At 40.0% G+C, this 60,948-nt stretch overlaps 1 non-coding gene and 3 pseudogenes across 1 annotated transcript; 1 reads left to right on the forward strand and 3 right to left on the reverse strand.

The window, feature by feature from the left end:
* Window positions 1-7,547: 7,547 nt before the first annotated feature.
* Window positions 7,548-7,654, reverse strand: LOC147948244 (small nucleolar RNA R71). The gene has a single exon (XR_015586227.1). It is a non-coding gene; the product is annotated as a small nucleolar RNA R71 (small nucleolar RNA).
* Window positions 7,655-29,685: 22,031 nt separating this feature from the next.
* LOC109127190 (putative lipid-binding protein AIR1 pseudogene) lies at window positions 29,686-30,339 on the reverse strand (annotated as a pseudogene).
* Window positions 30,340-34,861: 4,522 nt separating this feature from the next.
* Window positions 34,862-44,691, forward strand: LOC147948245 (uncharacterized; annotated as a pseudogene).
* Window positions 44,692-60,064: 15,373 nt separating this feature from the next.
* LOC147948246 (putative lipid-binding protein AIR1 pseudogene) lies at window positions 60,065-60,717 on the reverse strand (annotated as a pseudogene).
* Window positions 60,718-60,948: the final 231 nt, after the last annotated feature.

The following is a 60,948-nucleotide window of genomic DNA, read 5'->3' on the forward strand; positions in this document are numbered from 1 at the left end:
TTCGCGGATCTCCCCCGCGTTAAGTAGCTGATCTACTTCCTTGTTGACAATTTCTGCTTGTTTGGTGATGAGCTTCCTCCTCTTCTGCTTGAGTGCGAAATGATGTCTAGGCTGATACCCATCATCTCGCCAACTGACCAAGCGAAGGTCGACATGTTATCCTTTAGGAAGGAAATTAATCCATCTCGGAGTTTGTTTCCCTAGCCAGCTCTGGTTTTGAATTTCTGATCCGGGTACTTATCATTGATAAATATGGCCTCTGTGAGGTCACCTCTGGGTTGCTTACGGACATGATTTCTAGCGACCTCGAGTTGTGGTTGCTATTGGATTAAAAACTTTTGACTTGCGAGATAACACCTTCGGGCCACTCTTTGGCTTTCCAGGATTTCCAGGAATCCTTCCGGAGTTGCGAACTTAACGTACTGGTTGTACGTCAACAGGACTGCCTTCATCCAGTATAGCCAAGGAGTTCCCATTATTGCATTGTAGGCTGCTGGTCGGTCAAAGACCGTGATACGGACAGTGTAATTGTCCCTAAGGACATAGATTTTTTGCTCGTTAACGAAACTAGGGGAGAAGGGGGACCCAAGATGTGCGTTTTATATCCAAAGAAATGACTAACGCGTCATCATGCGGGACGTCCAAGCTTTCAATTTCCTGCTCTAAGAAAATGATCTCGGGCAAGACGTTGCTAGTGACTCTCATTCGCTTCTGGCCCAAACTCACAAACTTTCACTGGTGATGTTTGATTGCCCGTATCGAGTTGTGAAGTAGACATGACCCTCCCATGATAACTTCCATCCTCTTCTTAGGCCCACCAACCCCACCAAACTGCTTTGGTTTTTGGGAGGTGGAACGTCTTCTTTGGCTTTGGGCGCTGCTTGGGCCGGAGCTGACGTCTGATCGAACTCATCAATGAACACACTCGGTGTCCCACGAGAGACAAACTTCTCAGCTAGAAGATGCATTAACTTTGTAAAGGTTCTTCAGGTTCTTTTTGAATCAATACAAAATAACAATGCTCCTTATCTTTGGGTTCAATATTTCCAGATAATACAGCTGTAGGTCGCGTAGAGGCAGAAGAAATTTGAGCTACTTGGTTCTCAAGAGTTTTAACATGTGTAGATTGCATCATAAACTTCCCATGAAGATCATTAAAAATACCATCTACTTTAATATTGATGTCAGCAACACTTTTGTTCTGACCTTGAAGAATCTGTCTCATCATCAATTTCATCTCAGTGTCACCTTCAAGAAGTGTTGCTCATAGGAGCTTGGACAGGAGCTTGGTATCCTCCTTGGTAATTGTCGAACTGAGATTTTTGCTGAAAACCCACCTTGACCATACCCATTTCATTGTCCTTTAGGCACAAATGACTGCTTGTAGTTTTCTTGACCCAGAGCAAACTGCTTGTGGTGGATAAACCCGATCATGCGGGTTCTCAACGTTTGTACTTTGATACGACAGATTAGAGTGATTATTGTAACCCTGGTTGAAACCATTGTTCTAGTAGCCTTGCTTCACGCAATTTAGCTCAGCTTGTAGTTCCTCAAAACCATCTCCAGCACCTTCCTGATAAACTTGACCATCACCAGAATCATCACAGAAATCCAAACTCCTCTCATCTCTTCTCAAAAGCTGCTCCACTTTTGCAGTCAACTCAGCAATATGTTATATGTTTTATTGTACATGTTAGTGGTTACTGATTTACTGTATGCTGGTTTATTATTGGTATTATAGTTGGTTAATATTGTTTTAAGCTGTTGATTTAATTAAGTATTATAGGATGTTTAGTTAATTATGTTTATGAAAAAAAATGGGTTGGTTTGTTTCAATAATAATATGACCAATTTTTGTAGCTTTTCAACTATTGTCACATTATTATTGTTACAAATAATAATTGCAAGAGTTAGATCCAATATATGACAAAATCATCTTTGTTATTTCTCTTTTGAATAATATGTTTCTATATTGTAGGAGGTGTACGTGCGAGATCATACTACTTTTATCCTTTTGCTGAATAAATAAGATATAATTTCGTGTACTAGTGGTATCTATTTTAGCATATTTCGGATTATAAATATGGTCGAACATGCCAAAACGTGGTTCGCGGCACGGGTATTGCCTATAGGAGAGATCGATAATTACTAATAAATTATATTCTTTTATTTCTTTTGTTCTTTATTTCTAATGAATTTACCTTTAGCTAACAACATAGTATTTCGATAAGTAATGGAAAATGAAAGAAGTTGGTATGGTCGAAATAGTTGTGGTTAATTCCAAAAAAATCCTGTCAAAAGGCAACGTCATTTCTTAATGAACATAATAATTTTTATGTCACCACATGCTTATATGGTTTCGTCTGAATTATCTTAGGCTACACTACATAGATTTCTTTTTGAATGAAATATTCAAGTGAATGATTGAAAACGAAGTTGAACTTTTGCTGTACATATATTTCTTTATGAAGTTGACCCGAAATGATTGGGATGGGTGCAGATTAATTCACATAACCAATTACATTCTGATGCTTCGACTTTCATAGGATAGTAATTGTTACCAAAAACACATGGTCCACGCTTCATAATATTCGTTAACAATTCATATACAAATGTCCCGGTGTCTTATTAATTCATATTGGGCCTGATTTTTTTTTTCAATCATTGGGCCACAACAGGCCGGCCCATTAGCCTAATCCCTAGGTTCGTAAGAAGCGGGACTCGATCCCGGGTGTGATGGTGCCTTGTGCATTAAGGATTTACTTTTGGTCACTGCACTAAGATCACTTCACTATTGGGCCTGAATTTTAAAAAGGAAGAAAAACAATTTCATTATCACTTTACATGGAAACTCTTTTTCAGGTCTATTTCCAGTTTCCGAAACGAATTGGAAACAGAAACTCGTGGAAGCATGAAAACAAAACACAGAAACACGATTCCTGAAAATTTTATGTTTGGAAACTTCATTTCTCTTTTGAAAACACGACATAAACTTTTTTTGTTTGGAAACTTGATAAATAAATAATTTGAAAATATAAAAATTCATTATACATATATATATAATATTAGTAGTGTTTTAATATTTATGTTTTGAATTTTTTGTTGTTTCAAATATTTTTTTTTAATATGGGTTTTATATTTGGTGTTTTATTATATATATTTTTATATATATATATATGTATACATGCGTTTCCAAAACGTTTCTATTTCCTAATTCTAGAAAAAAAAATTATTTCCTGTTTCCAAAACTTTTCACTTCCTCATATATGTTTCGTTCCATGCAACCTAGATTATCACTTGGTTAGAATTTTAAAATGATTTGAAAATAAAAGAAAAAAAATTAACGGGGTTATCAAGTCAGAAATTAAAACTTAAGAATTAGGAAAAAATCAAAATTCATATAAGAAATGTTGAAATTGAAAAATAAATTAAGAATCCAAATGGTAACAACGTTCAAAAGTAATTGAATGTGCGGAGAAAACAGTTTAAAGTGCGGCACGGTTCAACTACGGTATGTGTGAGAAAAATATATTTGCGGGATAAGTATGGTTAATAGATAATAATCAGTATTAAATAATATTTGATTGGTTCAAAATTTGTTTACAGTGCGGAATATATATTTTAATATATTAATAGCAATTATAAATTAAATTTTTTAGTTTAGTGTTAAGAAACATATATTTATAATATATCATTCGTAAACTTTTTAAATACCAAAATTTATATAAAATTAAATTTTAGTCATACATATAAAAATCATTATAATGATATGTCAATCAATATATACACATACATATTTATTACTAAATCGATTAACGAGTTGAATCATAAAAAATATAAAATACCATTATTAAAAAAATTGAATCTAAATCTATATTGATTGACATATCATTATAATGATTTTTATACCGTGTTAACATATACACTGAATTTATAATGATTTACATATCGTTATAATTTAGTATCCATTAAATCATTAAAATATATAATTTTTTTGTACTAAATCATTTACAGTTACATTATAAAACATACATAATATACTATATGACTTTTTTTTTGTCAAATATCTAAATATATGACTTATTAACTTATTTCATCAAGCGGCACTCAATACTATATTATTCAAGGTATGCATATTTCTACCTCTCTTCGAAAATAAATTATTGTTACTGACCTCTCTTCGAGTTTATGAGGACAGATAATAACTTTCACCTCTAAAAATTAAATGTCAATTTTTAAAGTTCAAAAAATTAGTAGCGGGATAAAATAAATACTTATTTCTGTATGGCTAATAAAATCAATGATCAAAAACAATCATCAGCTGAAAACGAATTTGAGCTTTTTCTGTGTATTTTTCTTTTCGAAAGTTGACCCAACATATTTGGGATGTGCAAAGATTTGATTCACATAAACCATAGCGCAAAATAAATTATGATCCTGAGGATATTATTTGTTATCAGAAAAGACATGCTTCACACTTCATAATATTCGTTAAAAAGTCATAACCTAAACTCGCTATTTACTTAAGTTCAAATATACAAATGTATCGTTGTCTTTTCGATTCTCATTGGACCAGAAGTTTAAAAATGAAAGAAAATGAAATTATACCAGGCGTAGCCCTGATTATAAACTAGTATATATATAAAAATGATCAGTTTACTAATTCGTATAAATAAAACAGTCATCATCCAAACTCGCTACAGCTATACATAGTTCACATATATATATATATATATATACACGACATTGATACTCTAAAATTATTATCTGAGGTTTAAACGGCTCTTTGAGTTAAGAATACGTGGCTTATGCCCTTCTAAATACAGATTCCTATAATCTATAGCCTTTTTCACCATTCTATAATCTATAACCACGCATGGCTTTTTGTTGCAGAGTTAGTTAATCCAATTGCAAATGTCACCAGACCGTCAATGAGCTTTAAGCGCGGTTAAAAGACAAACCACAGCTTATAGGTCAACCAAACTGTCAATGAGGTTGCAACACAGCTTAACCGAAGGAGCACCTAATGCCACATTCAACAAGTTAGGCGCGTTAACAACAATACCAAGCTTCAAAGCATCTTTGAGGGCATGTCTGATGCAGTGTCGTGCTTACTTGACATAAAAAGGGGCAATAGCCCGCATTTGATAAAGGAGCAACTAAGGGCCATATCCTTAGTTTTTTTAGGCCGCATTTGATAAATATTTTTTAAAATTTATTTAGTTAATTTTAATATTTAAGTGTTTAAGTAAAATTTTGATCTTTATCATCATTATCATTTTTTATCATCTTTTATACTTCTTAATATTTGATTCAAAATATTTTTCGGTTAATGAAAAGAAGGCAAGGAAACTATCGAGAGAGTTTCTATGAGGTTGAAATAATATTGTAGTTTTGTTTGTGATATATCATGGTTTTTAGGTATTTTTAGCCATGATATAAGTCTTATTTATAGAGTCTTTTTGGTATTTTTAGAATATTTTGAGTTTTTATAGGATTTAGCATGGATGGGAGCTTAATGGAGCTAAATAGGAGGATTTGGAGCATAATCAAGCATTGAGGCTGAGCTACGAAGTTGGGAGACATGTTCATAAGGGTGCATCGATCGACACAACATATGCATCGATCGATGCTAAGCCAAATACGAAATTGGAAATTCACTCACAAGTTTTGAAGATTTACAAAGCTGCCCCAAAGTTTTCTATATTTGCATCATTAGTCCCTGGACGTGTTTAGGAATATAAATAGGATTTTTATGGTCATTGTTTAGACCTAAGCGTTATTTTTTCCTGCAACTTTTGAGAGCAAAACCCTGAGAGATTTTTAGAGAGCTTTTGGAGAGAAGAATCACGACTCCTTCAGAAAAGATTCAGAACTCTTTTTCTTCTCCCTTTAATCTCTTAATGCTATTTATTTTATTCATGATTTGTGTTCATATAATTATGTCTGAGTAGATCTGCTTGTTAGGTTTAGGGTTTCTCATTAGGGATTTCATGGATTGTTAGATCTGTTAATTTAGGATTCATTAGCTTTCTTGTTCTTCACCATAGGTTGTTCTTAATGCTAGATCTTTGATTAGTCATCTGGATTTAGGTCTTAGGATTATTGATTGATATGAGAATATAATTGATTTTCCTGACAAAAACCTTTGGTGAGCAAAATTACTTTTTGCAAAGAGATTTGAATTAGTGATTTTGTGAACTTATCTAAACTTGATTTTATTGCTGGTTTTTAACTTAAATTTTGCAAAGAGATTTAGATTTTTGGGTTTTAAAACTTAGATAAGGTAATAATATTTGCAAACAGAACTGATTAATTTTATAATTGTGTTTAGAGTTCAAGAATGGTGCTTAATTGTTGAATCCTGCTTGTTTAATTAATTAATCTGATTTTCCATGATTTCCTGAGAATTTCCCTAGGCCTAGCATTAATTCTTATTGATTTATAACTCTTTTATTTTCTGTTTTTGCATTGCTATTTAAATTACAATCTTGGTTTAGCATAATTAAAAGAATAATAAGTCTATTGTGTGAATCTAGAGTTCTTGTGGATTTGATCCCTAAGTACTATAATTGATCTCTTAATTTGAGAAAGTAGCTCTAGGGTAAACTTGAGCATATCAAATTATGGCACCGTTGCCGGGATCTCTTTTGATTCACCACTAGATTAAAATCTTTGATTTTGTCTAAATTTTTATTTTTCTGTTTTACTCACACGCTTCTGTTTCTTTTCTCTTGTGTGTTTCAGGATACATGCCTAAGCCTAGCACCAGGAAAAATCCTACTGGTCCAGTTGTTAAGCTTACAAACCAAGAGTTAGGAGAATTAGAGCGTGAAAACACAAAGGCAGCCAAATCAGCAAAGATGGTCAACCCAATCATATTGAGACCAGATGCGGCTGGAGTTTTGAGGGATCAAGAGGGTCATGTGCGCAACGAATTAGGCCAAAAACTTGATGCTGATGGACGAGTCATTCAGGAAGAACTCGTCGTCGTTGATGAGAATGCAGATGGCATCGATCGACGCAATGTCAGCATCGATTGACGCAACCAGGAAGGCATCGATCGACGCAATGCTGGCGTCGATCGACGCAATGTCGGAGCTGGTGCGAATGGAGCCAATTTGGATGGTAACAACCAGCAGAACCTTCAGCCTAGACGTGACACCAATGGAGAGCTTGTCAAGACTCTTGCGGATTTCAACAGGCCAGACTTATTCTATGAGAACTGTTCCGCAATTGTCGCTCCTCCATTCCCAAGGTATGATTTTGAGCTGAAGCCTGCATACTTTGCTCTTGTTGGCCAAAGACCATTCCAGAACTTGCCACATGAGAAGCCTCTAGATCACATTGAGCACTTTGAGGACATAGTTACAAGCATTAAGGCTAATGGAGTCACTGAGGACTATCTCTACTGTAAGCTTTTCCCCTACTCTCTTGTTGGGGAAGCTTCTCATTGGCTAAGGCAACTCAAGCCAGGATCCCTGACAACCTGGCATGACATCAAGGTGGCATTCTTGAACTACTTCTATGATGATGCGATGTCTGATGAGCTGAGGATCAAGCTCTCTACCTTTAGACAAGGACCTGCTGAATATTACAAAGCTGCTTGGGTAAGATTCAAAGCATACCAGAGAGATTGTCCGCATCATGGGTTCTCAGAGGTGTAGTTGATTTGTATCTTCTTCAGTGGTATTAATTGGAGGTATCAGATGGTTTTGGATGCTGCTAGTGATGGGAACTTCAAGACAACGTACCCAGATGACGCTGAAACGTTGATAGAAAGGCTAGCATCAAGCAATAGCACTAAGAATGCAGACTTAGAGCGGAAGAGAGCACATGAAGGCCATGATTCAAATCAGTTTGCTGCAGTGAATGCTAAGTTGGATACAGTGCACAACCTTCTTGTTGGAAAGAAGTCAGTCCATTTTACTGAAGATGTTGAGATTTTTGAGCCAAAGCCAGAGACTACAGAAGCAGATGTCAACTATGTGTATGGAGATGGGTATCAAAATCAGAGATTTGGTCAGAAGAATTCATTCTCAGGAAATCCAAACAACAATTTCACAAGGAACTATGGACCTTCTTCTTACCAACCCCTCCCTCCACCCAATTCAGAGAGCAAGATGGAATCAATGATTGGACAGATTTTGGAAGGTCAACAGAAGTTAACAGTAGACTTCAATGAGAAGATTGATTCTGTATACACTGAGCTGACTGGGAAGTTTGATGCATTAAATACTCATGTCAAGAAGCTGGAGAATCAAGTGATTCAGACTGATGGGTCTGTTAAAAAACAAGAGGAACTTCTTTCTAAAAGAACTGAGAACATCAACCATGCTTGTAATGCGATTTTAGTGAAGGAAGCAGATGAAGATACGTTAGTGGAACCAGCATCGATTGACGCCATCACAATGCATCGATCGATGCAGTCACCATCCATCGAGGCAACCTCACTCCAGAACAAAAGCATCGATCGATGCTCCATCAGTATCGATCGACACCCCCCACAGACAGCTACGGTTTCTGTTCCAGTTCAACCATCCGATTCAGAAAAGCCATATAAGCCTAAGGTTCGTTTTCCTAAGCCTAGGAGGTCTAAGCAGGAGCTTGAGGAAGCTAGATGCAAGGCTATGACGGACAAGGTGATGATAGAGATGCCTTTGATTGATGCTGTCAAGTTTTCTCCTGGGATTAAGCGGTATGTGAAGAGAATGGTCATCAATGGTTTGAGTCTTGAGGAAGGAGCACTGCTTACAAAGGATGTCAGCTCAATTTTGTTGAAGCAGCCTCCACAAAGGAAGAAGGATAAGAAGCAGGAGGTGGTTGTCTCTAAGGAAGTAAATGCAGTGATTCAGAGTAGGATTGCAGAGAAGTTATTAGATCCTGGAAGTTTTGTGTTAGATTGCTCTATCTCCATAGGAAGGTTTCGTCACTCTCTTTTCGATCTTGGTTCTAGTATTAACTTGATGCCCCATTCTGTTGCTGTGAGACTTGGGATGACAGATTTCAAGCCGACTAAGATCTCTCTTATCTTAGTTGATCGATCTCGCAGAATTCCTGAAGGTGTCTTAGAGGATGTTCCAATCAAGATTGGAGATTGCATGATTCCCACTGACTTTGTGGTGTTGAAGTATGACAGAGAGCCTAGTGATCCTCTCATCTTAGGATGCTCTTTCTTGTCTACAGCTGGTGCAATCATAGATGTGAAGAAGGGACACATAGCTCTGAATGTAGATGATTTGGTTATGAGCTTTGAGATGGACAAGCTGAGAAAGGCTCCCACTATTGATGGTCAGACATTTTTTGTGGAGATAGCTTCTGATGATGATCCGCTAATAGAGCTTCCTGGAGACAATACTGCTGGGTATGTCAAAGAGTTGGATACTGCTGAGAAAGTGAGCAAACAAACTGTTAAGCTTGAAGATTGGAGTGGAGATCATCTAATCAGTACTAGAGACCATGATGAGGTTCTGATGCATGACAAGTCGCTGGTAGATGACGTTTTTGTAATGGAAACATGGATTGCTGAGGAAAGCTGCAGAAACGTTGAAGAAACACGAGTTGCAGGCCAAGCATTGATCGATGCAGCTGTTGCATCAATCAACACACCTTCCAGAATCGGATCCTTAGCTGCAAGTCCTAGACCTGTTGTAAAGCTGAAATCTCACCATTCCACAGTCCAGAACCCACAGGTAAGGCCAAGGTATGCATCTCCTTCTCCTAAACCTTCTCCATTCATCAATAAGAATTTGAAAGGTACAAAAACTATTGTGCAGTTAACCAAGCCACGAGATTATCGTATAGCGCTTGTTTCTTCTGTTGATGATTTTGCAGGACATAAAAGAAAGCCACCCATACCTCAGACCCGCCCTGGTCCTGTTCTTCACAACCTTGACAGATCTCATGCACCTAAAGCCTACACACCACCTTGGATGAAGAGGACATACTCTCGGAAGCATTTACTGCCATGTTCCAATCCACCGGATGTTTGAGATCCGACACAGTCAAGCTAATGACTGAAAACAAGTGCTTAGTGGGAGGCAACCCACTGGTATATGTTTTTTTTTCCTTGTTCTTTTGAATTATTTTTATTTTATTTTATTCGCCAATCTCTTACTTGATAGCACTGGGGACATTGTTGTTTAAGTCTGGGGGAGGCAGTTACTAAGTACGTTTTTGTTTCAGAAAAAAAAAATTGTTTTATTGAGTCAAAATTTTGTTGGGAACTATGATTTTTCTTTTTAGTGTACTGCCTTGGTTGATTAATGCTGCAGATTGAATCCACAAATCCGACTAATGAAAAATCCAATGGCTGACTAGTGAACCAGAGACATCCGAATTTCCAACAGAATCCACAAAAGCTTGAGGTAATTTCTGTACTTTTCTTTTTACCTCATCAAGGAGATTGATATTCATAGAGCTTGAATTCTTGTTCATACCTGACAAGTAAGATTACAAAAGAAAATGGTATTCCTTCCCTTATTCAAGTTAAAACAATCCTGAGAGCTTTGTTAAAAAAAGAAAGAGAGAATAAAAGATGAGATGATTTTGATCAGTTTAGAGAGGTAGGTAAATTACCGATGACCCCATTATTCGCCTACAACTTTGTTAAAAAAAAAGAGATAATAAGAAAAGCAAAGCTCAAAGGAAATTAAATAGAATAAGTCTAGGGGATAGAAAGAGTATCACATGTGGTAAAAGATATGTCTTGCTTGTTATGGTATTGTACGAGAATGAATCTAGAAGGTTCTTGATATTGATCAAATTGATGAGACCCACCGATGAAGGCTTAATGGAGGAAGTAGTGGAATTTGGTTTGAATTTGGGATGCTATGAAAGTCAACGGAGAAGTACATGGTGGTTCGATTTGGATTTATCAGCTAAGCATGTGAATTAAGGTTTGGATGATCATGGCATTACTTTAAAAAGATAATGAGTTCCTGCGTTTTAAAACCTCTTTCACAGGGCTAAGTTTATGTTTTGCTTGAGGGCAAGCAAATGCTAAGTCTGGGGGAGTTGTTATATCATGGTTTTTAGGTGTTTTTAGCCATGATATAAGCCTTATTTATAGAGTCTTTTTGATATTTTTAGAGTCTTTTAAGTCTTTATAGGATTTAACATTGATGGGAGATTAATGGAGCTAAATAGGAGGATTTGGAGCCTAATCAAGCATTGAGGCTGAGCTACGAAGTTGGGAGACATGTTCATAAGGGTGCATTGATCGACACAACATATGCATCGATCGATGCTAAGCCAAATACAAAATTAGAAGTTATCTCACAAGTTTTAAAGATTTACAAAGCTGCCCCAAAGTTTTTCATATTTGCATCAATAGTTCCTGGGCGTGTTTAGGAATATAAATAGGATTTTTATGGTCATTGTTTAGACCTAAGCTTTATTTTTCTCTCCCTTGAGAGATTTTTAGAGAGCTTTTGGAGAGAATAATCAAGACTCCTTCAGAAGATTCAGAAGTCTTTTTCTGCTCCTTTTAATCTCTTAATGCTATCTATTTTATTCATGATTTGTGTTCATACAATTATGTCTGAGTAGATCTGCTTGTTAGGTTTAGATTTTCTCATTAGGGATTTCATGGATTGTTAGATCTGTTAATTTAGGATTCATTATCTTTCTTGTTCTTCACCATAGGTTGTTTTTAATGCTAGATCTTTGATTAGTCATCTGGATTTAGATCTTAGGATTATTGATTGATATGAAAATATAATTGATTTTCCTGACAAAAACCTTTGGTGAGCAAATTTACTTTTTGCAAAGAGATTTGAATTAGTGATTTTGTGAACTTATCTAAACTTGATTTTATTGCTGGTTTTTAACTTAAATTTTGCAAAGAGATTTGGATTTTTGGGTTTTAAAACTTAGATAATATTTGCAGTGAGAACTGATTTATTTTTTAATTGTGTTTAGAGTTCAGGAACGGTGCTTAATTGTTAAATCCTGCTTGTTTAATTAATTGATCTGATTTTCCATGATTTCCTGAGAATTTCCCTTGGCCTAGCGTTTATTCTTATTGATTTACAACTCTTTTATTTTCTGTTTTATTTTGTAATTTAATTAAAATATTTCTGTTTAGCATAATTAAAAGATTATTAAATCTATTGTGTGAATCTAGAGTTCTTGTGGATTCGATCCCTAAGTACTGCAATTGATCTCTTAATTTGAGAGAGTAGCTCTAGGGTAAATTTGAGCATATCAGTTTGCATGAGGTTGGTGAAGATATTGAGAGTGTATTGGTCATTATTAATAGGATAAGTGTGTACTGACCATATGTTAGCCCTAGCCCATAGGGTAGTTTAGCTGGCGAGCTGAAGTAAAGCATTTGGAACGCAATGTCATGGTCGGTAATGGAGTTTTCAGAGTTGCAATGTTTCGGTCGTGACGTTTCAGTTTGTGTTGTTTCATCCGAGTCAAAAGTATGAAGAGACACAGCTCACTGTCTTGTAGTGACTGTTTGTTTTCTATTTAAATCAATTTTGTCTTTATGTAAATAACAGGTTTCAGGTAAATAAAAGATTTTGTTTTCCTGAAATGGAGGAACGATAACAGTTAACAGGCAACAGAAGATGCTAGAAAGATAGTGAGTATTTCAGGAGAAGTATGTTCAAGATCAGGAGATTCTATCATGCATTGAATATATGTTGCTTCTGTTGTTTATGGTTCTATGTTGCCTTATGATCAGGAGATTTATCTATGTAGTAGTACTTTTATTATTTTTGCATTTTGAAATTGGAAATGATGAGATTATCATGTTACGTTTGTTTAGTGAACTTATCTTATTCTAAAATATTTTGATTATTTCTAATCTCTATTTTACTTTTATTCATATATCATTAATGTTAAATATGAGATTATCATGTTAAGTTTGTTTAATATACAAGCTTTAGTTTTTTTTTTTTTTTAAAGTAAAAAAAATCCATCTAAACAGGTCTAAACGGGCCAAATAAATGGGCAGAGTCTAAACGGGTACATGATCTAAACGGGCAGGGTATAAACGAATAGCGTATAAACGGGTCCAAAACGGGCATGACTTATATGGGCAGGGTCTAAATGGACAGGGTAGTCCCATTTTAACATCACTGTCTAGGGGGTTTGATAAAAAAAAAAAAAAAGAGAATGAGAAAAGGGTAGATTATCAAGAGTTCAGCTTTGTATGCCCTAATTGTTCTCAATCTTAGATAGTTTTCAAAACTGTCTAGCATTCCATCTTTTGAGAGAACCACCTAAAGATATTGTTTGAAACCACCCTACCAAAAAGCCTTACCCATGAAACCGATTGAGCTTGATTCACCTTCCATTTACAAGAATTCGCCAAACACTTAAATGAATGTGAAAGACATGTTCTTTGGAATTGCAAGTCTTTACTTTTAGTTGGAGGTTGAACTAGATCGATGCATGGTAATAAGCATAGAAAAATACTTGTAAGTATGTTGATTGATCTTAGCACCATTAAACTATCTTTAAGGACTATAGATTGAATCCTTTGCTTAGCATAAAAAGGTTATGAGTCCCCATTTTTAAAACTCATCCTCCTACTTTCTTGCTAGAGGACTAGCAAGATATAAGTTTAGGGGTGTGATAACTCTCTAATTTACATGTTTTAAGCATCCTTTTTTGTCTATATTTTGCATTATTTTACCCTAACCTTAGCATTTTTAGGTCATTAACTGTAGGAATTCGCATTTAGGCCATTTAAGGTGTTGCATTTGCACATTTTGGATGAAAACAGGTGCTTTAGAACCTAAAATGGGGAGAAACAATGTCAAATCCGAGCATGTACCCGAAAGATCCAAGAGCAGGAAGAACAGTCCAAACCTCAACCCGATCGAGGAGGATCCAAGAGCAGGAAGAACAACCCGAAGACTTATCCGAGGAGTAACCCGACCTCATCCTCGTGCACCTCATCGAACAGACCCTCGGGCAGGACTAAGAAGCTAGGTTAAAAGATTTTCCATATATAAGCCCCCCTCTTCTTCCTCTCGCCCGAGCACGCCGCAGACACTCAACACAGAGAGCGAGAGCTTTTGAGAGAGATCTTGAGCGACTCAAAACATTTATTCCATTTTGTTAGGATTTAATTTACATTTCTTTGCTATCCTTTTAGATTTCTACTCTGTACTCTTTTAATTCTATCTTATTTTTTAATACAATGCAATTTTCGTTTATCTATGCTTCCATGTTTTCTGCAATGAGATCTGAGTAGTGAAATAAAGTTTCTAGGGATGGGATAGACAATTATGTGTTCTTGATCGGTTAGGATGTCTTAGCTTTGTTGTTTATGTTATATAAGTTCCTTTCAAGATTGGTGTTCTTAATGCTATCAATAGACCGAGAGGTTGAGATTAGATCTAGGGTGTTTTGCCATCTAGAGATGTTGTTGAAATGCTTGAATCAATCAATCCTAGAGATTTACTCACTTAGCCTAAGAGATTAGATGTGTAAGGAGTTTATTGACAATAATGAATCGGTTTGTATTGCTTGCTTGGTCATGTTTCTCCAACGAGATTTGGGTAGGGGAGTGATCAAGGTTGATTATTTTTATCCCGAGAGTGTTTTAACAAGATTTTAGAGATCCATTGTCTATGGAATAATTGCTTGAGGCATGTAGGACATCCATACTGGTCAGGAACACTTAGGAGTCGATTACTCCATCCTTAGAAGCTTTCGCATCTTGATTGTTTACGTTTTTATTCATAACTCGACCCTATACCCGAACTGGTACTCGATCACCAACTTCGTGTACACCTTCAAGCTGTTCATACTCTCCTTGTTTACACTGTTACTCCACCCGATCCTGTACTCGAATGCTTTCATCGAGTGCTTAGGTCGTGTGGTTCTTGTTTATTTATTCTCGATCAAACCCCACTTTTGCTTGGCTTGACTTGCATAGTTCTGATCATATCTCATCTGCTAGCATAACAACCATTTGGATTGATAACCCTTTGTACTACAATTGATACCCTGGGCGAAAAACCTGTTATCAGCGTGGTATAGGGTGCCGATAATTGATGGTGATATTGTTCATGGCTCAACAGTCTACACACATTCTCCATGATCCATCCTTCTTTAGGACAAGTAGGACATGAACGATACATGGACTAAGACTTCCTCGGACATATCCTCGTTGCATCAAGTCAGACACTTGGCGTTCTAAGTCTTTGGCCTCCTTCGAATTCAGTCTATATGCGGGACGGTTCGGGAGTTATGCATCAGGGAGCAGGTCAATCTGGTGCTCAATGCCTTGGAGAGGTGGTAAACCTTTGGGCAAGTCTTCTGGGAACACGTCCATGTATCGCCTGAGTTACTCCTTGATGGTGTCTGGTATCGAGTCCTCTAAGCCACATGTTCCTTCATCCAAAATATCCTTGAAAACTATCAATAAGACTTATTTGGAGTCCCTAATGGACTTCTAATATCACTAGAATTGATCAGAAATTTCATTTTTGAGTCCGAGTCTTTAGATAGTTTAGATTGCATTTCACATACTTATGTTGGAGACAAAAGTTTTAAGCTTATACGTTTGTTATCGTGTACAAACGTATACTGATTGGTGCGTTGACAGTGTGAGGTTCCCTTATCAAAGTTCCATGGTCTCCCCAACAAGAGATGGCTAGATTGCATCGGTACTACATCACATAGGACCTGGTCCTTATATGGCCCGACACTAAATGTGACTAGGACTTGGTCCTTCACGTGTATAACGGTCTTATCACTTAACCACTTAAACTTATATGGCTTGGGATGGCAAGTGGTTGGCAAAGAAAGTTTCTTGACCATGTAGGAGCTTGCCACATTCGTGCAGGAGCCTCCATCAATGATCAAGCCACACGCCTTCCCGCTTACCGTGCATCGTGTGTGGAAGATATTGTCACGCTGATTGGAGTCATCTGGTCTTTGGCTCATGTTGAGAATACGCCTGATCATCAAAAGGTCTCCAACCTTGGGTTCAGCTACGACTTCCTCCATGTCTGCATCATCTTGAACTTGTGGTTCAGCTATCTCATCTTTGGTATCAAGCTCTCCGGACTCGGTCAAGATCATGGTTCTTGCATTCGGACAGTCGCGTGCATAGTGGCCTCGTCCTTGACACTTGTAGTATATGATGTCTCTGCTCATGGTGTCATTAGCCAGCTTGCGAGGGTCTTGACGGTTGTATTTGGCCGCTTCCTTAGGTTTGAAATGGGAGTCGACAATGGCCTTGGACCTCTCTTGTTGACAGTTGGAGGGTGACGCACTAGGTGACCAATTAGCAACACCTTGAGGGTGACTCCTACTTGTGGCAGCGACCTTCTTTTTGATTTCACCCTCTATTTGCATAGAGAGGTACAATAGTTCTTCAAAACCTTGGTATTGGTTGTGTTCAACCTTTTGTGCAATTCGGTCTTGTAAGCCATCCAGAAACTATGCCATGAGGGACTCCTAGGTGTCATTTACTTGGAGTCGGTTACTTAGTTGCTCGAACTCCTCATAGTACTCTTCAATGGGCCGAGGGCCTTGAGTGAGCCTCCTAAACTTCTTTTGAAGTTCACGGTGGTAGAGTGGTGGAATATAAAGACGCTTCATAACAGCCTTTAAGGCTTCCCATGTGGCCAAAGGTCGCTAATGGTTGCAACGTTGCTCGGCTGCTAAGCGATCCCACCATGTAAGTGCAAAATCGGTCAACTGTGCCACTGCATAGGAGATCTTATGCACCTCTGAATAGTTATAGCAAGAGTAGATGTGATCCATGCGGCTTTCCCAATCCAGGTAGGCCTCCGGATCAACCTTACCGGCAAATGATGGAGCCGGTAACTTGTGCACTGGTTTAGTCGGACGAGGTGGATCATCGTACCGATCTCTGTGCCGGTGTCTTTGTCTTGGACGTCGCTTATAATCTTCTTCGGACTGATTACTCTGGAAAAATAAAAAAAGAAATCAGCTAATTAATCCAGTCCAAGATTGAAAATAAAGAAAAAGATTAAAAACTCAAGAAAAGTTGAATCAAAGATAAATTAAGAAACAAAAATGGACGTTTTACTAAATCAAGTTTATCGGGTTTTTCTTAATTGGAGTCTTATTTTTTATAATTTTTTATTTTCTAATCTTAATCGTATTCATACTTCATTTTTCTCTCATTCTTAATGGGTACAATGCTTCGGTAGAAGATATAAGAAAAAAAAATTTCAGTATCACTAATTTGTTTTTTGTTTAAAAAAAAATTTCAACCAGAATCGCCCCTAACCACGAACACTTGTGGAATGCAGCTTTTAGAATTCAGTGATTTCAAGCGGTTGGGAACGATTGGGAACAATTCATGTGATTGGCACCAATCGCTAGCAACTGCTACCACCCGCAAACGCAGCGTTTGCAGGAGGTAGCGGGAGAACCTATCAACACCTGAGTAAGAAAGCAAATGAGTAATAAGACTGATGTGTCTGTATTTTATAGGATTTTAACCATGGTTTTTACATTTGTTTTGAGTCTTTTATTAAGTCAAAGTGTTATTATAGATTCTTTTTTAGTCATTTATTAGTCTTTACAGGTTTTACGTTACATTGGAAAGAAATTGAATGTTTTGGGATGAAAACATGCATTTGGAGCTAAAGGACCAGTTGTGTAACGCCCCAACCACCACCTCTTAGTGGATCTCATGTCCAATCTCAGTATATGGGCCCACCTTCCTTAATGGGCCTCACGTCTTCTCACTATGCCTGTGAGCTCATCCATATCCGACGGTCGGTTTGCTATTTCCTGGAGGCTTTAAAGACTTGTTACCGTCCCTACAAATCACCATATGATCTTTTCCTGTGGTTTCTCCTCACTCACACAGTTCCGACAGTCACTTCTCGGAAGGTCACCCATCCTAAGACTACTCCAGCTCAAGCACGCTTAACTCTTGAGTTCTCTCAGGACCCTTGACCGAAAAGATAAGTGCACTTTAGTGAGATAGGTGACCAAATCAATTCTTTTAAACCTCTCCACAAGTCTCTGAAACCGGGGTGTAACAAGTTGAAGCGTTAGCAGTTTGGCCTCAGAAGAAAAACTTTCCACCTTTAGATCTTTCCCAGTTTTGTAAACAAGCTTCATGAAGATATTATCTATTATTTCCAAGTTGTTTGAAGAAGATCCAACAGTGCAATAGAAAGTTATGAGCAATACAGTGAAGACAGATGAATCTGGCGAGCACAAATTAAGCAGGCGCAAAATCAAGACACAAGATCGACCGGTCCTCACTTGGGATCGACTGATCCCATCCCCGATTCAAGTTTTCCTTTTTGTTTTAAATCCACTTTTAGGGTTTCATTTTGATATTTGAGTTAGAGGCTCGGTCTCCAGAGACATAAGCTTTATTTTTCTAAAATTATTCTATATTGAGAGCTGAAGGGAGAAGATGTCTAATCCTTCTTAACACTTTGGAGAAGATATCTAAACCCTATTTTCTATTCTTTTGCAATTCAATTATGTTTTCTTCATCAATGATTTCCTGTTTCTGTTTCTCCATGTCTGAGTAGTTTCTCAATTGGGTTTAGGGTTTCAGAAGGGTTTCCATGATTAATTGATGCTAGGTTAGTTAGATTAGGGATTGATCTATTTTTTTCTTCATCTATTGTTGCTCTTAACACTGAAAGCAGACTAGCTACTTAGTTTTTGATCTTAGGTTTAATTCAACGGGCACCAAAAGTGTTGTTGAGTTGCTGGAAAAGAACATACGTGAGCAAGGTGACCCTTAGCCAGCGAGAGTTGAAGTTATGAGTAGTCTTTTATGAGTCTTTACAGGTTTTACGTTACTTTGAAAAGAAACTGAATGTTTTGGGATGAAAATATGCATTTGGAGCTAAAGGACCAGTTGTGTAACGCCCCAACCGCCACCTCTTAGTGGATCCCATGTCCAATCTCAGTACATGGGGCCACATTCCTTAATGGGCCTCACGTCCTCTCACTATGCCTGTGAGCCCATCCATATCTGACGGTCGGTTTGCTACGTCATGGAGGCTTTAAAGAATTGTTACCGTCCCTACAAATCACCACATGATCTTTCCCTATGGTTTGTCCTCACTCACACAGTTCAGACAGTCACTTCCCGGAAGGTCACCCATCCTAAGACTACTCCAGCTCAAGCACGCTTACCTCTTGAGTTCTCTTAGGACCCTTGACCGAAAAGATAAGTGCACTTTGGTGATATAGGTGGTCAAATCAATTCTTTTAAACTTCTTCACAAGTCTCTGAAACCGGGGTGTAACAAGTTGAAGCGTTAGCAGTTTGGCGTCAGACGAAAAACTTTCCACTTTTAGATCATTCCCAATTTTGGAAACAAGCTTCATGAAGATATTATCTGTTATTTCCAAGTGGTTTGAAGAAGATCCAACGGTGCAATCGAAAGTTATGGGCAATACATTGAAGACAGATGAATCTGGCGAGCACAAATGAAGCAGGCGCAGAATCAAGACACATGATCGACCGGTCTTCACTTGGGATCGATCGATCCCATCCCCGACTTAAGTTTTCCTTTTTTGTTTTAAATTGACTTTTAGGGTTTTATTTTGATATTTGAGTTAGAGCCTCGGTCTCCAGAGACATAAGTTTATTTTTCTAAGACTATTCTATATTGAGAGCTGAAGAGAGAAGATGTCTAATCCTTCTTGACACTTTGGAGAAGATATCTAAACTCTATTTTTTATTCTTTTGCAATTCAATTATGTTTTCTTCATCAATGAATTCCTGTTTCTAGTTCTCCATGTCTGATTAGTTTCTCAATTGGGTTTAGGGTTTCAGAAGGGTTTCTATGATTAATTGATGCTAGGTTAGTTAGATTAGGGATTAATCATATTCGAAAGACCCAGTTAGAAAGAAGAGATATAGGAACAGTGAAAAAGGAGTACAAACTTGCCGATTACACACACGTAAACCCGTTATCCATTATTGCATGAGAACGTACGTTCATTTTAAACAATACAAAAAAATACAAAAAGAGAAAAAAAGTCACCGTAGAATAAAACAAAAAGATAAGACAATAGGTTCGACAATTCAAAGGTGTATGATTCATTTATTTTATAGAGAGAAAGGAAGAGTGCAAGGCTCTTGGAGCCAATTTGTTTCTGGAGTCAAAAAGGCTCAAGAAGTAGTAGTGCGTATAAGTTTCTTCGAGATTGGTGTAGAAAACTGTAAGTGTTTAGTGGGTATTTATAGGCTTTTTCATTAGAAAAGAAATGTGAAAGATTAATTGATAATTTGTCTTTATTAGTCCGTAGATCTTATTGTGAGGCCTGACATTATTTATAAATCGAAGATACCAACGCGAAACAGTTTGCTAATATCTATTAAACAAGTTTTTGAGTTCAGAGTACATGGGTCATATTATATTGTGGTCTTCCAACTTAAAACTAATTGACAATTAGTGAACATGCTCATATATCTTATATACTGTCCAGCTTCAAATGTGTGATATTATACAATTAATAAGCCCTTTAAAGATGATGGCTCTTCTAGCCATAGATTTGGTATTTTCGGGAAAGGATCGTTGGACCAAATTTGGTCAGACCGATGGATCATGCTGGACAATGTGTGGATCGGGCTCTAACACCATATTAAATTGTAGGCTTCCTGTAACATCCGCAAACCAATTTTTGGTATTTTGGTAAGGGTGTCGATCGACACCTTCTCGTGAGGCATCGATCGACACCAATTGTGGCCGGTTTGGTCGGTTCGATTTTATTTGTCCGGTTTGCGTGGTTGGTTTAGGGAATCCCTAAATCGAGTGTAAAAGAGAGAAAACGACCCAAAGTCGTGTTTTTGTGAGTATTCGCCGTTTTTGAGAGAAAAACAAAAGAGAGAGTGTTCTTGAGCTTGTGAGAGAGATTGGTGAGATTCCTTGCTGTTCTTGGGAGATCTAAGGCTGGGAAGGAGCTAGAAGCTTGCTAGGAGTGAGGGAATTCGTTCTTGTTGGTCAGAATCTTCTTGTAAGAGGTGAGTGCATGACCATGGCTTATCTAAGCTAAGATCTCTAGATTTTATGTGATTTGGTGCTTATGTGGTTGTTTCTTTGAGTTCTCTATGGTATTTCGTCGCTGTTTTGGCTGGGTTTGGCTTCTGGGAATGCATGGAGCGGATTGGAGAAGATTGGAGGCGAGATTCGGAGTTTTTGATCGAAGGAAATCGCTGCTCGGCATTAGTGTCGGTCGACACCAGTTTGGGTGTCGGTCGATACCAACGCGAGGACGGCTCGAGACTTTGGCGAGTGTCGATATGCCATGTGGAGGTGTCGGTCGACACAAACTAGGGTTTTCGGGAGTTTCGGGCAGGGTGTCGATCGACACCGGTATGGTGTCGGTCGACACCAGATTGCCAGTGTCGATCGACACCATCTGGTGTCGGTCGACACCCTTCTTTCAGCTACGACGGATTGCTGAGTGCTTTGTATAATGCCTGGTTTGTTCTATTGATTTTTGTTTGTGGCATGTAGAGATCTTATTGCTTTTGTGTATAGCCCAGTAGATAGGAGGATTGCCTCACTAAGTATTTGTGATAATACTTAGGCATCTCAATTGTTGTTTGTGGTGTGCAGGTAAAGGCAAAGTGTGATCGTGGAATCAAAGGCAATGAAGAGGAGGATGTTCTAGGGACTCGATTGATTGGTTACCTGGCATTGTTAGGTTGCTTGAGTTGAGTCTTAGAGCATTGTTAGGATTGCTGGTTATTTGATTTATGCTGTTTGGAATTAATACTGGATATTAATTATTTGGTTATTGGTTATTGGTTTATTGGATATTTATTGGTATGTTGTTCCGCTATTGGTTGTGAATGTGGTTAGGTGGCTAGTGGATATGGGACCACTAGTTGTAATTATTTATTATATTATATTTATTATTTATTATCAAAAAAAAAAAAGGTCGGTCGTTTCATTTTGGTATCAGAGCCCTTACGGTTCTAGGTTTGGGTTCACTAGGTTTCTGTTGTAGATGTTTGGGATTTGCATGCTTGATTGATTATGTGAGTTAGTCAATTGTGTGTGGCATGGAGTCCTAGAACATCCTCTTCGAGCCGAGTGTGTGATTCCACAGCGAGTTTATGTTTCTGTGTTATAATAGAAATTGTTTGCTTAGCCTTCTGTTCATGGTAGTGCAGATGGTTAGAGAGGATGCTGTGGCTGGTCGAGGTCGTGGACGCGGACGTGGTCGCGGACGTGGTTGTGGTAGGGGCAGAGCCCCAGTGGTTAGTGAGACCGAGGACCAGAGTGTGACAGCTGAGGGTGTTGGCGAGTCGCAGGGTGTTCCGGGGGATTCCGTGAGTGTGGCAGGAGGGGGCGGTGTTGATGCCCCAGTGGCCGGTGATGCTAGGGTCCCGGGTGTGGGGGTCCCAGCGGGTGGAGTCCCTGGTGTTGACGTTGCGGCTTTGCTAGCACAGGTGTTAGAGCGGTTACCACCAGTGGTACCGGCTCAGGCTCAGGTAGTGCCACCAGTAGTGGCGGAGGAGCGGCAGCCAGTGGCTGCGGATGCGGGGGTCCATGCTCGTTATCTCAGCATGTTAACAGAGATGGGTCGGTTGCGTACTGAGCAGTTTTCGGGAGGTGTAGATCCTACTGCTGCGGATGCGTGGAGGACGAGAGTGGAACGTAACTTCCATACTCTGAGATATCCTGAGGAGTTTTGGGTGGACATAGGGGTCTACTTATTGAGTGGTGATGCTGAGTTGTGGTGGAGATCTGTGGCTGCTAAGAGGGTGCAGCGGGAGATGACTTGGGCTGACTTCGTTTTGGAGTTCAACCGCAAGTATTTTCCTAGAGAGGCATTGGATCGTTTGGAGGTGCAGTTCCTTCAGTTGTCTCAGGGGACACGGTCAGTGCGGGAGCTGGACTTGGAGTTCAGTCGACTTCTTTGTTATGGAGGTCGGGCTATGGAGCCTGAGGAGGCTCATATCAGGAGGTTCTTGAGGGCTCTACGTGATGACTTGAGAGTTCACTGTAGAGGGAGGAGTTATGCTACGCGTGCATAGCTGGTTGAGACTGCAGCAGAGATTGAGGAGGATATCCGGGCACAGTCAGTGGCGGTAGCTCCAGCAGTTCAGCCTAGTAAGGCTCAGCAGCAGGGTGGTTCTAGCAGGGGCGGTAGGCATGCTCAGGGAACCAAGAGGAAGTGGGAGGCTACGCAGAAGCCGAGTGGTGCGGGTTGCTTCGGTTGTGGGAGCAGGGATCACAAGGTTGCTAGTTGTCCCAAGAGGAGTGTTCCGACGGCAGGACCTCGGGTATGTTATCACTGTAGGGAGACAGGGCACATCAGGCTTTTTTGTCCCAAGTTGCAGCTGGCAGCAGTGGCAGCATTGCAGCAGGTGCAGCCTGGAGGTCAGCAGGTGGCACGGATTGAGCAGGCGCCACGAGTTTACACGACAGCTGAGACTGGTGGAACCAGTGCCGGGGCGATCACAGGTATATTTTTCTGGTACTTTAACTTTGTGAATTTTTGTAGGTTCAGAATGTATATGTTTCCTATGATAAAGTGTTAGGTTCTCAACACATGAGGTTTGTGTAGGGACCTTGTTGGTGGGCGGGTTTAAGTCCCACGTTATGTTTGATTCTGGAGCTTCGCATAGCTTCATTACTCCAGAGTGTGCAGAGTGTGCGGGGATCAGCGGGGATCCTGGAGAGTGTGCAGGAGTTGTCAGAGTTGCGGGAGGCGAGTTCCTGAGAGTGATTGGACGAGCCAGAGGAATTGATATTCAGATCGCAGGAGAGTCGTGGCCAGCAGATTTGCTTATCAGTCCAGTGGAGCTGTATGATGTTATTCTCGGGATGGATTGGTTGCATCGGCATAGGGTGCATTTGGATTGCCATCGGGGTAGAGTGGAGTTTGAGCGTTCAGGAGGGAAGTTGGTATTCCAGGGTATTAGACCGACTTCAGGGAGTCTCGTGATCTCAGCCATTCAGGCTGGGAAGATGATCGAGAAAGGCCGTGAGGCTTATTTGGTTACTATATCTATGCCAGAGTCAGTGGGGAAGTCTACGGTTAGCGGTATTCCGGTAGTGGAGGAATTTGAGGATGTGTTTCAGTCTTTGCAGGGATTACCACCATCTTAGTCGGATCCTTTTACCATTGAACTGGAACCGGGGATGACACCGTTATCCAAGGCTCCTTACAGAATGGCTCCAGCAGAGATGGCAGAGCTGAAGAAGCAGCTAGAGGATTTGCTGAGTAAGGGATTCATCCGTCCTAGTGTATCACCGTGGGGAGCGCCGGTGTTGTTTGTGAAGAAGAAGGATGGAAGTTTCAGGTTGTGTATTGATTATCGGGGTTTGAACCGGGTCACTGTGAAGAACAAGTATCCTCTACCTAGGATCGATGAGTTGTTGGATCAGTTGAGGGGTGCTACTTGGTTCTCCAAGGTAGATATGGCATCGGGTTATCATCAGATACCGATAGATGAGGCAGATGTGAGGAAGACTGCTTTCAGGACGAGATATGGGCACTATGAGTTTGTGGTGATGCCTTTTGGATTGACTAACGCGCCAGCAGCGTTTATGAGATTGATGAACAGTGTGTTTCAGGAGTTTCTGGGTGTATCTGTCATCATTTTCATCGAGGATATCCTGGTTTATTCTAAGAGTCCTGAGGAGCATAGAGTGCATTTGAGAGCAGTTATAGAGAAGCTGCGGGAGCAGAAATTGTTTGCCAAGTTGAGCAAGTGTAGCTTTTGGCAGCGTGAGATGGGCTTTCTGGGTCACATTGTTTCTGCAGAGGGGGTTTCTGTAGATCCAGAGAAGATTCAGGCTATTAGGGATTGACCTAGACCGCAGAATGCCACAGAGATCAGGAGTTTTCTTGGAATGGCAGGTTACTACAAGATATTTGTGCAGGGGTTTGCAAGCAGAGCACGTCCTATGACTAAGTTGACAGGGAAGGATGTTCCTTTTGTCTGGTCAGAAGAGTGTGAGGAAGGTTTTGCAAGCCTGAAGGAGATGTTGACTACTGCGCCAGTGTTTGCTTTGCCTGAGCAGGGAGAACCCTATGTGGTTTATACAGATGCATCTAGAGTTGGTTTGGGGTGTGTTCTGATGCAGCATGGGAAGGTGATTGCCTATGCTTCGCGGCAGTTGCGGGTGCATGAAGGTAACTATCCTACTCATGATTTGGAGATGGGTGCTGTAGTTTTTGCCTGAAGATTTGGAGGTCTTATCTTTATGGTGCAAAGGTACAGGTGTTTACAGATCATAAGAGTCTAAAGTATATATTTACTCAGCCTGAGCTGAATTTGAGACAGAGGCGGTGGATGGAGCTTGTGGCGGATTATGATTTGGAGATAGCCTATCATCCTGGTAAGGCTAACACGGTTGCAGATGCTTTGAGTCGGAAGAGGGTAGCCTCGGCTCAGGAGCAGGAGATAGAGTCTCTGGTAGGGGAGATCAGTGCTTTGAGCTTGTGTGCTGTTTCACAGGAACCGTTGGGTTTGGAAGCAGTAGATAGAGCAGATCTTCTGAGTAGAGTGCGGTTGGCTCAGGAGAAGGATTTGGGGCTGGTGAATGCCTCTAAGGATGTGGATTCAGAGTATCAGGTCTCAGATAATGGTACTATCTTGGTGCACGGTCGTGTGTGTGTGCCCAAGGATGAGGAGTTGAGGCAGGAGATTCTGAGAGAGGCTCATGCGAGCAAGTTGTCCATTCCTCCAGGAGCGACTAAGATGTACCGCGATCTCAAGAGGTACTATCATTGGGTCGGGATGAAGAAGGATGTAGCTAGTTGGGTTTCGAGGTGTGATGTGTGTCAGCTAGTGAAGGCTGAGCATCAGGTTCCTGGCGGGTTACTGAAGAGTTTACCCATTCCTGAGTGGAAGTGGGATATGATCACCATGGATTTTTTGGTAGGATTGCTAGTGTCACGGACCTTTGATGCTATTTGGGTCATTGTGGACCGGTTGACTAAGTCAGCACATTTTCTGGCCATTAAGAAGACTGATGGAGCAGCGGTCTTGGCTAAGAAGTATGTGAAGGAGATAGTCAGGTTGCACGGGGTGCCAGCGAGCATTGTGTCTGATAGGGATTCTAAGTTCACTTCGGTGTTTTGGAAGGCATTTCAGGCAGAGATGGGCACTAAGGTGCATATGAGTACAGCTTATCATCCCCAGATAGATGGACAGTCTGAGAGGACGATCCAGACGCTGGAGGATTTGCTGAGAATGTGTGTGTTGGATTGGGGTGGCCATTGGGCAGATCATCTGAACCTGGTAGAGTTTGCTTACAACAACAGTTATCAGGCGAGTATTAAGATGGCTCCTTATGAGGCTTTGTATGGGAGGCCATGTCGTACACCATTATGCTGGACTCAGGTGGGGGAGAGGAGCATGTTTGGTGCTAGTTTTGTTCAGGAGACCTCAGAGAAGATTCGGGTTCTCAAGCTGAACATGAAGGAGGCTCAGGATAGGCAGAGGAGTTATGCAGATAGGAGGAGGAGAGATCTTGAGTTTCAAGTAGGAGACAGAGTGTACCTCAAGATGGCCATGTTGCAGGGTCCGAACAGGTCATTGTCAGAGACTAAGTTGAGTCCAAGGTATATGGGTCCATTCAGAGTGATTGAGCGGGTTGGACCAGTGGCATATAGATTGGAGTTACCTGAGGTTATGCGTGCATTCCATAAGGTTTTCCATGTGTCTATGTTGCAGAAGTGTCTCCGTGAGGGTGAGCAGGTGTTGGCTAAGATTCCTGAGGATCTTCAGCCTAACATGATTGTGGAGGCGAGACCAGTGAGGGTTCTCGAGAGGAGGATCAAGGAACTTCGGAAGAAGAAGATTCCTTTGATGAGAGTCCTGTGGGACTGTGATGGTGTTGAGGAGCAGACTTGGGAGCCTGAGGCAAAGATGAAGGCAAGGTTCAAGAAGTAGTATGAGAAGCAAGCCGCGACTTGAGCTTGTTTAGTCTGGTCCCATCTGTAAACCGTGGCTGGAGCGGGAATGGAGTATTCCAGCCCATCTCTCTTGTTACTCGGTCGCTTGGGGTGGTTGGTTGTGCGACTCAGTAACAAGATGAGGTGGTGTTGGGGTACAAAGTTTCCGTGAGGCGGGGTTGTGAAGGAAAGTTTCCTGAAGGAGAAGTTTCCAAAAGTGGAAAGTTTCCAAAAATGGAAAGTGCTAAATATGGAAAGTTTTATGGGAGTTAGAATTTGTCCATTTTAGCGGTGGAGAGCCTTAAAGTGGGCTTGTGTGTGGCCTTAGTGGCGGACTTTTGAGTCAGAGTGCCCGTGGGTGGCGGTCTTTTTAGACAATGTGTGGTCTTTGTGACGGGCTTTCTAGCCAGAGTGTCTTTGTGACGGTCCTCTTTAGGACATTTGTGTGGCCTTGGTGGCGGTCCTTTCTAGGACATTTGTTTGGCCTTTGTGGCGGGCTGTTTAGCCAGAGTGTCTTTGTGACGGTCCTTCGGGACAGATGGCCTTTGTGGCGAGCTGTTTAGCCAGAATGTCTTTGTGACGGTCCTTCGGGACAGATGGTCTTTGTGACGGTCCTTCGGGACAGATGGCCTTTGTGGCGGGCTGTTTAGCCAGAGTGCCTTGGTGGCGGTCCTCTTTAAGACATTTGTTTGGCCTTGGTGGCGGTCCTCTTTAGGACATTTGTTTGGCCTTGGTGGCGGTCCTCTTTAGGACATTTTGTTTGGCCTTTGTGGCGGCCCTTGTGGCGTGTATATGATCCTTGTGTGGTCATGAGGTATTCCAGTGAGGGAATATGTGGTTGGTAGGACATTGAGAAGTTTTTACGCGAACCATGGGAAGGAAACCTGGATAGGGATAGGACTCAGACGTGTTCAGAATCGTTTGCTCGCGACTTTTGGAGGACTTAGGTTCTCCTAGTACTGCCATATTCAGAGACTTTGTGGCTCGGGAGTATGGTTGGTATATCAACTTCGGATGACGATCCGGGGGCGCGCTGTAGGGTGGCAACCCGAGAGACGAGTTTGGGCTTTTCCTTATATATTATGGCATGCGAGCTTCGGCCTGATGAGGAGCCAACATTTGGCATGCAGACTTAGGTCTGATGAGGAGCCAATAAAAACTCAAGGTTTAGGCCTATGAGTAAAGGAAAGTCCAAAAAGTCAAGAGCAAATGACGCCTGGAGCGTGAGTCTATCGCCTAGAGGTGACCTTCTGTAGATCTGTCGGAGGAGTGCGGGCCGTGGAGACGGTTGCACAGGAGTCCTTGGCTGATGGTTGTTCGAGATTAGAGGACGAATCTAGATTGGTGGGGAGAATTGTAACACCCGCAAACCAATTTTTGGTATTTTGGTAAGGGTGTCGATCGACACCTTCTCGTGAGGCATCGATCGACACCAATTGTGGCCGGTTTGGTCGGTTCGATTTTATTTATCCGGTTTGCGTGGTTGGTTTAGGGAATCCCTAAATCGAGTGTAAAAGAGGGAAAACGATCCAAGGTCGTGTTTTTGTGAGTATTCACCGTTTTTGAGAGAAAAACAAAAGAGAGAGTGTTCCGCTATTGGTTGTGAATGTGGTTAGGTGGCTAGTGGGTATGGACCACTAGTTGTAGTTATTTATTATATTATATTTATTATTTATTATAAAAAAAAAAAAAGGTCGGTCGTTTCACTTCCAACTAAAAACTAATCGGCAATTAATGGAGAAACCCATATATCTTATATACTGTCAGGATCCTTATCCAACTTCTAATGTTGGATATTATATCCCTAATAGCTTATGCCCTTCTAAATAAGGATTATTAATTTATTATAGTCCATAGACTTTTTCACCATTTTATAATCTATAACCATGCATGGATTTTAGATGCAGAGTTAGTTAATCCAATTGCAAATGTCAACCAGACCGTCAATGAGCTTTAAGCGCAGTTCAAAGACAAACCGCAGCTTCTAGGTCAAGCAAACGGTACAAACCGCCAATGACGCTGCAACACAACTTAACCGAAGGAGCACCTAATGTCACATTCAACAAGTTAAGCGCGTTAACACAAATACTGAGCTCCAAAGCATCTTTTGGGGAATGTCTGATCTCTCGATGGCAGGAGCGCTTGGGGTTAGCTATATATGGTTTGTAAGAAGACGATGGTGGACAACTGAAGGGGGCAGCTTAAGTTAAGGAGAATAAGGGGATGTTGAAGGCAAGGAAACTGTCGAGAGAGTTTCTAAGAGAGCCATCATACCGTTGAAATAATATTGGAGTGTTGTTTGCTTGAGAGTGGATTGGTCAATATTAATAGGATAAGTGTGTACTGACCATATGTTAGCCCTAGCCCATAGGGTAGTTTAGCTGGCGATCTGAAGTAAAGCATTTGGAACCCAATGTCATGGTCGGTAATTGAGTTTCAGAGTTGCAATCTTTCGGGCGTGATGTTTCGGTTTGTGTTGTTTCATCCGAGTCAAAAGTACGAAGAGACAACTCATTATCTTGTAGTGACAGTTTGTTTTCTATATAAATCAATTTTGTCTCTATGTAAATAACAAGTTTCAGGTAAATAAAAGAATATTTTTTTCTGATAAAGCAAAGGAGTACGTGATTGCCGATAACAATACAGAAATGTGTGAGAGAGAACTTTTCCAATTTTGCAGAAATATGTTGTCTTTGGATAATTTTCGTTTTTGTCAGCAATTGTCAGATGTAAAATGTCTTAATGTAACGAATACTAATAAACACAAGTTTTGTAGTGATATAGTATTATAATGTCACCTTGGTTTGTTAAGATAGACATATAGACAACGTCAACAAAATTGATTGATACTTTTATTAATCAAATTCGAATTAAAGACAAAGTTACAATGAAGAGATTGATCAATGAAGAAAAGAAGTACAAACTTTATTTCATGAGAACGTACGTTCGTTTTAAACAATCCAAGAAAAATACCCAAAAACAAAAATTCATCTTAAAACAATATAAGAAGATATGAAAATTGGTTCCACAATACATCAAAATGTATGATTTATTCATTTTATAGGTATGCTATAAGTATTCAACTTACACGCACTGGAAGTTCGTTGGAGCTGTTCTACCGCAAACATTGAGGAGTACGGTGAGATCGATGGGAAGGTTAAGGTTGATTCCAAGTACGTTAGCCTTGACCAAAGTGCAAAGGCAGGCTGCAGCCTCAAGGTCAGCCACGCCTTGGATGAGAGAGCAGCATGGCTTTACAGGTGGGTTTCCCAATGTTAAATCCACTAGCTTGAGAACATTCGCACAAACACCGAGCTGTAGGGAATCTCTAGGACAAGCCGCAGAGGTGTAAGTGAAGAAGAGGAGGTTGAAAGAAAGGAAGAGAGCAAGGTAGGTTCTTGGAGCCATTTGATTGTGGGGTTAAAAAGTTGAAGATGAAGTAGTGAGTTTACGTTTGTTTGAGATTGGTGAAGAGAAATGTTAAGTGTTTAGTGGGTATTTATAGTGTTTTCATTAGGACAGAAATTTGAAGGTTTAATTGATAATTTGTCTTTAATAGGGGATTAGTTGACTAATTTATTATAGATATGATTTGATTATTAAAGAACATCTAATTTTTCATTGTACTAATTAGCCCGTAATCTCTAAGAGTATCTGGATCTTATTATTTTATGGTAAGAAATTATTTATCCATAACAAAAATGTTGTGGTTGAAGACAACTCCCAGAGTTACAAATTATTTCAACATATGAACTGGCCTTCACGACTATTAAAAATATAATCAATATTATCTTTTTAGACTTCAGTTGTGAGAATGCCATAAAAATTGGAGAATTTTTGAGTAATACATCTTTTTGGTGCACTTATAAAAGTAATTGGTGTATAAGATTACAAACATAATTCGATAAATATTATATTTTTACTGGCATTTTTTATAAATTTTTTTGAGAGAAGACATTTTAAAAAAGTGACACTGGAAAAGATATATTTTCAAAATTTCCCTCATGTATTACATATCACGTACCCTTGTAATTATTCTGAAGCGTAATATCTATCATCTTGTTTGAAGTACCTTTTTTTTTTTAATTCGGTCAGGCTATTTTTCAATGAGTTGCTTGTTTAGACAGATAGACTCTTGGAGAGATCGAGAATATCTTCGACAGGCTAGTATAAGGTGTAGTAAATATTATGTATTTCTTACAAAAGGAATAAAAGAATATATTTCTGTAAACAGATAGTAATGGCACAAAATCAATTATCAAAAATAATAATCAAGTGAAAACGAAGTTGAACTGGCTGTATAGTTTTCTTTTTATAAGTTGACCCGATATATATGGGATGTATGCAAAGATTTGATTCACATATGACATAACCAAATAGTATATCAAATAAATTCTGATGCTTAGTGTTTTCCTTCTTTTTTTTTTGGACAAACATGCTTAGTGTTTTCCATGTTACCAAAAAAACAATAGAGTATTGGTGTTATTGAATTCCATTGGGTCAGAAATTAGAGAACAAATAAAATTAGTTTTTAGTTCTCATCGGGTCTGAATATAAAAACGAAAGAGAAAATCGTATACCAAAATCAAAAAAAATAAAATGATTAAATATGCTGATACAAAAATTCAAAGTTCTTATATAAATCAGATTACGTAATTTTTTAATTAAGAGAAAGTAATTATTCTTTTTGAATCCTTAACAAGTTAATCGAGTCAGATAGTTTGAAAATAAACGAAAAAAATTTCAAAAAAAAAAAAAAAGTTCATATGAGACTTAATAATATATGTAAAAATAACAATCGTAATCCAAACTCACGATCGACAGCTATATATATTTACATATAAAACATTTATATTTTAAAATTACTTTACTTTTATTAATTTACTCTTGTTCGTTTTAACTGGCTCATGGGTTTATAGTTCGCCGATATTAATCAAAGAACGGAAATTGGTTGCATATTTGTAAAAGAAGCTATATTAAGCAAGTTTCAGAGTTCATAGTACGTTGCCCATTCTAAATGAGGATTATAACTTTTTTTCACTATGATGCAGAATTAACAATCCTGCTTCGTGTGCATGTAGAAATCCAATACTCACGGACCAGATTAAGAAGTTATTTTCATCTACATCATTTTGATCAAAACGAACCAAACATACAAATATAGTTAGTGATACTGAAACAAAAGCATTACTTTATTATCATGACCAATTAAATAGATTACACGAGTCCATTAGTGTATTAGACATTTTTTAAAAAATAAATAGAAAAATAAGCAGGTTTTGTTAGAAATTTAAAAAATATTCATTTTTTAGCTTTTATGAGATAGAGAATTTGTGAGAGAAAATATAAGATAAAAACAAATAGAAAGACCAATATACTCATGACCATGTGTCATAACAAGAAAGTTTTATTTGTGGTCCAAGTTTTAGAAGAAATGAGATATTGAATAGGGAGATTTGCACTCAAACACACTTTCTATAAAAGTATGTTCATTTAACACACTTTCTGTCCATGGAGCACTTTTTTGCCAAATTTTCTACTGTTCACATAATTTATAGACTATTTTAACCTTCATCATGTAAGTTAAGGTATAACTAGAGAGAGAAACGCAGTTTGTATTACAAATAATAAGAACCATTTGATTGAAACTATTAGTTAAAATTCAATGGACAAGATTTTCTATCATATTTTTTTTTCTATTCTTCACTTTTTTTTCTCCTACTCTCTTTGTAACCACTTTATTTAATTATTATGACATATATTTTTGATTTTGTTTTTATGATTGATCATAATTTTATTTTTTCTATATTTTAATATCCATTTTACTATATTTAAAATGAATAATTATAATATACATTATCCAATTATAATGGAATATTTGTTGATTGTTATATGTGGATGCTAAAAATGTCTTATTATGTGGATACTTTTTTGTGGATACTATACTTATTCTAAAATCAAGTCCACATGGACAATGAGTTATACACGTCCACTAAAAACTAATTAAGTTTTGGTGAAGTAGTCATTGTTAACTATCAAACAATGTTAACCTCATCATATCTCCAAAAAACCTAAGCATGAAACCGTTCATCATATCATATCCTAAACTCTAAATCAGAAACCTCTAAGCCCGAAGCCCTAAACCCTAAACCTCTAAGCCCTAAACCCTAAACCCTAAATCCTAAACTATAAACCTTAACCTTAGATCATAATAATAATCATAAATTTAATTTCATAGCAATTTTAACAAATGTAGCCAAATATGAAGATCTTTTACTACAAAACATGAAATTGACCCATCCCAACCTGTAAACCCTGAACCTTAAATTAGGCCAAAATTTTGACTACTTGCATTATATTCTTTATAAATTTCCAAATTTATTTATATTGTTCGCGATTATGTGGATGGTTAATATGCATAGATGGATACTTATTTTGGATGACCAATTAATCAAACAACTTGTGGTTTTGTAAAGTTGTAACGCCCGCGAACCAATTTGTGTATTTTTGGTGTGGGTGTCGATCGACACCCTTGGTGGCATCGATCGACACCATGTTTTTCCGGTTTGGTCGGGTTTGATTTTAATTGCGGATTGGTTCGGTTTTGGTTCAATTAAATCCCTAATCGTGTTGTTAAGTGTCTGAGACGAGATTGAGGGTTTTGGGAAAGTCTTTTGTCGCCGTTTTGTGAGAAAGAAAGGGAGAAGAAGAGAGAAAAACGTTTCTGAGTTTTCTGGGCTTGTTCTTGGAAATTTTGGAGAGATCTGAGGCTGTAGGAGGGTTATCTATTGCTGGAAACGAAGGGGGAGCTTCTGGAGGTGTTGTTTTCCACGTTTCTCAATCCAATCTTCCTGTTCTTGAGGTGAGTGCTTGACCATGGTTGATCTAAGCATGAGATCTCTCTTGTTTGTGTGTTTTCTTTGCTGTTTGTGTTGTTTTGTTGCTTGGGTTCGTTGCTTTTGTGATTCCTAGTGATTTCTGAGGTAATTGGGTGAGATTGGGACGGATTCGGGATGGTTTGGAATCGGGATTCGTCGTTCGTGTTCGCGCAGTTCGCGTCTGCAGGTATGGCATCGATCGACACTCAAGGAGCATCGGTCGACACCGTTTGGTGGAGCATCGGTCGACACCCTACTGGCATCGGTCGACACCTTTGGTTCAGCATCGGTCGACACTTTCTTGTGGCATCGGTCGACACTAGTCTCAACCGAGACTTGTTTTCCCTGGTTTGATGTATTGCTTGTGTTTGTTTGCTTGCTTGACTTGAGGGTCTCATATGCTTGTGTGTATAACCCAGTAGATGTGAGGACGGCCTCACTAAGTATTTATGATAATACTTACGCATCTCAATTGTTGTTTGTGGTGTGCAGGTAAAGGAAAAGTGTGATCGTGGAATCAAAGGCGATGAGGAGGAGGATGTTCTAGAGGCTTGATTGATTGTGGTCTAGCTGATGTTAGGTTGCTAGATTAAGTCATTGGAACATTGTAGGATGTTAGCTTTTGGTTATTTCTTTGTTTGGATTATGATGTTATTGGATTATTTATGTTGGAATATTATTGGAATTGTTTTATTTCGTTATCCGCTGTTATTGATTGTTGTTAGGATGTTAGTGGGTATGGGACCACTAGTAAATGAGGTATAAAAAAAAAAAAAACAGGAAGGGTTGTTTCATTTTGGTATCAGAGCCCTTACGGTTCTAGGACTAGGGTTCATTGTGCTTTTGCTGTTGATGTTTAGGATTCCATGCTATGATTGATTGTGTGGTTGGTCAATTGTGTGTGGCATGAAGTCCTAGAACATCCTCTTCGAGCCTGTGTTGTGATTCCACGGTAAGTTGTGTTTCTTGTGTAATAGAATTATTGTTTGCTTAGCCTTCTGTTCTTGGATGATACAGATGGTTAGGGGTGAGGATGCTGTTGGTCGCGGTCGTGGTCGTGGGCGTGGTCGGGGTCGGGGTCGGGGACGAGGTCAGGTTCCTGAGGCCAGTGTGAGTGTGACCCAGAGCATGGCCAGCGAGGAGGTGGCAGAGTCACAGGTTCATCCTAGTGTGTCTGGAGACCAGGCTGGTTTGGGTGACGGCAGGGCGGATGGGCCCGGTGTCGGTCACGGTGTTGCCCCGGGTGTGGGGGTTGCAGCGGGAGGTGCTCCAGGCAGGGAGGATGTCTTGATGGACTTGCTAGCTCAGGTTTTGCAGCGACTTCCAGCAGTTGTGCCGCCAGTGGTTGGTGGGCAGGATCCAGTAGTGCCGCCAGTGGTTGGTGGGCAGGATCCGGTAGTGCCGCCCGTGGGTGGTGGGCAGGGTCCAGCGGTGCAGCCTGTGGCGGGTTTGCAGGCAGGTGTGCAGCCGGGGGCCGAGGTTGTGGATGCTCAGTATGTGCGGATGATGGAGCAGCTGCGGCATGTGGGAGCAGGGTATTTCTCAGGAGGTACCGATCCGACTGTAGCGGATGAGTGGAGAGAGCGGATGGAGGATATTTTCCTTTCGCTTAGGTGTCCCGACCGGTACAGGGTGGATCTGGCAGTGTTTTACTTGTCAGGAGATGCTCGTGTGTGGTGGAGGTCGGTGACAGCACGGAGGATGCAGAGGGGTATGTCTTGGGGAGATTTTGTGGGGGAGTTTAACTCCAAGTATTTTCCTCAGGAGGCTCTTGATCGTATGGAGGCACGGTTCTTGGGTCTGACTCAGGGGGACAGTACAGTGCGGGAGCTGGATGCAGAGTTCAGTCGGCTTGTGGGGTATGCAGGCAGGGCATGGGAGCCAGAGGCGGCTCAGGTGCAGAGGTTTTTGTTGGCTCTGCGGGATGATTTGAGGACTCGGTGCAGAGTGAGGAGCTATGCTACGAGAGCAGAGTTGGTTGAGGTTGCAGCTGGGATAGAGGATGACTTGAGGTCACAGGTGGTTGTGGTCAGTTCTTCGGTGCAGCCACAGCAGTCTCAGCCGCTTTCTGTTCCTAGCAAGGGCGGCAAGCCTGCGCAGGGGCAGAAGAGGAAGTTTGATGTTATGCAGAGATCGAGGCACGGGGGTGCGAAATGCTTTGGGTGTGGTAGTAGGGACCACAAGGTGTCTAGCTGTCCACAAAGAGGTGAGCAGCGGGCAGTGACAGAGCAGCGGGCGGTGACGGAGCCGCGGACAGATACTCGGGTGTGTTACTACTACAGAGAGACAGGGCATATCAAGCCTCGTTGTCCCAAGTTGCAGCAGAGGGCAGTAGCAGTGTTGCAGGCTGGAGCTCAGCCAGGGGTGCAGCAGGGTGTGCAGCACGGTGTGCAGCCGGTGGGTTGGATTGAGCCGACGAATCAGGTGTACTCGACTCAGGAGCCCGGTGGCACTAGTGCAGGAGCGATCACAGGTATAACTTCTGAGATTCGAACTTAGTCAATTCAATAGTTCAGATTATATTTGTTTTTGTTTGTGGTCAAGTGTTAGGTTCTCAACACATGAAGTTTGTGTAGGGACCTTGTTGGTGGGCGGGTTTAAGTCCCATGTTATGTTTGATTCTGGAGCTTCTCATAGCTTCATTACTCCAGAGTGTGCCGTGAGTGCGGGGATCAGAGGGGATTCTGGAGAGCGTTCAGGAGTTGTCAGAGTTGCTGGAGGCAAGTTCCTGAGGGTTATTGGACGAGCTGGAGGAGTTGATATTCAGATCGCAGGAGAGTCATGGCCAGCGGATTTGCTTATCAGTCCAGTGGAGTTGTATGACGTCATTCTTGGTATGGATTGGTTGCATCGGTATAAGGTGCATTTGGATTGCTATCGGGGTAGAGTGGAGTTTGAGCGTCCAGTAGGGAAGTTGGTTTTTCAGGGTATTAGACCGACTTCGGGGAGTCTCGTGATCTCAGCCGTTCAGGCAGGGAAGATGATCGAGAAGGGCCGGGAGGCCTATCTGGTTACTATATCTATGCCAGAGTCAGTGGGGAAGTCTATGGTTAGCGGTATTCCGGTTGTGGAGGACTTTGAGGATGTGTTCCAGTCATTGCAGGGATTACCACCATCTCGGTCAGATCCTTTTACCATTGAGCTGGAACCGGGGACGATGCCGTTATCCAAGGCTCCTTACAGGATGGCTCCAGCAGAGATGGCAGAGCTGAAGAAGCAGCTTGAGGATTTGTTGGGCAAGGGTTTTATCCGTCCTAGTTGTTCACCGTGGGGAGCTCCGGTGTTTTTTGTTAAGAAGAAGGATGGGAGTTTTCGGTTGTGTATTGACTACCGGGGTTTGAACCGAGTTACTGTGAAGAACAAGTACCCTCTCCCAAGGATTGATGAGTTGTTGGATCAGTTGAGGGGTGCTACTTGGTTCTCCAAGATCGACTTGGCTTCAGGTTATCATCAGATCCCTATTCATGAGGTAGATGTGAGGAAGACAGCCTTCAAGACGAGATATGGGCACTATGAGTTTGTGGTGATGCCGTTTGGGTTGAGAAACGCGCCAGCTGCGTTTATGAGATTGATGAACAGCGTGTTCCAGGAGTTTCTGGACGTGTCAGTCATCATTTTCATTGACGACATTCTGGTATATTCTAAGAGTCCTGAGGAGCATGCAGTACATTTGAGAGCAGTGTTGGAGAAGCTGCGGGAGCAGAAGTTGTTTGCTAAGCTGAGTAAGTGCAGTTTCTGGCAGCGTGAGATGGGGTTCTTGGGTCATATTGTTTCAGCTGAGGGAGTTTCAGTGGATCCAGAGAAGATTCAGTCCATCAGGGAGTGGCCGAGGCCGTAGAGTGCCACTGAGATTCGGAGTTTCCTGGGGTTAGCAGGTTACTACAGGAGGTTTGTTCGGGGTTTTGCGAGTATGGCTCAACCGATGACTAAGCTTACAGGGAAGGATGTCCCGTTTGTGTGGTCACCAGAGTGTGAGGTAAGTTTTGCAAGTCTCAAGCAGATGTTGACTACCACGCCGGTGTTAGCATTGCCTGAGCAGGACGAGCCTTATGTTGTGTATACAGACGCTTCTAGAGTGGGGTTGGGTTGTGTACTTATGCAGCAGGGGAAGGTTATAGCTTATGCTTCGCGGCAGTTGCGGAAGCATGAAGCTAATTATCCTACTCATGATTTGGAGATGGCAGCAGTGATCTTTGCTCTTAAGATTTGGAGATCCTATCTATATGGTGGGAAGGTACAGGTATTTACAGATCACAAGAGTCTGAAGTACATTTTAACTCAGCCTGAGCTGAATTTGAGGCAGAGGCGTTGGATGGAGTTAGTAGCGGATTATGATTTGGACATAGCTTACCATCCTGGTAAAGCTAATCTGGTTGCAGATGCCTTGAGTCGGAAGCGGGTGGCTTCGGCTCAGGAGCAGGATATGGAGGTGTTGGTAGGTGAGATTAGTGCATTGAGTTTGTGTGCTATCTCACAGGAACCTTTGGGTTTGGAGGCAGTTGATAGAGCAGACTTGTTGAGCAGAGTGAGGTTAGCTCAGGAGAGTGATGAGGGGCTGGTGAATGCCTCTAAGGCTGCGGGTGCAGAGTATCAGGTTTCTGCTAATGGTACTATCCTTGTGCATGGTCGGATCTGTGTGCCCAAGGGTGAGGATTTGAGGCAGGAGATACTAAGGGAGGCTCATTCGAGCAAGTTCTCTATTCATCCAGGAGCGACCAAGATGTACCGTGACCTCAAGCGGTATTATCACTGGGTCGGGATGAAGAAGGACGTGGCTGACTGGGTGGCAAAGTGTGATACTTGCCAGCTGGTGAAGGCGGAGCATCAGGTTCCGGGTGGTTTGTTACAGAGTTTACCCATTCCAGAGTGGAAGTGGGATTTGATCACGATGGACTTCGTGGTAGGTTTGCCTGTGTCGAGGACGTTTGATGCTATTTGGGTCATTGTGGACTGTTTGACTAAGTCTGCGCATTTTCTGGCCATCAAGAAAACTGATGGAGCAGCGGTTTTGGCCAAGAAGTACGTGAGGGAGATAGTCAGATTGCACGGTGTGCCTGCTAGTATTGTGTCTGATAGAGATTCCAAATTCACCTTGGTGTTCTGGAAGGCATTTCAGGCGGAGATGGGCACGAAGGTGCATATGAGTACAGCCTATCATCCTCAGACTGACGGTCAGTCAGAGAGGACGATCCAGATTTTGGAGGATTTATTGAGGATGTGTGTGCTGGATTGGAGTGGTCATTGGGCAGATCACTTGAGCTTGGTGGAGTTTGCTTATAACAACAGCTACCAGGCTAGTATTGGGATGGCTCCTTATGAGGCCTTGTATGGGAGGCCGTGTCGTACACCATTATGTTGGACTCAGGTGGGGGAGAGGAGCATATTTGGTGCAGATTTTGTTCAGGAGACCTCGGAGAAGATTCGGGTTTTGAGGCTGAACATGAAGGAGGCTCAGGATCGGCAGAAGAGCTATGCTGATAAGAGGAGAAAGGATCTTGAGTTTCAGGTTGGTGATAGAGTGTACCTCAAGATGGCCATGTTGCGGGGTCCGACCAGGTCATTGACAGAGACTAAGTTGAGTCCGAGGTACATGGGTCCGTTCAGAGTGGTTGAGCGGGTGGGACCAGTGGCATACCGGTTGGAGTTGCCTGAGGTTATGCGTGCGTTCCACAAGGTATTTCATGTGTCGATGCTGAGGAAGTGTCTTCACGAGGGTGATCAGTTGTTGGCTAAGATTCTTGAGGATCTTCAGCTTAACATGACTTTAGAGGCGAGACCAGTGAGGGTGCTCGAGAGGAGAGTCAAGGAACTTCGGAAGAAGAAGATTCCTTTGATGAGAGTCCTGTGGGACTGTGACGGAGTAGAGGAGCAGACTTGGGAGCCCGAGGCGAGGATGAAGGCAAGGTTTAAGAAGTGGTTTGAGAAGCAGACCGTGACTTGAGCTTGTCTAGCCGGGTCCGAGTTGTGGTCCGTGGCTGGAGCGGGTACGGAGTATTCCAGCCCACCTCTCTTGATATTTGGTCGCTTTGGGGTGGTTGGTTGTGCGACTAAGTATCAAGATGAGGTGGTGCTCGGGATGCGGGTTGGTTGCTCCGGTTGTTGTATTTTTGGCTTTTTCTGATGTAATTTCGTTGAGATTGTAACGATTATGACATTTTTGAGATTAATAAGATGAGTATTTTTCTTTATGTTTGACTGTTGTTGTCATGGGAAAAGAGAAATAGCTCGGGTTTCTATTTTTGGAAAGTTTCCATAAATAGAAAGTTTCCACAAAAGGAAGGTTTCCATAAATAGAAAGTTTCTAAAAAGGGAAAGTTTTGTGGAAATGTTGAGGTAGATCTAGCCGGGAGATACTCGTTGGCATCAGTGTTTGTTTTTGCTCAAGGCCGTGCGGGCCCAACTCACGTGATACCGATAGCTCGATGGACTTTGTGGCCAGAGAGTGGGAGTGGTATGTTGCTTCGGATGACGATCCGAGAGCGCGCTTGAGGGTGACGACCCAAGAGCGGGATATGTGAGACTCCCTGGATACCGTCGCTGTGAGCCGCGGCTCGGCAGTGAGCCGGTATGTCTCGAGGGTTGCGACCCGAGAGCGGGGGGAGTGGGCGTGTGAGACTCCCTGGATACCGTAGCTGCAGGCTGTGGCCTGGCAGTTAGCCGGTATGACTCGAAGGTTGCGACCTGAGAGCGGGGGGAGTGTGTGTGTGAGTGACTTCCTGGATGCCGTAGCTTAAGGCGGTTGGCCTGATAGCGAGCCGGCATGATTCGTTGGTTGCGACCACAGACGGGAGAAGCACTGAGTTGTGAGCAAATAGTGTTTATGATGCGAGTATATTGGCTAGAGGGAGACCTTGAGGGTCAGTCGGAGGTGTGCCGGCTGTTGCGACAGTGGCACGGGAAACCTTGGCTGACGGTGTTTAGTCCGGTCTGGGGACGTGCGGGCCGTGCAGACGGTGGCACGGAGGTCCTTGGCAGATGGACGGTATTGCGGGATTCGGGGACGAATCCATATTGGTGGGGGAGAATTGTAACGCCCGCGAACCAATTTGTGTATTTTTGGTGTGGGTGTCGATCGACACCCTTGGTGGCATCGATCGACACCATGTTTTTCCGGTTTGGTCGGGTTTGATTTTAATTGCGGATTGGTTCAGTTTTGGTTCAATTAAATCCCTAATCGTGTTGTTAAGTGTCTGAGACGAGATTGAGGCTTTTGGGAAAGTCTTTTGTCGCTGTTTTGTGAGAAAGAAAGGGAGAAGAAGAGAGAAAAACGTTTCTGAGTTTTCTGGGCTTGTTCTTGGAAATTTTGGAGAGATCTGAGGCTGTAGGAGGGTTATCTGTTGCTGGAAACGAAGGGGGAGCTTCTGGAGGTGTTGTTTTCCACGTTTCTCAATCCAATCTTCCTGTTCTTGAGGTGAGTGCTTGACCATGGTTGATCTAAGCATGAGATCTCTCTTGTTTGTGTGTTTTCTTTGCTGTTTGTGTTGTTTTGTTGCTTGGGTTCGTTGCTTTTGTGATTCCCAGTGATTTCTGAGGTAATTGGGTGAGATTGGGACGGATTCGGGATGGTTTGGAATCGGGATTCGTCGTTCGTGTTCGCGCAGTTCGCGTCTGCAGGTATGGCATCGATCGTCACTCAAGGAGCATCGGTCGACACTGTTTGGTGGAGCATCGGTCGACACCCTACTGGCATCGGTCGACACCTTTGGTTCAGCATCGGTCGACACTTTCTTGTGGCATCGGTCGACACTAGTCTCAACCGAGACTTGTTTTCCCTGGTTTGATGTATTGCTTGTGTTTGTTTGCTTGCTTGACTTGAGGGTCTCATATGCTTGTGTGTATAACCCAGTAGATGGGAGGACGGCCTCACTAAGTATTTATGATAATACTTACGCATCTCAATTGTTGTTTGTGGTGTGCAGGTAAAGGAAAAGTGTGATCGTGGAATCAAAGGCGATGAGGAGGAGGATGTTCTAGAGGCTTGATTGATTGTGGTCTAGCTGATGTTAGGTTGCTAGATTAAGTCATTGGAACATTGTAGGATGTTAGCTTTTGGTTATTTCTTTGTTTGGATTATGATGTTATTGGATTATTTATGTTGGAATATTATTGGAATTGTTTTATTTCGTTATCCGCTGTTATTGATTGTTGTTAGGATGTTAGTGGGTATGAGACCACTAGTAAATGAGGTATAAAAAAAAAAAAAAAACGGGAAGGGTTGTTTCAAAAGTATTCATGGTTAACTATCAATCGATTTTAATCTTTCATGTCCATAAAATCAAGTCCACATGGATTAGTTATACACATCCACAAAAAACTACTTGTGTTTTGGTGAAGTAGTCATTATTAACTATCAAACAATTTTAATCTCATCATATCCCCTAAAAATCTAAGCATGAAGCCGTTCATTATATCTTATACAAAACCTCAAACCCTAAACCCTAAACCCTAAACCTTTAAACCCTAAACTCTAAACCTTAAACCCTAAACCCTAAATCTTAAATCCTAAACCCTAGAGTCTAAACCCTAAAGCCTAAATCCTAAACTTTATACCTTAACCTTAGATCATAAACCATGATCATAAATTTATTTTCATTGCAATTTAACAAATGTAGTCAAACTGAAGATCTTTTACTAGAAAACATGAAATTGACCTACCCCAACCAGTAAATCCTAAACCTTAAATTAGGCTAAATTTTTGACTTCTTGCCTTACATTCTTTATAAATTTCAAATTCATTGATATTGTTCACTATTATGTGGATGGTTAACATGCATAGATGGATACTTATTTTTGGATGATCTAAGAAAAAATATATGAATGCCTAATTAAGTAAAAAAAAAATGTGGTTTGATAAAGTAGTCATGGTTAACTATCAAACAATTTTAATTTTTCATGTCCATAAAATCAAGTCCATATGGACGATAAGTTATACACGTCCACTAAAAAATACTTTTGTTTTCGTGAAGTAGTCATTGTTAACTATCAAACAATTTTAACCTCATCATATCCCCTAAAAACCTAAGCATGAAACCGTGCATTATATCTTATATTAAACCCTAAACCCTAAATCCTAAAATTTTGATCATAAACTATAATCAGAAATTTAATTTCATAGCAATTTTAACAAATGTAGCCAAATCTAAAGTATTTTTACTAGAAAACATGAAATTGACCTACCCCAACTTGTAAACCCTGAACCTTAAATTAGCCCAAAATTTTGATTTCTTGTATTAGATTTTTATAAATTTCTAAATTTATTGATGTTGTTCTTAAGTGGTAAAGAAAGATTTGGAAATTATATTACTGATTTTTGTGCTAGAAACACTTGGAATCCATCGCCTCAATTCTTTGAGCTTAAGAGAAAGATTTCATTGAAAAAATTCTATAACCAAGTGTTAAACTAGAATTATTCATTTAAACATGTCCACATGTTCATGATTTGTATGACATAATACACCATTTTGCTTATTTCATTTAGAAAATATTGATGCTTTTCTCTAACAAAAATTATATATTTTTGTGTCTACACTTTCCAACTAACAAAAATTTTATATTTATTTAAACAATGAAAGAGAGAAAAAAGAATGAAAAAGAAACATGTGAATTGGGTAACTAGAGAGAGATTTATAGTTTGATGGCATTGTTGTAAATAGAGTGATAGTGAAAGGATATGATAGTTAATAGACATAGAGAAAGTGTCAAAATAGTAGAAAGTGTGTCACATGGCAAATACTTTTGAAAAAAGTGGTTAGAGTGCAAATATTCCTATTGAATATGACAAAAAAAAGAGAAAAATTGCAATTTATCAAATGTATCTTCCAATGAAATTTTGTGTGTAGGACCTGATTTTAAGGTATTGGATCAATATTAATAGGATAAGTGTCTACTGACCATGTGTTAGCCTTAGCACATAAGGCGATCTGAAGTAAAGCATTTGGAACGCAATGTCATGGTCGGTAATTGAGTTTCGGAGTGGCAATGTTTAGGTCGTGACGTTTTGGTTTGTGTGGTTTCATCCGAGTCAAAAGTACGAAGAGACACAACTCATTGTCTTGTAGTGACTGCTGTTTGTTTTCTATAATAATCAATTTTGTCTGTATGTAAATAACAAGTTTCAGGTAAATAAAATAATTTTTTTTGTCTGAGATGGACGAACGATAAAGCAAAGGAGTGCCGATAACAACACAGAAATATGTTTGGTTTATCCAATTTTGCAGAAATATGTTGTCTTTGGATCATTTTCGTTTTTGTCAGCAATTGTCAGATGTAAAATGTAACGAATACTAATAAACACATGTTTTGTAGTGATATAGTATTATAATGTCACCTTGGTTTGTGTGGTTTCATCCGAGTCAAAAGTACGAAGAGACACAACTCATTGTCTTGTAGTGACTGCTGTTTGTTTTCTATAATAATCAATTTTGTCTGTATGTAAATAACAAGTTTCAGGTAAATAAAATAATTTTTTTTGTCTGAGATGGACGAACGATAAAGCAAAGGAGTGCCGATAACAACACAGAAATATGTTTGGTTTATCCAATTTTGCAGAAATATGTTGTCTTTGGATCATTTTCGTTTTTGTCAGCAATTGTCAGATGTAAAATGTAACGAATACTAATAAACACATGTTTTGTAGTGATATAGTATTATAATGTCACCTTGGTTTGTTAAGATAGACATATAGACAACGTCAACAAAATCGATTGATACTTTTATTAATCAAATTCGAATTAAATACAAAGTTACAATGAAGAGGTATCTAGTAAAATTTACTCACATAGCCACGGCTTCGTGTGCATGTAGAATTAACATGAGAGATATTATAACTTTTTTCACTATGATGCAGAATTAACAATCCTGCTTCGTGTGCATGTAGAAATCCTATACTCACGGACCAGATTAAGAAGTTATTTTCCTCTACATCATTTGATCAAAACGAACCAAACATACAAATGTAGTTAGTAATACTGAAACAAAAGCATTACTTTATTATCATGACCAATTAAATAGACTACACGAGTCTATTAGTGTATTAGACATTTTTTGAAAAATAAATAAATAAGTAAGCAGTTTTTGTTAGAAATTTGAAGAATATGCACTTTTTAACTTTTATGAGATAGAGAATTTGTGAGAGAGAGTATAAGACAAAAATAAATAGAAAGACAATTAGAGAGAGTATAAGACCCCACTTGATATGATCTCGGTCCACGGACGTGAGCTACGAACGTACGGACGAAACTTGAACCAGCGGTACGAAACGAATGGACGTCTCAGCTAGGCTGCGGAACGGAAGGAAACGAATAGGGAACGTGATTCAGACACGAACAACTCCAAAGGAACGATAGGAACAAACGGATAGAGGTTCACGAGGGGATGCTCAACTCGCTAGTCTCTTGAACATATGGGGGTAGAGGTGGAACGAGGTAGCGACACACGAGGGATGGATCTCCTTGTGATACGGCTGAGCTAGAAGATTACGAACCCGGTTTGTGAAGCTTCTAGAGTTTCGTTTCAATCACTGAAAACGAGAGATAGAGAACACTTTGATTTTTATTACCAGTCTAACCTTTACATGATGGAGTCTAGGCCCTTTAAATAGGCTGGCCATTAAAAGGGAACTCTAAACCCTAAAAACGTGGGTCAAAACAAAACGCAGCGTCCAGAAAATAGTTTTAAAAGAAAAGGGTCATAAGCGAAAATAAACAAAGGATAGGATGGCCACGTGGCCGAAAGTGGTCCACGGCCATGGCCATGCATTAGGGATCATAACCTCGTTAAAACCTCCCTTGGTAAACCTATTGGGACAAACTTAAGGTAGGAAAAAGGTTACTACTACCCTAACGACTTGGAGGTCATCACCTTTGTGTAATGGTGAAGACCGAGAGAAGAACCTCGGTTGGCTGTCCGGTGGGTTGAACGGTTCCATGGTCGAACGCCTCTTGTTCTTTGACAAATTCTTGGACAAAGATGAGACACTTCTTTCTTGCGGTCCTAGCTGATGTCTGGCTCCTTGTTGTAGCTCCGGGTGTTAAATTTGGTGCTTGGGTTGATGGCCGCCTCAGGCCGGTCGAGGCTGCATCCACGGTTCCATGTGCGGTCATGTCCTCGTCTGTGTCCTGGTACTGGGAATCGTCCTGGGTTCCATCATTACCTCCCCCTTGAAAAGGTTTTGCCCTTAAAACATCTTCCTCGGTACCTACATCAAACGGGACCAAATCAGACACATTGAATGAGGTTGATGTTAGGTACTCACCGGGCAGTTCGAGGTGGTAGGTGTTATCATTGATCTTCTTGATGAGTCAGAACGGTCCATCACCGCGGGAGCTCAGCTTGTCCTTCCTCTTTTGTGGGAACCGTTCTGGCCGTAGGTGCAACCAAACCCAATCGCCCTCCTTAAAGACCATGGTTTTGCGGCCTTTGTTTGCTGTCTGCACATAGTATTTGCTCTGCCTCTCAGTGCGACCCTAACGTCAGCATGAATCTTCTTGACAAGCTCGGCCTTTTCCAACCCGTCCTAGTTCACTATCTTGCCATGTGGTAATGGCAGCACATCCATAGGGGTCAGTGGTTTAAATCTGTATGCGACTTCAAACGGCCACTTCTTGGTGGCCGAATGTGTGGCTAAATTGTAGGCGAACTCCACAAGTGGTAGGCACTCGACCCAGTTCTTCTTGTTGCTGCTTACGGTGGTTCGCAACAATTCTCCAAGGATGCGGTTGACGACCTCGGTTTGGCCGCCCGTCTGTGGATGACACGCGGTAGAGTATAGGAGCCGCGTGCCAAGCTTCCTCTACAAGGTTCTCCAGAAGTGACCAAGGAACTTGGGCTCTCGATCTGATACGATGGTGCAGGGTAGGCTGTGCAGTCTCACTACTTTGCAGAAGAACAGGTCGGCGATGTACATGGCGTCGTTGGTCTTGTTACAAGGCACAAAGTGGGCCATCTTGGAGAATCCGTCAACTATTACGAAAATGGAATCCTTCTTGTCACATGGAGGAAGAACAAGAACAAAGTCCATAGATAAGTCAACCCATGGTCTTGATGCGATCGGAAGTGGTGTGTAGAGACCGTAGGAATGCGTAGTCGACTTGGCCATCCTACATGGGATACACCTCCCATAAAACTTCTCAACCATGCACTTCATCTTAGGCAAATAAAAGTGCTCCTTCAGAATGGCCAAGGTCTTTGCCATGCTAAAGTGACCCGTAAGTCCACCTCCCTCATCAACAACTCTCGCATAGACCGTTTGGGATGCACAAACGCCTCTCCTTGAACAGGAACCCATCTCCTCTGCCACTCTCAGGACCGTAGTCTCTCGAGTTATAGGTATCTAGGGAACCCTTAGTCCCCTTAACCCATTTCACATCAAGATTCCATAAGAACTAATCATCTTATAGAATCCTCTCCAGCAACATTGTCAGTAAATCCGCAATACGTTCATTTCGGTCTGAGCAAAACCTGTTGCCACACTCACAGCCCCCGCTGGACCTCCAGCAACACCAGTAAGCACTCCGGCCACACCCTCAAACCCCCACCTGACCAGCATGCACATTACTAACTTGCTAAACAGTGTCACTCCAGCCACCCTAGACGAAGTAAGTCTCCAACTTAACTTCTCGTAAATCTATTTCCAACACATCCAATTTTACAAATCATCGCCAACAGTATTTCCCGATAGCGGCTTGCCCACCACTTTCCAACAACTTGTCAATAGCAAATTGCACTTCCCGCACAGAAACTAAAAACACTACACAACTAACAACACAGAAAACAACTTACCGTGGAATCACATTGAAGGCTCGAAGAGGATGATACTAGGACTCCATACCACATCCAAATTGACTAACTATTCATAATCAATTCTGTCACACAACAACGATTCACAATATCATGCACTAAGCAACAAGAAAATATTTCCACCAATTAAATTCTCTTAAACCATTCTAACACCAATCCATTTAACCTCCCTAGAACCGTAAGGGCTCTGATACCAAAATGAAACAACTCGATCCGTTTTTTATAATAGTAATAATATAATTAAATACCCCATAATATTTAATTACAATCCAAATAATAAACCAATAACAAATTAACATACATAGCGGAAGACAAACCAAACAAACTCCAATTTAATAAATATACCATATCAATTAAAACCAATAAAAATCATCAACCTAACATGCTTCTAAACCAGGTTCCAACATAAATAATATAACCAAGAACACAAAACTTAGACCCTAGATCATCCTCCTCCTAATTGGCATGATTCCACGCTACACATGCATTACCTGCACCACAAACACAATGAGATGCGTGAGTATTACCAGAAATACATAGTGAGGCGATCCTCCCATCTACGAGCTATACACACAAGCAAAACAAGATGATATTGAACAATCTCACAAGTGATTTGCTTGTGTGTATAGCTCGTAGATGGGAGATCGCCTCACTGGGTATTTCTAGTAATACTCACGCATCTCATTGTGTTTGTGGTACAGGTAATGCATCTATAGGGTGGAATCATGGCGATGAGGAGGAGGATGACCTAGGGTCTTGATTGTGTGTTCTTGGTTATGTTATTTATGTTGGAACCTGGTTTAGAAGCATGTTAGGTTGATGATTTTTATTAGTTTTAACTGATATGGTATTTTTATTAAACTGAAGTTGGTTTGGTTTATCTTCCGCTGTGTATGTTGATTCGTTGTTGGTTTATTATTTGGATTGTAACTAAATATTATGTGGTATTTAATTATATTATTATTATTAAAAACGGACCGAGTTGTTTTACTTAGTGCTTTTTTTTTTTTTTTGGAAAAACATGCTTAATGTTTTGGGATCCCTAATGTTTTCCATATTACCAAAAAAACAATAGAGTATTGGTGTTTTTGAATTCCATTGAGTCATAAATTAGAGAAGAAAGAAAATTAGTCTTTAGTTCTCATCGGGTCTGAATATAAAAACGAAAGAGAAAATTGTATACCAAAATCAAAGAAATAAAATGATTAAATATGCTGATACAAAAATCAAAACTTATTATATAAATGATAGACAGGTTTTCACCCAGGGTATCAATTCCGTATGCAGTTATAGTACAAAGGGTTATCAATCCAAATGGTTGTCTATTGCTAGCAGGAAGGATATGATCAGTAACCGATCAAGAACACAAAATCATCTATCCCATCCCTAGAAACTTTACTACACTACTCGGACATAGAAACAAATAACAAAGCAACAAAAATGAATGAAAGTGACATTGTATTAAAAGATAGAGTAGAGTAGAAGGAGTACAAGATAGAAATCTAAGAAAACTACAAAATAAAAATGCAAAACGAAAAGAAAATATTTGACTCGCTCAGTTCTCTCACAGAAGCTCTCGCTCTCTGGTTTGAGGGTCTGCGGCGTGCTCGTTTGTGAGCTAGGGGAAGAGGGGGTTTATATATGGAAACCGTTCGACCTAGCTTCCCAGACCTGCCCGATGGTCTACTCGATGGGGTACATGAGGGTGAAGTCGGGTTACTCCTCGGGTGGATCCTTGGGTTGCTCTTCATGCTCTTGGATCCTCCTCAATCGTGTTGGGGTTCGGACTTGTTCTTGCAGCTCGATGGCTCCTTCGGGTACATGCTCGATTTGTCCTTGTTTTTCCCCATTTTTGGCTCTTTAGCACCTTTTTTCATCCAAAATATGCAAATGTAGAAATGCAACACCCTAAATGCTCTAAAAGTGAATTCCTGTAGTTAACGACCTAAAAATGCTAAGTTAGAAGTATGAACAATGCAAAATATGGACAAAAATGGATCCCAAAAACATATAAAAAGGAGAGTTATCAGACCTCCAAACTTAAATCTTGCTAGTCCTCTAGCAAGAAAGTAAGAGGGTACGGTTTGAAAGTGGGGACTCATAACCTTAAGATGCTAATCGAAGGATTCAAGCTATAGTCCTTAAAGATAGTTTAATGGTGCTAAGATCAATCAACATACTTACAAATATTTTTCTATGCTTATCACCATGCATCGATCTAGCTCAACCTCCAACTAAAGATAAAGAACATCTCTTTCACATTCAATTAAGTGTTTGGCGAATTCTTGCAAATGGAAGGTGAATCAAGCTCAATCGGTTTCAAGGGTAAGGCTTTTTAGCAAGGTGGTTTCAAACAAATTCTTTGGGTGGTTTTCTCTCAAAAGAAGGAATGCTAGACAGTTGTGAAAACTATCTAAGACTGAGTACAATTTAGGCATACAAAGCTTAACTCTTGATGATCTACCCTTTTCTCATTCACTCTTTTTTTTTTTTTAAACCCCCTAGAATTAAACTACCCACATCCTTGGTTTTAACTCTTTTTTACTCCCTAAGGTTTAGACTTTTAGACTTTAAATTTCTACCTCTTTCTCTTTTCTCTTTTTTTTTTCTTTCTTTGCTAAACTCTTAATATAAATACATATCCTTTTCTTTCTTTCTAGGAGACTATAGAATTTTTTTTTTTTTTTACTTAGAGACTTAAAGCTAATTGATTCTAACCTGTTTTTTTTATTTATTCCACAACCCAACCCCAAATAAACATTATAACCACCTATCTTTCAAAACTGAATCTATTAGCTAGTTCAAATTCTAACTTAGCTAAATCAAGAGGCAGTTCTTTGTCGTTCTCAATACTCTCAAGATTTCACAACCTATAGCACAATGAAAGAGGTCTCACTCAACAATTCACAACAAGGTTTGAAAGAAAATTTTGGGTTCAGGGGTAGGACAAATGAATCGGGTTAAACGAAAAGATTGGTAAAAAGTGGAGTGCTAACCCGAGTTTAAAGTTACCATGAGCAAGTATTCAAGTTCCATAAGAAAGACAATTAAAGTTCAAATTAAATCCAATAATATAGAGATGTTCAAGCAAGTGGAGGAAGCATTCAAACGACACAAATGGTCTAAGCAAAGATTTTTCATTTTTTTCCAAAGATTGATCTAGCAACAATGATCTGTGACTAAGGGCTATAGCTTCAATCCTAAGGTTTGATTTTAAACAAGGGGGTTTTAATCATTGTCCCCTAAGATGCATATGCAACAATCCTATATGAAACAAACTAGACTCAATCGTAATATGTAAATGCAACTACATGAACACTCTTTTTTTAATATTTTTTTTTTTCAAAATTTTTCAAATTTTTTTGGGTTTTTTAATGCATATATATGCAGACTCAAATGAATAAAACTAGCATACAAAAATTTGAAATAATAAAAATAAAAAAATAAAACACAATGTTAAATATATTCTAGGACCCTCCCCCAAACTTAAATTACAACAGTCCCTATGTAAATAAAAGTTGGAAAAGAATCCTAGAATAACACAAAATGAATTAAACTAAATGTAATGATATATACAAGGGTGGATGAATTGGTACCTCATGGGTTGGAGAAGATGGAGGTTGCAGCAGCCTCCATACTTGCCAACGTGTAGCCAGGGTCGTCTCCGGCTTCAGCAGGTGCCGGTGTTTGCTTGTCAGAGAGCTCAGAAATGCGCACAGACGACCTACTCGGACCAGCATCCGAGGGGTTGATCGAGGGTGGGATCGCGTAGCTCATATGGTAGGGTATCGGGTAGTACAATGGAAATGGCGTAAGAGGTCCAGAATGATCACCCGTGTATCCACTCGCAGGGTGCATCGTGTACGACATCGTGAATGACATCTGGTAGGGCGGAGGGAAAATACCAGCATAATCACCCGATTGGGTGCTCGACGGGTGCATCTGATAGTTCGTCGTGTATCCCATCGGCTTGGGCGTCTGGTAAGCGTCAGAATGGCTTCTCCTCGATGCTTCTGGTCGGGTGATGTTCTCCTCAGCTCGGGGCTCGTATGATGATGCTCTTTGAGGTTCTGGAGGTGGCAGTCCTCGAGTTCCTCCTAGTGGTCCACTTCTTCCCATCCAAACTGGTGCTTATGCCGAGGTAGGAGCTGAGGCACAGCTTGCCTTGTCTTGCAACTCCTTGATTTGACCTTCCATTGTCTTCACTGAACCAGCAAGATATTTTACCTTCTTCGCCAAGAACATGTTCATCTTCTTCAGCCAGCCGATCCTCTTGTGAGCTTCCCTCACTCCAACCGGTTGCTTTTGAGAGCACACATACTCTTCAAAATTGAATTCCTCGTAGCTATCTCCTTGTCTTTGCCCGGTCTCCTCTCTCTTTTCAGCTTCAGACTCCACCTCCGGGTTGTACAGCTCCTCCAAAGGTGGTGCGAAGTCAATGTTGTTTCCCAGCCGAACCTTGGTGCATATGACATTAGGCAGGACCATTTGAGCAGCTCCGGCGGTTGGATGGATAAACTTGAACAGCATCATGTCATTAGGCCTCTCATAAGCCAAAAGTCTCGCCAACACGAGGGAATCCGCATCCCGCCATCTTGGTTCGTGCACAATTCCCTTCAAAGTCACATCGCATGCCACTAAGATCGGTGTGACTAGTCCCCCAATGGAGATCTCTTCGCCTCCTTCTCTCTTCTTCATCGCCCACGATTTCAGGTAGAGGAATTGATCGAGTAACACAAACACCATACTAGTATCAGCAACATCTCCTACTAATGGTGTTCCATCCCTAGCGCTATCCAAAACTCCACACAGTGCAATATCTAACAGTTGGAGCTCATGGTCGTTCACATTCCCAGTCTCTTTTCTAGCAAAAAGAGTGCATGCGAGGGACTTATGAAAATACCTCAAGACAGGGCTCCTTATTTGAGCGGATTTGGAGCTTGTGGACTTGTAGGGGTTCTTGTCTCCTATTGTCAGCCATAGGGACCTCATTTCCTCCTTGCTAACCTCCATCCCTTCTCCACTACCAGCTTTGGAGCCATAAAGCTTCTCCATCTCCTTGAAACTGAGTCGGTAGTCCTTGTTCCTCACGGAGAAGGTGATAAACCCGATCTCCCCATTAGGTAGTAGGGTCGGGTGGTCCTCGAAATAGTGCAGCTTCAACGTTGAAAGGAAGTGGACCGTCTCCTCCTCATATGCTTCAAGGTGGGCTCGCACCATCTGGCCCAGGTGGCACATGTCGAACAGAAACTCGACATCCCTTGCGATGCCCAACATCTTCATGGTCTCGCGGTGAGGGTATCGGGTACCAACGAAGCTCATCTTCCAGAAAACTTTGAATAGTCTTGCCAGAGTATCCACCTCCTTCTGCTTTAGCCTCCGCGAGGCTTGGCGGGTCCTCTCTCTCTGCTCCTCTTCTCTCTCTCTTTCCTCCTCCTCGGCGTGTTGATCTTCTTCCTCAACCGCTCTCTCAACTATCTTCTCAGCCTTCTCTGAAGCCGGTCTCTTCCCCCTTGCAACCGCGGCTCTGCTCCTTGATCGAGAGGTTTGGATCTCCCCTTGCTCTTCTCCTCCAGCATCAGAATCGACCTCCATAGGGTCAGTAAGGGTATTTTCGGAGGTAGACAGGTCCCTACGTCGAGGAGAACGGCGGACAGCACTCGCCATTGGACTCGGTGAGCGAACTCGGGGGGCCTACTCGATCGGTTACAAGAGTATCGGATCGGTTGGTTGATCGGGTTGAGCATTGGGTTGGAGAGGCAAAACGTCCAGCCAACGGTTGGGAATGTGGAACGTTTTCTCTCCCTTGAGACTCTCGAACTTCGACGGCATCATCTCCGGTTGTAGCAGCGGCGGAGGTTGATCTTCTTCCCTTCCTTTGGTAGGTTTTAGCGATTGGCTCCATGTTTGATTCCTGGAGAAGAAAAAGGCTAAGTCTCGAGGTTAATAGGGTTAGTACCAAAGAAACTGAATAAAGCTTGAGATGGAGAGAGAATAGAATCTTATGGAAACTAAAAAGCTTTAGAGTATAGGAGAGACTTATCGGTGGTAATGAGGGAGAAGAGTCTCGAAACCCCCTTAAATAGGCTAGGGTTTGGTTAGTGGGCTTCACCGAGAGTGGGCTTCCTTGTGGAATTCGGACTTCACTCGCCACCCGAGCAGGGACACGATCAGGCGTGTCGAGTACGGTGTCGGATTGACCCTCGGGTTCCCAATTTTCCTCTTTTCAATTTTCCATTTTTTTTGTTTTTTTTTTTTTTTAATAAATTTGCAAAAAGAGAAAAATAAATAAAACAAATAAACTAAAATATAAAAGATACCTTTGGGAATTCCTCCCAAATGAGCTTGTTTAAAGTCACTAAGCTTGATTCTTCATGCTCCTTAAGCATGGGGTCCATGTAGAAAGGGTTCTGGAATCCTCTCCACTGTAGCAGGCTGGTTCAACAGATTTTCCAGGTTTTGTCCAGGTTCTAAGGCAAATGTGGTGTTGACCTCTTCAAGATGTTGCACCTTCCTTTGTTTGGTCTTTGTAGAGAAAGCTTGACCATCAATGGTTGGCCTCTTAAGGAGGTTGGAATTATATGTTGGATTAGATTCTCCATCAATAATAAAGTATCTTGAGCCATTCACGGGGGATTTATTCAAGGCTCGATTCGCAGACAGTCATTTTAATGAGTCTGTTTTCCCAACATTAGGGGGAGAAAATAAACAGCTGGATAAAGATATAAATTGGAATCAATTGTCAATGGCTTATCTTGATCCTCGGACTAAAGAGTGTGAATTAGAAGTCCAAAAGATAATTCATTTATAGAGTTTAGCAAATCAATTGCCAGACACGTTTGCTGACCCAAAAAGTGTAATCAAATCATATATACTAGCTGTAAATGCTCCAATAAGAATAAATATCCCAGAAGGACAAAATCAAAATGCTAATGAGTCTAAGACACGTTTGAAACGTGGTAGACCCGTTGGTTCCAAAGATAAAAATCCTCGAAAAAGAAAAGGAGCAGAAATTAGCAATGGTGAAATAGAAGAAATAATTATGAAAGAAAAATTTCTGGAAGAGACCTTAGACATGACAAAGAAAGAAATTCAGGTACCTGATAATGAAGAGATCTCAATTAATTATGTCTTGTGTGGAATAAAATGGAACCGAAAGCAAATCGACGTCGATGATATGTTTGCATACAATGTAACAGTTGATGTTATGGATGAGGATCATGAACCAACATATATTGAAGAGTGTACACAAAGAAGTGATTGGCCAAAATGGAATGAAGCAATAGATGCCGAATTAAAATCTCTTGCAAAGAGAGAAGTTTTTGGACCAGTAGTCTGTATACCTAAAGGTGTAAAACTAGTGGGACATAAATGGGTTTTTGTACGAAAGAAGAATGAAATTGGTAAAATTGTGAGGTATAAAGCATGTTTAGTTGCACAAGGTTTTTCACAAAGACCTGGAATTGATTATGAAGAGACATACTCTCCTGTGGTGGATACAACTACTTTCAGGTTCCTCATTAGTCTGACAATAAAAGAAGGACTTGATTTACGTTTAATGGATGTAGTCACAGCCTATTTATATGGACCATTGGAAAATGATATTTATATGAAAGTCCCAGAAGGATTTAAACTGCCTGAAGCAGTGAAACCTAATTCTCAAGATCAATACTGCATAAAATTAAATCGATCTCTTTATGGATTAAAACAGTCAAGGCGTATGTGGTATAATCACCTTAGTGATTACTTACTAAAAGTAGGCTACAAGAATGACCATGTTAGTCTATGCATATTTATAAAGAGATCTAAGAAAGGATTTGTTATAATCGCAGTATATGTCGATGATTTAAATATCATGGGAACTCCTGCAGAGATTTTTTTCACAGTAGAATATTTGAAGAGAGAATTCGAGATGAAAGATCTCGGGAAAACAAAATTTTGTTTGGGACTACAAATTGAACACCTAAAAATGGTATTTTGGTACATCAAGAGACATACACGGAAAATGTGCTTAAAAGGTTCTATATGGATGGAGCACACCCCTTAAGTAGTCCAATGGTTGTAAGAACACTTGATGTGAAAAAGATCCATTTTCCGCCCTCGGGAAAATGATGAAGAAGTTCTTGGTCCTGAAGTACCATACTTAAGTGCAATAGGGGGGTTAATGTATCTTGCTAGTCATACAAGACATAATATATCATTTGCGGTGAATTTATTAGCAAGGTTTAGCTTATGCTCAACTCGAAGGCAATGGAATGGGATTAAACTTATACTTCATTACCTTCAAGGTACGAAAGACATGGGTTTATTATTTTCAAATTTATCCAAGAAAGATTTAATTGGTTTTGCAGATGCAGGATACTTATCTGATCCCCATACTGGTAGATCGCAAACAGGATATGTATTTACATCTGGAGGTACTGCTATTTCCTGGCCCTCTATGAAGCAAACTATTACAGCCACTTCTTCTAATCACGCAGATCGTGAAGCTAGTCGTGAGTGTGTATGGTTAAGATCCATAATTCATCATATCCGAGAAGATTGTGTTCTATGTGCAGGGAAAGATGCTCCAACAATTATGTATGAAGACAATGCTGCATACATCGCACAACTTAAAGACGGATACATCAAAGGCGATAGAACGAAGCATACTCTACCAAAGTTCTTCTACACACACAACCTGCAGAAAAATGGCGATGTACGCGTTTTAAAGATTCGTTCGAGTGAAAATTTGGCGGACTTATTTACCAAGGTGCTACCTGCTGCTACTTTCAAGAAGTTGATTTATCATCTCGGATTACGTCGTCTCAAAAATCTCAACATGTGTACTCATCAGGGGGAGTAGTTGCGCGATGCACTCTTTTTTCCTTAACTATGCACTACAAGAAAACAGGACATTTACGACTACAATTGGTGACTAAACACGTAGTCGCCAAATTTAGTGACTATGTAACGACTGCTTAACCACTAATTTACAACTGCTAATTATTAGTCGTAAGTTAGTCGTTTTTTACCGACTGAATTGAGTAGTTGGTTTAGTAGTCGTTAATTAGCGACGACTTTACGACTGAAAGACAAGAAAGTAATATCGTCACCTAAGAGTAGCTAATTTGGCGACTACATGGGGACTACTGCGGCGAGTCGTTAATTTGGCTACTAACATACGGCTACATCTGGTAGTCGGCAATTTGGCGACTACTAACCGACTAATGAGGCGAGTCGTAAACATGTCGGCCAGAAAGATACACGTTTTATTCGTTTGTGGGGTTGGTAAGCTTTGTTTTTTGCGACTGTTAGTTTGAGTCACATCACAGTCGTTAAATAGTCGGTAAGTAGTCGCCAAAACCCAGAAAAGGAGAAGGAGGAGAAGGAGAAGGAGAAGGAGAATTTTAAGATTGAAAGAAGAAAACTGAACAGAAAACTGGAGTTAAAAAAATTGAATGTGAAACCGGATTATGGGAACAAAGAAGATGAAATTCTCAAAGATGATTCATGTTTGACTGTTTCTTTTTTTTTAAAGAATGGTGAAAAAATAAAGATTTGTTTGACAATGAGAACGTGAGAGCGGGGAGGTGATATGATTATTTTTGCAATGTTAATAATTCTTTTTTGTTTCAAATCTCACCTTCAAATGTGTGATTTTCTCAGCTATGCTTTTCAACTAAACACATATCAAAAATCTCACAGAATCCATTTTCTGAAATTTTGTTAAGAAACATTGTTTAGTTTGAATAACAGAGAATTTGATATGATTTTTATAAATACTTAATTGAATAACACATGATTGTGAGTAATTTTGAATTATTTTACATAAAGTTATGTTTCAATAACATGGGATTTGGGAACAGATTTTAAAATCTCAATCTAAATAACAGGTGATTTGAAGTCTTTCTCATGATTCTATTCTACGGTGGTGGTGGTTCGCTCTCTTCCAAAGCTTGTTGTCTCTCCATGAAAATGGCGTCACTTTCCCTTCGCGGTAAATTGAATCGTTTTTTCTTAAAGATTTTGGATCAATTGAACCCAGTCTCTATGTGTATTTGCAATCAAATTGGATTAGGCTTAGCCATTGCTGATTATGTTGTCTCCTTGATTTTTTTTTCCAATGAAAGGGAACAAAACTATCTAGAATGAGCTAGTTTGTTCTAGGATTATATCAAAGAGGTTCAATGTTAGGATGAAGAGTTCGATCTTGATCGACCTACAGATAGATTTGTGTGTGTTTCTCAAGCTATTGAGGATATTCGACAGAGCAAGGTTTGTGATATATAGTAGTGATAGTGTTAGCTTTTGTTGTCTTTGAAGGAGAGGATCTTATTTTTTTTGGGTTTGCAGATGGTAGTTGTTGTAGATGATGAGGACAGAAAAATGCAATGAGATTTGATAATGTTGGCATCGTTGGTAACGTACCTGAAGCTATGGGCTTTTGTTGTTAAGCATGAGACAAGAATCGTGTGTGTGAGCATGAAAAGTGAAGCAGAGATTTTAAAAGCACAAATCAAGCTGAGATTCAAGGATGCTGCAGAGAAGGATGTGGTATGTTAAGGTCATTTCAATCGGCACAAAAGGTTTCAAAGATGGAATACAAGGCAATGAGACTTGAGTGTGTGCTTCAAGCCATTAATTATGTAGTTGTTCATCTACTCTTTTTTTAAAGAGTATAATGAATTCTTATTTTTAATTATGTTTATAATATATTATTTTATTTTTGTATCAATTTACTTCAAAGTTCAAACAAATATTATTCATAATTAAATCTATTTAAAATAATTAATAAAATATAAATATTATTATTAAAATAATAATATATAATTTGTATAAATGGTATAAATAAGATTATAGTTTTTAAATAGTCGTCAATTAGTCATTAAATTTGACGACTACATTACGACTACTCGTAAGCTACTTCCGTTCACATTTTATTAATCGTAACATTGTCATTAAATAGTCGTAAATATTTACGACTATATTACGACTACGTTTACGACTACGTGTTTTAGTCGTAAAATAGTTGTTATTTACCGACTATTTTACAACTGAATTTCTTACCGACTAACGATTTACGACAACGAGGTTTAGTCGTAAAGTAGTCATTGTATCTGATTTAGCGACTATTTAGGGACTATAAGTGCAGTCGTAAATTGCCTGTTTTCTTGTAGTGATGGTTTTTCTCATTGGGTTTTCCTGCTAAAGTTTTTAATAAGGTAGCATTTCCGGCTTATTCTGAATTACATTTTTATAATGAACATCTAAGGGGGAGTGTTATGAATAATAGATGGATGCCCATTATAAGACCCATCTTCTAGAAGTCTCTAGAATTACTTGTAAACTAGGTTTACTTTATCATCAAGCAAAATCCTCTCTTTGTACTCCTATATAAATGACATTTCATTCATTGAAATAAGACACTTATATCTTCCTCCTCTTTTATCTATCTATAACATTTACTTTTATTAATTTACTCTTATTCGTTTTAACCGGCTAATGGGTTTATAGTTCGCCGATCTTAATCAAAGAACGGAAATTGGTTGCATATTTGTAAAAAAAAAAAGCTATATTAAGCAAGTTTCAAAGTTCATAGTACGTTGCCCATTCTAAATAAGGATTATAACCTCTTTTCACTATGATGCGGAATTAACAATCCTGCTTCGTGTGTATGTAGAAATCCAATACTCACGGACCATATTAAGAAGTTATTTACTCTACATCATTTTGATCAAAACGAATCAAACATACAAATATAGTTAGTAATACTGAAACAAAAGCATTACTTTATTATCATGACCAATTAAATAGATTACACGAGTCCATTAGTGTATTAGACATTTTTTGAAAAATAAATAGAAAAGTAAGCAATTTTTGTTAGAAATTTGAAGAATTTGTATTTTTTAGCTTTTATGAGATAGAGAATTTGTGAGAGAAAGTATAAGACAAAAGCAAATAGAAATACCAATATACTCATGATCATGTGTCATAACAAGAAAGATTTATTTGTGGTCCTAGTTTTAGAAGAAATGAGATATTGAATATGACAAAAAAAGAGAAAAAATCTAATTTATCATATGTATCTACTCACCATGTATTAGCCCTAGCACATAAGGCGATCTGAAGTAAAGCATTTGGAACGCAATGTCATGGTCGGTAATTGAGTTTCGGAGTTGCATTGCAATGTTTCGGTCGTGACGTTTAGGTTTGTGTGGTTTCATCCCAGTCAAATGTACGAAGAGACACAAATCATTGTCTTGTAGTGACTGCTGTTTGTTTTCTATAATAATCAATTTTGTCTCTATGTAAATAACAAGTTTCAGGTAAATAAAATAATATTTTTGTCTGAGATGGACGAACGATAAAGCAAAGGAGTACGTACTTGCCGATAACAACACAGAAATATGTTCGGTTTATCCAATTTTGCAGAAATATGTTGTCTTTGGATAATTTTCGTTTTTGTCAGCAATTGTCAGATGTAAAATGTCTTAATGGTTACAACGAATACTAATAAACACAAGTTTTGTTAAGATAGACATATAGACAACGTCAACAAAATTGATTGATACTTTTATTAATCAAATTCGAATTAAAGACAAAGTTACAATGAAGAGATTGATCAATGAAGAAAAAAAGTACAAACTTTATTTCATGAGAACGTACGTTCGTTTTAAACAATCCAAGAAAAATACCCAAAAACAAAAATTCATCTTAAAACAATATAAGAAGATATGAAAATTGGTTCCACAATACATCAAAATGTATGATTTATTCATTTTATAGGTATGCTATAAGTATTCAACTTACACGCACTGGAAGTTCGTTGGAGCTGTTCTACCGCAAACATTGAGGAGTACGGTGAGATCGATGGGAAGGTTAAGGTTGATTCCAAGTACGTTAGCCTTGACCAAAGTGCAAAGGCAGGCTGCAGCCTCAAGGTCAGCCACGCCTTGGATGAGAGAGCAGCATGGCGTTACAGGTGGGTTTCCCAATGTTAAATCCACTAGCTTGAGAACATTGGCACAAACACCGAGCTGTAGGGAATCTCTAGGACAAGCCGCAGAGGTGTAAGTGAAGAAGAGGAGGTTGAAAGAAAGGAAGAGAGCAAGGTAGGTTCTTGGAGCCATTTGATTGTGGGGTTAAAAAGTTGAAGATGAAGTAGTGAGTTTACGTTTGTTTGAGATTGGTGAAGAGAAATGTTAAGTGTTTAGTGGGTATTTATAGTGTTTTCATTAGGACAGAAATTTGAAGGTTTAATTGATAATTTGTCTTTAATAGGGGATTAGTTGACTAATTTTTTATAGTTATGATTTGATTATTAAAGAACATCTAATTTTTCATTGTACTAATTAGGCCGTAATCTCTAAGAGTATCTGGATCTTATTATTTTATGGTAAGAAATTATTTATCCATAACAAAAATGTTGTGGTTGA

Source organism: Camelina sativa, chromosome 2 (assembly GCF_030686135.1).
Source record: "Camelina sativa cultivar CO46 ecotype springtype chromosome 2, ASM3068613v1".
Taxonomy (NCBI): domain Eukaryota; kingdom Viridiplantae; phylum Streptophyta; class Magnoliopsida; order Brassicales; family Brassicaceae; genus Camelina; species Camelina sativa.